The sequence below is a fragment of the Nuphar pumila genome, chromosome 12, assembly GCF_984573655.1.
Source record: "Nuphar pumila chromosome 12, dmNupPumi1.hap1.1, whole genome shotgun sequence".
In the NCBI taxonomy this organism is placed as follows: domain Eukaryota; kingdom Viridiplantae; phylum Streptophyta; class Magnoliopsida; order Nymphaeales; family Nymphaeaceae; genus Nuphar; species Nuphar pumila.
Window position 1 is genome coordinate 103,103,408 of NC_143260.1, and position 60,948 is coordinate 103,164,355.

At 37.1% G+C, this 60,948-nt stretch overlaps 2 protein-coding genes across 8 annotated transcripts; both read left to right on the forward strand.

Annotated features, from left to right (window-relative positions):
• The first annotated feature begins 17,059 nt into the window (after window positions 1-17,059).
• LOC149821395 (BTB/POZ and MATH domain-containing protein 3-like) lies at window positions 17,060-21,454 on the forward strand. Its single transcript, XM_089982161.1, has 4 exons — window positions 17,060-17,590; window positions 19,194-19,542; window positions 20,360-20,630; window positions 20,997-21,454. The coding sequence occupies exons 1-4, from the start codon at window positions 17,187-17,189 to the stop codon at window positions 21,194-21,196; spliced, it is 1,224 nt and encodes a 407-aa protein (XP_089838287.1). The 5' UTR covers window positions 17,060-17,186; the 3' UTR covers window positions 21,197-21,454.
• A 14,167-nt stretch (window positions 21,455-35,621) lies between these two features.
• On the forward strand, window positions 35,622-54,175 carry LOC149821396 (ultraviolet-B receptor UVR8-like). Of its 7 annotated transcripts, none has more exons than XM_089983748.1 (11): window positions 35,622-35,924; window positions 42,255-42,328; window positions 44,805-44,889; window positions 44,974-45,096; window positions 45,222-45,488; window positions 45,668-45,907; window positions 52,216-52,259; window positions 52,648-52,830; window positions 52,917-53,007; window positions 53,620-53,663; window positions 53,729-54,136. In XM_089983748.1, exons 1-11 carry the CDS (start codon window positions 35,717-35,719, stop codon window positions 53,777-53,779), a joined length of 1,410 nt encoding a protein of 469 aa, XP_089839874.1. In that variant the 5' UTR covers window positions 35,622-35,716; the 3' UTR covers window positions 53,780-54,136. The 7 variants fall into 7 exon arrangements, with proteins under 7 accessions (XP_089839874.1, XP_089839869.1, XP_089839872.1 ...); XM_089983743.1 differs by having other exon boundaries at window positions 53,761-54,136; XM_089983746.1 differs by having other exon boundaries at window positions 35,649-35,924; window positions 45,662-45,907; window positions 53,717-54,175.
• The last annotated feature ends 6,773 nt before the right edge of the window (window positions 54,176-60,948 follow it).

A 60,948-nucleotide genomic window follows, 5' to 3' on the forward strand; every position in this document is an offset into this window, starting at 1 on the left:
GTGCGCAGTCACCTCCTAGGGGTAGCCTAATAGATGGGTCATGCAGGAAAAGTAAGATGGTCTTTAGGTTCACAAGCACGTGGTTCTACAATCCTAAATACAAAAAGAAAACTACCTATCCTAATTAATCAATAGGAAAATAAACGAACAATCCTAAATAACTGCAGAAAAGAAACTAACAGCCCTAAATAAAATGAACTAGGCAACAAAATAGGTACTTAGTTCTTAATTCGCTGTTCCCTGGCAACGACGCCAAAAATTTGGTGTGAGTTTTATGAAATAGATTTTTAAAATAATATTTTTAATAAAAGCAATATGAAAGCCATACACCAATTAATAAAAATCGGCTCGCACGAGTGGTGGAGTCTGGGTCAAACTCAGGGAACGGGATAAATACTTTTGTACCCCACACAGAACTACTTTTGTTGCCTTGAAAATAAAAATGAATTAATTAACTAAATAAAAGAATGAGTGTTGCCCTCTGTGGATGGCCTACAAAGAATAATTAATGGTTTTATTACAGACCCAATGAATTAAATATATAAAATAAAATAAATCCTGATCTAAAAATAAAAGAAAAGGTCTTAAGTGCTCCAGCTTTTAGTCCCTTCCTTGCATTTGGTTGTGCTCTTTTCTTTGTTTCTTCATCATTGGTTTTCTTGAAGGGCCTTTTGATGGGACCTTTTCGGAACCTCAGAGGGCATGATCCTAAACACTACGGAGATGGGGGAGAAGAGCTTTACTTGCACAGTTTGCCTCCGACGGATGGGTTGAGGAGAATAAGTGGCTTTTCCATTGCAATCACACGAACCTCCAATCTCTCTGATGATGGGACAAGAAGAACCAACGACGATGAAGTTTAGAAGCAAGAACGAGAAAGAAGAAGAAGAAAGAGGAAAGAGGTAGGCAATCGGCTTGAGAAGAGAAAAGAAGAAGAAGAAGAAGAGGTAGAGAGGAGAGGGGGGGGCACAGATCTCAAGAGGAAAAAAATGTTTTTCCCTTCCTCTAAAAATTCTATTTATAGTCTCTAATTAAGTTTTTTAGAAAATCTTTCAAAAAGAGTATAAAATTTTTAATATTTCAAAATACTTCTCTTTCTAAACATATTTTCTAAAAACTTAATTAGTTTCTCCAAAATACTCCAAAGAGGCGCAATTTGCATAAATTACGATTTGATGGAAAGTGATGAAACCCTTAGAAAACAAGCATTTATCGCACATAATCATGCATAAAAATATATGAAATTATACATAAAAATTATGCATGATCAGTACGCTCAGTCTATGGGTGAAAAGTTGTGTTGAACTTCAACATGGTACCCAGAGCCTTCTACAACTGGCACAAAAAATGAGAGTGAAGTAAGAATCTCGGTCTGACACGATAGAACGTGATACCCCATGAAGTTGGACAATCTCATCAACATACAAGTCTACAAGGCTCTCCAAGCTTTGACTCACCCTGATCGACAGAAAATAGGCACTTTTTGTTAACCTACCTAATATTACCCAGATGGCATCATATTGACGATGGGTCCTCTGCAAACCCATAATGAAGTCCATTAATATGTCATTCAACTTTCACTCAGGGATGTCCAAAGGCTGTAGTAGTCCACCAGGTCTCTCGTGCTTGATCTTAACTTGCTAGCAAGTATAACATCGAGACACAAACTTTGTGTTGTCTTGTTTTATCTCGTTCCACCAATATGTTCTCTAAAGGTCCTTGAACATCTTGGTAGAATTAGGCTGAACGAAATACTTTGACCTATAAGCCTCACTCATTAGTGCCTTTAAAGAGCCTTCGAAACCTACCATATGTCTCCAAACATGATAGTCCCATCCTCCTCATGATGGAACTATGCATTCGGCTTTGGGGCACTCTTGCATAACTTCTCGAAGTATGGATCAACTGACTGAAGCTCCTCCAAATGGCTGCCACTTGACAAACTCCTCAAGCAAGTCTTAACTCCGACCAATCGAGTTGGTTGTTGTAACCAATGTCTTCTTGCTCATCACATACTACATTCGCTTTACCGGGGTTGAAAGAGATGGTGAACTTATAGTCCTTGAGGAACTCTAACCACCTGCAATGTCTCAAGTTCAGATCTCTCTGTGTGAAAATATACTTGAGACTCTTATAGTCAGACAAAACCTCAAACTTCTCCCCATATAGGTAGCAGCACCAAATCTTCAACGCGAAGATAACAACTGCTAACTTCAAGTCATGTGTAGGATAGTTCTTCTCATGCACCTTGTGTAGCACCCTAAAATTATATCAGAATTTTTAGATTTTTTTTAAAACATCAATAATACAACAAAATAAATTCTTACGCTAAAACTAAGCATTGACTTTCAAATTAATATCATTCCATGCTTAAATAATTCAGAGTTTACATTTCAATAATGAAAAGACAAAGCAATCCAAAATTGATGTTGGATTTCCCGGGAAAGAAGAATGTGATCATCCGCCTGACGCCGCCGAGCAATCCTTCATCACCCCAGCCTGAGTGCTACTTGTAAAATATTAAAGTAGGGCATCAAACCACAACCCCAATAGGTTGCACCAACCATATAAATGCAAATATCTCTCAAAGCATGAAATAGGCATTGACACAATTGTAGATAATCAAATAAATCATGCAACACAACATATCAAGATAAGCATAAATACGTGGTCACAATCAATCATGCTTGCAGTCAATTTTATAACAATTATGCTATAATGCAGAAATCCAAAGTAAACCAATAAATTCATGCATATACAGTCTCAAAACTTGTGATTCTACACTTAATGATTTGTTTCTCTTTTCTAGCCCTGAATGTAAACTCTCAAGTTCTTAACTCTGATTCAACAAATTCAATGAGGTGTCTGTTATGCTGTGTAGTTTATTAGCCTCATCGATTAGAAGAATCCGTAAACTCCCTTTGAAGTTTCTATTGAAGTGGTCTATGACTGAGAGAATCTCTCAATGGTCCATATATAATCAATTCCTACTCTGCAGATATTCAGAACATACCACCAAGGTCACACGGTAGTCTGCCCCCCCTACGATCAGAGACTGGGGACCAACGGAGATGCCTAGCTCTCTAAAGCGACAACGATTAACTGGTCGTGTGTACCACCACTCTCTCAAAAGTTATCCCGAGTTTGAATGGGTCATGGATGTTATTTAATTATTAGGCTCACAAATTAATTTCAAGTGCTCTCAGCACATGGGCTCGCTAGCCCAATCTTCACTCAAGGAGATTATATAACACAAGGTTGTTTTAACCCATTCAAACAGCTCAAAGTTCAAACCCCATCTCTGGGTGACTTTGAGCACGACCGCCTTGAGACAATTATGTGATTATGTGTATGGTTGTCTAGTTTTTTATTTTCTAGGTGTTTGGTAGGCACTCATGGGTTTCATCGAACCCAGGCTCACTCATGAGTCATATTTATGCTCATGCCACATATTCTTTATTATCAAGTATGCATTATATCATATGCACACATGCCTACACAAAGATTGCATGCACAATTCAATCCTGATCATGCCCCAATTAACAAACAATATGTGCATCCATTTATTTTTCCACAGTTTATGCCTTATGTTGCATAGTACTCACTAGCATATCTAACATATACATGGTTGTCAATCATGATTGAACATGAAATACATTCAGTTAACATGTTTATCAGCCCATAATCAAGTTTAAGCATCCATAATCATGTTGCAATACTATAGAAGATGACTAGGTATTAACATATAGCAATTATGTAATTCGGGTCACTGTTAACCGAATTTTGAAAAATCCAGTGACACTCATAGGGATATAATTTAAGTCTCAAAATTTAACTGAGGTTGCCTCAACATGTTAGGGAAATAACTTGATCTTGCATAACTTCTGTAATTTATATAAATAATTTTATGCATGATTTATCAAAAAAATGCATTAAAAACTCATTCTTGTCAATGTTTTCAAGCGACTGCTTTAAAATAAAAATAAAGATAAAAATGTCAATTTCAAACCTTTCCTGCATTGTTTTTACAGTGTTTTAATTAGTTAGGATTTTTTAATTTATAGTTTAATTAGTTTAGGAGTTTTCAACTAATATTTTATCTTGTTTAGGATTGTCCCTTTCTGAAACACATTTTTAGAAGTATGTGCATTTAGAATTTTTAAAACTTAGTTGGAGCTTTTAAAAAATTTGATTTTAACCTAGATTTTTAATATAAAAAACTAATTTTCAAGGAGGGGGTGTCTGTCCTCTAAGGATTCATGCCCAGCCTCTTCTTTCCTCTTTCTTTTCTCTCTTCTTCCCCCATTTCACTCTTGGCTGGTTCCTTCCTTGATTCTTCCTTCTTCTTCTTCTTCTTCTTCTTCTTCTTCTTCATTTCATCTTTACTTTTAACCCTACCTTTCACCGGCTTCTTCTTTTCCCTATCGTCGAAGGCACGTGCAGCCCAAAAAAAGATCTCTTCTTCTTTTCAACTCCTCCATCAGAGGCGAACTGCGAGCTTTGCTTCTTCTCCTCTATCTCTTTAATTGTTTTGCATACAGATTAGGTTTAATTTATTTTATTGAATGCATAAAAATATGTTTTACCCTTGCATACATCATACTTTATTTTCTATAATATTGTAGCATCTAGGATAGTTTGCTTTTAAATTTTGTTTCTGCATTTAGGATAAGAATACATTGAAGTTGTTGCATTATCTAGTTAGTTTCTTGAATGTCGATTTCATACTAGCTAATTTTAGAATACACAACATATAGTTAGTTGTTTTTTTTTTATTATTATTATTTTCTTATTTATTTTGTTTTAGTTTTTTTTTTTGTTTCTTTTTGGACACGCAACATAGTGTAGTTTATGTGAATTCCACACCAGATTTGTGATTGTTGACAAATCTTATCATATTTCCTTAGACATGCCAAGATCGATTTGATTCGCATAAATCGGTGTAGACCAATCAGCGTGAAAATTTTTATTGGTTTAGAGATCTGATCTATTGTTCATTAACCAAACCAGATCACATTGACATAGCCGATCATGTGCTTTTAGTCTGATCACACTGGCTAGCACATGCATACCAATTCACACACACCAGCCCGATCACGCATATCAATGTGATATGCTTGTGAGGCGTCTCTCGATCACATCATCTTCATGCTGGACACAACCAATTCTCTCGACCAACACTTTGTGACCTCCTTGTTTTATTTGATGCATTGTTTTATCATTAACATTTTTAGACTTAATTAAGAATTTTTAGATTCAATTAGTTATAGCTTAGTTTGCAATAGATTTTTTATTGCTTTATTGTTTAGTATGGTCATAATTCAGCATTAGTTAATTAACATTGTAAGTTAACTATTAGATTATTTAGTTAGATTTATTGGTTAAATAGTTATGTTTAAATTAATGTGTTCTTCTATTTAGAGTAGTTTAGTTTAATTCATAAGTGGTTAGATGTAATTAGCTTGTTTAAATTAGTTAATTTTAGATTCACGTTTTCTTGAACTTGAGTTAGTTATTTGTTTTGAGTTAGTTAGTGTTTTTCTTGTTTCAAAGTTAGTTTGTTTGTTTTATAGTTTATTAGTATAGTTGTTACTTAGTTTGTTACATGTTAGTTTATTTGTTACAAGTTTGTTAGAGTTTGTTAGATTCTTGTTTCTTGTTTGACTAACATTATATTTTGGTAGAGTTTCTTTGTTTTGTTTTTTTTTTGTTTTTGTTTTTTTGTTGCAGGGAACGTTTGCATGTGCAATATGCCCTCAAAAAGCCCTCAAAAGTACCTTCAAAGATCCCTCATAGGTCTCTAAAAGCCCCTCTGAAGGCCCCTAAGAGAGCCCTTAAGAAGGCCCTTTAGAAGATGTGTGAGAAACGTAAGCAATGAATGCAAGATAATTCAAGAAGAAATACCAGTAGATCTTGGATTCAGTTGAAGCAGTGAAGATCAAGGGACTAGTCACAAGCAACAAGAAGATCCTCTCTTTTTAGTTTCTTTTAGTTTTAAGGTTCTTTAAGTTAAGTCAGTTTGTAATAAGGCCTGTAATAATTATTTTTATTCTTTAAGCCTAACACAAAGGGCAGCACTCTCATTCCATTACTTTATTTTATTTAATTTTTAAAGCAATAAAGATTGCATTTCTGTGGAATACACAGCTTTTCACTCTGTTCCCTGAGTTTGACACGAACTTCACCACTAGTGTGAGCCAATTTTTGTTATTTGGTGTCTGGCTTTCACAAAATATTTTATAAAAAATATATCTTTAAATATCTACTTCAAAAACTTACACCACAACTTAAGAAATAGAACATTAAAATCAGTTATAATAAAATTAAGAAAATTCTAAGACTAAACCCTATTCAAGAAATTTTATAAACCAGTTTCTGTAATCTGCAAAAAATCCTCCAACTTTGAGAATTTCTTGTGACCTACTGTTAACTTTTTTTGAAAACCCATTTTACCAAGTCTTCCTCCTTATGTGGACTCTCACTCAGATTTTTGACAGAATCAAATAAGTCATTTTGAATTGGTGTTTTTTACTATCAAAATAATTGGTCTGAACAACCCTATAACCAGAGCTAGAAAACAATGCTCTATTACAGAAGACATAACTCCTCCAAAACCAACTCAATCAGGACAAATTAAGAAGTTAAAGTCAAGCCCCAGATGTGTAAAACATCACACTATTTTTATTTTCTTTTTCTGATTCATATTCTAGGAGATATAGTTTTTTTCTAAAACTCATCAGGTTAAAAATGGGACAATTTTATATTCAGTCTAATTGTCAAGGCAAAAAACTTATGCCCTATTACAAAGGTCATTTTGACATCAAAAATTACTCAAATAAAATAAATAAGAGCTTTAAAATTAAGCCTCGGGTGTGTAGAATACGATAGTGTTCTTATTTGTATTTATAGGACTAGTATTCACCGTGCTATCAAATTTTTTTTGAAATATATTAGGTCCAAAATGTGAACAATATAACAGGAATTTAAATATACAAATCATTCATTAATCAATGTTAAGTATGACACAAAAAATAATCTAGCATGCATGTTAATTAAACTAACCTGATCACAGGACAATACAACCATTAATGATCATTTTTATATGCTACACTACATGATTTTAAGCACTATTCATTCATGATTCATGGAAACAACACATAAGATTTGATTTAAGCATGCTTCTTAACAAAATCCTAATCAAACAAATCATAAGATTCGATTTAAGCATGCTTCTTAACGAAATCCTAATCAAATAAATCATACAATCAAACAACCACCATTCACATACTAACATGATTTGTAACACGAATTTACATATCTAAATAGCCTAAATATGCTTTTTTATATGGATCAAAATGCATATTCAAACCCACTAATTGATTTCATTAGAACCCCTTTTCTAAAAAACATTTTTTCACAAATTACTTTGATGATAACCCAATTTGTATCATGCTCAAACATATATATATATATATATATATATATATATATATATATATATATATATATATATATATATATATATATATATATATATATATATTCACTGAATCATGCTCACATCAAAACTACTTTGTATCATGCTCACATCAAAACTACTTTGTATCATGCTCAAACACACATGCAATTATACAACATATCAATCAGAAACAAGGATCATAATCTCATTCCAACACATCATACCATGCATCTCAATACAATTCGGGTCCCTCATTGGGCTACCGAACACAAACTGATAAAATCAACCCTTAAATACAGTGATCACAAGTCGACTCTTAGAAAGCAGTGGTCAACCCCCTAAAATCAGGGTCAACACTAGGGACCCCAAATTTTGACTATGAAACAAATAGGGATCGACCCTCTAGTGCAGGAGTCAACTTCTTTGTTTCATAGTGTCAGATAACTCTCAACAAACTGAAAATTCAACAAATATCAATCTTGAACAACATTCATCTCAATCATGCAGATAAATTCAAACATCTAGATATTATGAGGCTTTTCAACATGAAAATATCAACATAATACCAAAAAGTATAGAAACTTTTTCAACCATAAAGATTTCAGCAAAATCGTCAAGAAACAGAGAAATTTTATTTAAAGAATATTCAATTCGATAAATATTATAAATTTTAGAAATAATTTATAAGAATACATAATCTACAACTATCCAGCTTTCCAAAAAATATTCACAAAGAATATATCAAATCTGTAAACATTCTGAATTTTGAAAACATTTATAAAACATATACAATCTGCAAATACGGATTCAAAGACTTTTATAAAGCATACAAAGTTTGTAAATACAGATTTCAGATACTCTGATAAAGCATACTTAAATCTGCAAATATAGATTTTAAAAACTTTGATAAAGCATACTTAAATATGCAAATATAGATTTCAAAAACTTTGATAAAGCATACATAGTTTGTAAATACTCAAAGCTTCATAAGCCTTTCTAAAGAATAAACCTAATATGAAACTTTCTAGATTACATAAAACTTTTATTTTTAAAGTATATGTAAGTCTATAACCTTCAAATAACATAGAAAACGTTTACAACAACTTAAGTTTAGCAAAAACTTAAATCAAAATCGGGGGTTTTCAATCACACCATTTTCATCAAATTGTCAATCTAAAATAGAAGTTTTTCATTTAAGAGATCTGAGTCAAAATATCAAACAAAACCATACACTTAGTACCTATGAGATGACCCTCCTGGAACCAGGAGTCAACTCTTCAGGTCTTCCTCAAGCAAAGTACAAAATGGGCGGGGTTGATCCTCACAGGAACATGGTTCACCGAAGACACCACGAGACTCAACTCTTCGAGAAGAGGGGTTGACCCTCGGGCTTGCCCACCATCTGCAAAATAGCAAGGGTCGACTCCTACCCTTTGTAGAATCAGGTAGCCCAACCAAAGCACCTTTATGAGCTACGATACTCCGTCAATCGGTAGTCTACCCCAATAACATTATTTCAACATGCGAGGTGTAAAAAACAAACAACCATAACATACATTATTCATAAAATCGCAAGCATAGAACAATACTTTAAGCAATCATAACATGGATACGAACTTGGGTTACTCAAGCTAACATATATGCATATTTCAACCTGATTCATATCTAACAAGTTTTCAAACACAGAATTCATTCTCAAAATAAATACATATGATTTTCAGCATAGCTTTTACCCAAAAGTCAAAACATCAATACAACTAGAAGCATGTGAAACCAAAAAATATGCTCAAACATTTGTTCCCACATGAAAATATGTTACACATTTAGTTTATGAGAATTTTATCTTTAAAACATGGGTTTTCCTTAAAAACAATAGTCTTGATTTCAAATAAAATACTCTTGAAAATAGTTATCAAGTTAGAACAAAATTTTAGTTCATGTATTGGGTATGAAACTATATTTTAAAACACACTTTGCCATATAAATAAGTTATAAAAAAAATTAGTTTATCTAATATGTGCAAAAATCTGATTTTTAAACACTTTGAAAACAAGGAGCTACAAAAATTTTAGTTTATAGAACAATTATAAAAATTCAAAAGTATAAACATTCTTGCATATGAAAACAATACAGATTTTGTGTATACATACTTTGCAATAGCTATAAAAAACATATTCTTGATCGTAAAATGTAAACTTAAGCAAAGACTTGAGAAAACACATAGTCAAATTAAAAATCTAAGAAAAACATGTGTGCAAACAAAAAAATACAGCATTGATCCAACCAACCAATGCATAGTTGCCTCGGGCTAGTTATACTAAAACCTAAGCCAAACCATCCAAAAATCGCACATAATCCATCATACTCATCGCATAATCTACTTTGGAGTCGACTCTTCCAAGCACAGGAGTCGAGTCTGAGTCAAACAGAACATAAACAATGCTCAGGAGTCGATCTTTCAGACTAAACTGCACTTAAAATAACATATAGGAGTCAACTCAGTGCATGTAGTAGTCGACTCTCAGGGTGCAAAAATTGACTCTTAAACAAAAAGAGTCAAATCTATCACAACAAGGAGTCGATCCTTTCCAAAGGAGTCGACTCACCAAGCTACAGGAGTCAACTTTTCTGCCTCGCACAACACCAAACAGATAAAACAAATAGGAGTTGACCCTTGTTCTGTAGGAGTCGACCCTCGGGTTAACCTGAATATGGAATTTCACAAAAGTCGACCCTTGAACAGCAAGAGTCGACCCTTGAGATGTTCTAGTTCGGTTCTATCCCTTTTCAAACTCTAAAATCTCGGGGTTCAAAATACCCAACTCGCTTGAAACTCAATCTGAGCACTTCTAGGGGTATTTCAAAATGATAAAACACAACAAAAACTAAAATCATCATTGAAATAATGATTTTACCAATCATATCAAAACATGCTTTTCACAAAAATCATAACAAAAGATTATTTGAAGTCCTAGCATGCTCACTACCTACGAGAAGATAAGATGAGCACCTACATGACACACCTTCATACCTCTCAAAATATTATACACATAACAGAAAACAAATTTATGAACACACAATTGTGCCTATGCATGCCACTACTATGGGAGAGAGATCGAGCTCCTACCTTGGCTCAAAAATCCAACAAGTATAAGACCACAACACAATAAGCGAAACCTCAGTCATCCCTTGCAGCAACACTTAGGCTGCAACCCATCCTCCACCTTGAGGATGCCCAAACCAAAAAAATGACAACAATAAGAAAGGGGAAACAAAGAAAACATTAAGGAGAAGTAGAAATGGAAGAGGAAATGAGAGGGGCCGACATACCCTACATCGGTCCTTCCTCGAGCCTCCTCCATGCAACAACACACCACCAAAAGTTGCCGAATGACGAAGGGTGGAGGTGCAGCTCAATCTGGATGGTAGTGAAGCAGGTGAGTCGTTCACTAAGAGGAGAAAGAAGGTGAAAGAATGGGTATAGAGAATGATTGTAAGGGTGAAAGGGTCAAACAAGGAAAAGAAAGAGAGATGTGTGGCCTTAAAGAGGTTTAAATAGGATCCCACATGAAATGGGTATGGGCCTAGGCAAACTGGATCCCAAAAGGTTCAGATCTGGTTGGTTCCAACCAGATCCCAACTAACCAAAATCGTGGGCTCCTAATTAGCCCACTAGTTGGGTTAACTAGGTCCCAACCTAGTTGACCTAACCAACTAGAAGACAACCCAAAAAGAGAGCTAGCCAAGTGACATGGTCTAGCTGACCCTAGCAGGTCTGACGTGCTGGGGTTGGCTGAGCTGGGCAGCAGGTGGCCAAAATAATCAAAATGCCCCTAAAATTGGAAATGTGTTCATTCTATCCTTTTTTCACAACAATACTATAAAAATGCCATCCAAATAAATCTAATAATTTCATATATATATCTCATGAATTTGACTAACCCGGTCAACTCTAGGTTAGATGACTATGTCTTCAAGGACAAAAATACTATCAAAACAACTCAAAATTGACTAAAATACCACTAAAACTTGTCGAGCGCGCTCCAAACTCATTTCAACTCTAATTTTAGCAAAACAAAGATTTTTTTCTCAATTTTGATATAAACACAACCACAAACTCGAAAATCATACAATATGCCTAAAAAATTCTATTATTCAGCTATTACAAAAATTGGAAAAAACACCAAAAAATATTGGATATTACAGTACTTGTCAAGTTTTCTGCTACAGAAAGCAAAACAAGATCCACATCAAAATGTCTGTCTCTATATATTTATTTATTTATATTGAGAGAAAGTAATCAATGCAAGAAATGTCTAAACTAAAGTGATAGTTTTTTCCAGCTTTGTATGAAAAAAAACTTTTTCTTTTACGATAATGAGGTCATGACTTGGAATAGCACATTAAGTTAAAGTCAATATCATGGTTCAACCATTTGGGGAATAGAGATTTACCAAATAGAGAAGCTCTAGTTAGACTTTAATAATTATTAGCTACTAATGAAGTTGACAAAGAAAATTATGAGAGCTGATAAAATATCAGCTACAATCTCTAGCTAAAACTCATAAGTTTGAGTTTTATTTCATCAATTTGAAACCACAGATGCGTTCAACATTGTCCTTTTACTAGGGAATGCACTTTTGATCGAGAAATTTCAGTGTAGATACATGATTTTCTCAATCTTAAAATTTCTACACATTGTATACCATTGAATCGTGAAACATTAAAAAAGATGCTTATCGAATGCCATCAAATGATCTAAAACATGTTTTTGACTAAACAAATCATATAGATCATGTTCATAAGGATTGATCCATAAAAAAAAGCAAATGAGCAAGGATTTTCAATGATTGGTGTTGGGCAAGGATTTTCAATGATTGGTGCCAAAATCTGGTATAACAAAGTTCCTATATAAAACCCATTTTTTAAAAGATATTTCTGGCATCTTATGATCACTAGGGGTGTAATCGGGTTAGGTCCTATCAGACTCGATTCTAAATCGGGTCTAAAGGTAAGACCCAAACCTAACACAATCTAGTTCAGATTTGGGTACAACTAGAGATCATGGACCCATACGGGTTAACAGGTTCAAGTATAACTGGGCTGGGTCTTTAATAGACCCATTTTGATTCGGATCGGGTTCGAGTTTGGGTATAGCTACCAAAAGTAGACTCATAGGTTAACGGGTTCGTGTTTCAACTCGGGTCTTGATATGATCGGTATTCTAGACCTAATTACGCGCCAAAAAAATTATGTAAATTAATGGTATGAATTGTTTATTAAGAAGATTATATGCTAACAAAATACAATCTTAATAACTATTCTAAATAATGTCAAAATCTGAATATAAAAAATATATATCCACGTCAACCAAATATTTTAAGTTGAAACAAAAAAGTCAAAATGTATCAAATTCAACGAGTTCTTGAGTATTAATCTGGGATTCACTTCAACTCACAATTTCTACCACAAAAAGGGCAATACAAAGTATATGCAAAAATGAATTAAAGTTTAGATTATTAGTTAAAGTTTATCAACATCTTTAAACATTTAATTGAATATATAATATTTACCAATTAGAAACTTTCAGATGGATCAAGTATGAAGCGTCAAGTATATAATTGATAGAAAATCGATATCATATCAATAGAAAATCATGTATGTACACATCATATCGATAGAAAATCAATAAGCTTCATCCCTGAATTAATAATTTTTAATAAATGTAAAAAATAATAAAAAATGCTTTTATTATTATTTTAATGGTTTTAACACATGTCATGTTATGATTGACACCTAATATTTATTATTATTTTCTTGCCGATACATAATGATTCACTTGAGTATCAGTATCGGCTAATATGGCTGATACATAATGATTCACGGCGGATACATAATGATTCACTTGAGTATCAATATCGGCTGATTCAGGGCAGATTCTCTTCTCTTTTTTTCCATGAATATAAATCTTTCCAATCAAGAATAATAATACCATTTATTTTGTTCCGGATTGATTCATATTGCCCTTTTTTTCTATCAAACAAATAAAAATAAATAAATAATAATAACAATAAATTTGTTCAGACACAAAGAGATGGTATATTCCTGAACTCACGAAATAGAACGAAAGGGACCTAAAAAGATCCCATTGATTCATTCCTATGTCCAATTTATATGCAACTGAATCTTGTGTCAACACAAGGTATGTATTTATTTGCATGTCCCCCCAAGCATGTGATAAATAAGAAAATTGACTGTAACATCAACAAATTTTATTAAGTTGCTGACACATATGGATCCTTGACATAGTGAAAGGACTCTCATTATTGGTATCAAACCAACTGTAATTCATACAGGTTAAATCTTCTAATCGATGAGTGGGCCAAAGAAACACTTTTCATTTTAGAGAGTTATTTGTATCTGTATCAAAAACAATTATCCATACAAATTCCTCAAACCTTGTGCATTAGTATTAGCCCTATTGAAAAATGTTGGATTCTTATTCACATCAATAACGCCTTATAATTCTAAATTCTATTCAATGGTTAGGAGATAAAATATTTTCAAGAACAAGCAAATCATAATTATTATTGTCCCCATTCACATGTACTCCTCTGTGGCCTGCAATTGAGCCATTAAAGTAATCCTCATCAATATGTTTTTTTGCTTGGTACCCTCAATTAGTTTGGTGCTGAACCTTATGGATCAATGAAATAGCTATGGTTTGATACATAATCAAAATTTTATCCCATTTGGTAGACAATAACACCAGTTCAAAAATAAATATTTCCTTTTTTATCAATTTTTAAAGAGATAATCAACATTGCATTTAGACTCATTTCTCCTCTTTCAATAGAGAATATAGCAATTTCACTAGGATCCACAAGTGTAAGCAGTAGGCAATATACCTTTATATTATTAGTCATTCTTTGATTAAAAGAATCACATCACCCTGTTGCAGTTGAAAAAAAAAACATTTTTTTGAAAGGAAGTCTAATTCAGCTTCCTTTTTGCTCTTGAATTCTTTTTCCCTCTGCAATTCTTAATATCTGAACCTGCCCAATTTGTTCGTTTTTTTTGGTTTCTTGTATATGACGTTTATCTATGGTTAGATCAGCAATATCAAAATCATGGTAGGATTTTTTTATGTGCACAAATTTCTAGAACTGTTGATGCCAATGTTATCAAAATCAAATCCAATCAAGGCTTTTTTGCATGGTTGGTAGGAGCTGTCAGTGCATGTCTCCTTATTGTGCGACGTTGCAGGTTCAAAACCCAGTTGTACATTAAAGAACGGGTGGGGGTCTGCCTAACCCCAGCTTGCCTTTAAAAAAAAAATCAATCCAATCAGCCTGAATCAGCCGATTCAAATCAAAATTTAGCCCTTTTGTGATTCGATTCAGGGGCAATCCAAGACACCGATTCAGTGTGATTCAGATGTATTGAGCTGGATTGGCATCATTTGTTTAAATGGACTGATTTTAAAACAATTTGATTTGTGATTAGGGATGGCAGTGGACTGGGGGAAAGCGGGGCCCGCCCCGCCTCGTTTGGACCGGGGATGAAGGGTATGAAACGGGGATGGAGGCGGGGACGAAGGTTAAAATCCATCCCCGTTCGGGGATGGGCGTACCCTTTTCCCCGCCCCGCCTCATCCCCGTTTGAACCGGGGATGATGAAGGCGGGGGTGGAGGTTAAAATCCATCCCGGCCCGGGATGGAGGTTCTAATCTTGAGGCGGGGCGGGGGTGGAGACCTTGTCCCCCGCCCCGCTGCCATCCCTTTTTGTGATGCCTAGCATAGGTTTCTAAGAAGGGGAACTTGGGGGGGCGTTTGCTTGTCACGGAATAGGGTGTTGTGGCACCCCTTACGTGGATTACTGCAGAAACTGAATCGGACCCCCACAGAAAGCATTTTCGTAGAAAAGAGGTTCCAGCGTGTAAAATGGCACACCCGTCAAGGCGTTTCCACGATGCTATGTTTGTTTTGATATTGTGGGCTCCGTGAAAACACACACCCGTCGATGCATTTTCACAGAAAACCTACATTTTCTGTGACACGCAAACACCCCCTTAGTCTCGAAGTTTTGCGTTGCTGACATGATGACTGTGAGTATGGCAAGTTGAGCCATTGCGATCAGGTCTTGGTGATGATGGCATATTTCACATTGATCAAAAGAATTTGAGCGTTTCTTCTTTTCTTTACCTGTTTTAAGAGATAGCGTAAGCCTCAATATATCAAATTCTTTTTCCCACAGAAACAGAACGGAGAAGGCAGACTCCTGCCGGTGAGCCAATCCAAAAGCAAGCCGAGAATTGGGGGGCAAGACCCTTGAGCGGTAAATGGTTGAAGAATTAGGAGACACCAGTAAAGCCTTCAGTTCCATTGCTGAACAGGAACAAACTCCCAAAGAAGAAAGCACAAAACAAACTTCAAATTACAAAACTTGACTAACTCAATGCAGAGAGAGAGAGAGCGAGAGAGATAACCTGAGCACAGTGAAACATTTTTTGTCTCTTCCCTCGCTCGGCGAAGGCACGATCTCGTCCTCCGTCGCCTGAGAGAAGGAATTGGGAAGGAAAGGACGAAGAGGGGAGGAATAGCCAAATACAAAAAGCCAGAAGAGGCGAGTTACTAACCCTAGCAGTAACTAACTCTGAGTTCAGCAGTAATAAGTTTTACTGGAGTTTGGACCTGGATATATCCGGGTCCAACCGGTTCAGACGAGCTCGAGCTTACGCGAGCTCAACCGAACTCGAGCTTAAACAAGCCGAGAAGGTATACCGAACTAGGCTCGTTTGTAAAACCGAGCCTGTACAGGCTCGACTCATTTAGAGATATGGCGCACACGAGTAGGGCTTAGACCGAGCCGAGCTCGGGCTAACTCGACTCGTTATGCAATGTTGTCACGTGACGTCCCGAGACTAAGCACGCCGCGGTGCATAAAATGCACGGCCCGCACGCACGTCGATACGAAGCAGAAAAATCCCCATCTCTCTTCTCCTTCCTGAACGTTCTTTTCCTCGAGAAACGGTCACCGTAAAATCTTCCGGCCGGTATTTTCCGGCGATAATCTGTGTTATCTGTCGAGGGTCTCCGTCCGTTGTCCGGTGTGAAGGTACGCGACTTCGTTCTTCAGGAGTTCGCCCTTCCTCTTCGTCGTCGCCGGATTAGGGTTAGGGCAAAAACTTTTGTTGGTCCTTAGGGTTAGGGTATCGGAAAGGGAAGAATCCGGGGATTTGGCCGGAATCTGAGAGGTTTGTGGCAGGAAATGGTGATTCAGGCGCTCTGTACGCCCTAAATTTTCGGTTTTGGGGGTTTTTGGGGTTTTGGGATTCGAAGATCTGGGTGGAGAAGGGAGAAAAGCAAAATTCTTTGCATAATCGGAGGAGATTTTAGTTGGAAATGTCGCTGCGTCCGTGTTGAAAACCCTTAATAGACAGGAGTGAAGAAAATTTAGAATTTGACAGAGTCGGAGCGGGTTGTAACGGGGCCGTTTCATGCTTTGTGCAAACCCTAATTTTTCGATCTTTGGGGATTTGGGGTACCAAGATTTGAGAGGCAAAGCTAGGCCTGTGAAGATATTGGTTCCGGACAAACTAGTACCAAGTTGGGGGAACGTTTTTGGTAAAACGTTCTGATACTTAGGATCTTTGGGTGTGAAATGCGAAGATTTAGGACGAGGAGGGCCGGGATGGAAGAATACGTTGATTGACAAAGTAGTGAAGATGGAAGAGGACTCTACCGATAAAAGAGTTGGTATGTCGGATTCGGCGAAGGATTCCTTCTCTAAATCGGTAGTCGAGACCGTAAATGACTCCCACAAGTTCACCATAACAGGGTATTCACTAGCGAAGGGTATGGGTGTAGGAAAATACCTAGCTAGTGATACGTTTACTGTTGGTGGGTATGATTGGGCAGTGTACTTCTACCCTGATGGAAAGAACACTAAAGATGGTGCTCAGCATGTGTCTGTCTTCATAGCGTTGGCAAGCGAAGGCACGGATGTGAGGGCACTCTTCCAATTGACATTGATAGACCAGAGTGGGAAGGAGAAACACAAGGTTCACAGTCACTTTGACAGAGCTCTTGAGAGCGGCCCATACACACTAAAGTACAGAGGTAGCATGTGGTATGTTCTACTTCATTCTTCTGATTTTTTTAATCCAATAAATTGTTCTTTTCTTTGTTTGATTTTAAACGAAATTGGGCAGTTTTTTCATCATTTAGCTGGTGAAAATGATAGTTCATGCTATGAATAAACTATGAAATCCTTTTTTGAGATATTGGTGTATAAGCTTGTACATAAGGAACTGTTAAAATTGGTCCCTCCATGTCAGTTAACCATTGTATGTTATAGGAGTATACATTTCAAATTTCGAACTTGAACTATGAATTCCATTTTCAATTCACCAAACACCATGTCTAGTTTCATTAGCATAGTTGGAACTTTCCATTGATGCCAAGTAAATTATGTGAATAACACTCATGTATATATGTAAATTATGCGCGCACACACACACACATATTTGTGCATCTATCTATGTATATATGTGTAATTCGTTTCATGCAATAGTAAGGCTGAAAACAGTTTTGAGTAACTATAGCACGTAAAAAATGATGAAATATGTGAGAAGAATTAATGAATTTATGTGTTCATTCTATGATATTACTACTTGTGTAGTAATTTGTGTGCAAGAAAAGAACATTGATAATTAGGATGCTCCATGCTCTGCCAAGCATGTAATCCCGAATTGGAAACATCTGATATTCTGCTACCAGCATAGATTGCATTTTGACTTCTCTTTTGTAGGTGAAGAGAGTCTCACCCAAATTATTTCAGGCAACTCTTCAAAAGGCAGAACACCGGTCCATCTAAATGGCACACTTTAATGCTCCCTGCAGTAAATAGTTTTGGGTCTTGTAGTTGGACTATGATGCCCATGTGAATGGGTAGGTAGTTGGTTGTGAATCACTGTGGAAATCCACTCATGACACTGAAGAAACAACACAATCTCTTTTTCTTTTGTTGTTTCTTTGCTTTTCTGGCTTGGCAGATGTCAGGATGCAATGCTATAGCACACACATTTATTCTTGTTACTATCAATCGTAAAATATTATCCAGCAGGAAGTCAAAGTTAGAGGTATTATCTACTCAACCATTCCCTGTTTGCATTGTTTGTTTACTAAGGAACATGCTTTGGATCTAATTGTTATAATGCATAGCTTCATTCTTTTTTATTGTGAAAATTTCATGCATTGTGGACCATTGATTTTCAGATGACTTTCAAGACCAGTCTAAACATCAAATTCTCCTAATTTAGTGCATGTTGTCCACTAAGAAAACGTGGAGGTCACATATATGGTCATATCCACAAAACGTTCAATGAAATTACTAAAAATCTAAGGGGACTACTAGGCACAATGGTATTACCAATGGTACCCAAGATTTATATATGTAATGTGGATACCTTAAAGTTGTTGACTCTTGTAGCTTGTAAAAATAAAGATATGAAGTTACATAAAACTCATATGCTTATGTATGTTTATGCACTGCATTCAATTCCAAACTCCTTCCCCCCCCCCCCCCCCCCAGTAAGATATAGTGCCTCACTTTCTCTGTTGGTGCACGAAATGACTAATAATTTCTAGATAGTATAAGGTGCAAAATTGTTTTTGTTGTTAACTTAATTGAATACCTTGTCCTGATGTCATTGCTAATTGTTTTGCCTCAGGGGTTACAAACGCTTTTTCAGAAGGATACTTTTAGAAACCTCAGATTACATCAAGGATGATAGCCTGACCATGCACTGTACAGTTGGTGTTGTCAGAACTCGTACTGAGGGACCGAAACTTTATGAGATTCCATTACCACCTACTGACATCGGTCAGTGTCTAAAGGAGTTTCTGGACTCAGGGTTAGGCTATGACATAACCTTTGAGGTTGGTGATGAGATATTCAGGGCTCATAAGTTAATCCTTGCTGCTCGATCCCCAGTTTTCAGAGCTCAATTTTATGGTCTGATTGGAGACCCAAAAATGGACAAAGTTGTAGTGGAGGATATAGAACCACTTGTTTTTAAGGTATATTCAGATGCTTACTTGAAGGTTGCCTATGTTATTTGGAACATGTCTGGACATTTCCTCTCTGCTGGAGTTTTTCAGTTTTCATCCGATTACATTATGCCAGAATCTATTGCATTAGCAAGAGTGTGTGGAGGTGGTTCCTCTTAGAGAACCTATCCTTATGTATGCTTGTGGAGGTGGTTCCTCTTAGAGAACCTATACTTGCGTACACCAAGAGCAAACACTGGTGCTCTCGGACCAAGCTGTGTTGGATGGTCTGCAAATATCCAGCTCTCACGTTTTCAACCTTACTTCTATCAATCATAGTTGTAGGATAGCATTTAGGCTCTCATGTGCTAAATGATGTTCTTAATGCTGGCGACCATATTTGCTGGAAGACAAACCACGTGATTGGTGGGTTCTTAAGGACTAACTGTATGTTATTTAAATCTTAATATTAAGGAGGGGACCTCAATCCCCAAGCTTGGTTATCAGAAAAGAAAAGAAAGAAAAGGAAAAACTTTTAGCATGCTTTATCTTGTAATTTTTTAATTCTTGAGTTTAAAGTTAATATGATTTAAATCTACACATTTTACCTTATTGAGATTTAAGCTAGTCTTTTTAGTTAAAGTGGTCTAAATACCCTTTCCATTTCAACTTTGCTTGACAAGGACCATTATTTTATGAGCATGGATGACTGGATTATCAGGAGCACAGTATCACACTCTTCTATGCTTTTGTTTGTTAGACAGATGTAACTCACATAAAATACTTTGTTGTGAGATTATTCATTTTAACTAAAAGCTTTTTCTCTTGATGCTTTGCTATTTTTCAGGCAATGTTAAACTTTTTATACTCGGATGAACTTCCTGATGCATGCGAGCTTGCAGGATCTACGAGCTCTGGTACCAATATGGTGCAGCATCTGTTGGAAGCAGCCGATCGTTATGGCCTGGACAGGCTCAAACTTCTATGTGAGTCGAAATTATGTTCGGATATAAGTGTCGATACAGTGGCAACAACTCTGGCTCTTGCAGAACGACACCATTGTGTAGAACTAAAGACTGTCTGCTTGAAATTTGCTGCAAACAGAGAAAATTTGGGAGGTATGTGTTAGAAGAAAAAGATATTACTTTTCTCAGACTGAAACAGCTTTTTTATTGAAAATGAAAAACTGAATAGCATAAATCTCAAGTACTCGGCTTCTGATCTGCTGAATTTATTAAATTACTGCTGTGTTTTATGCCACATTTTTCCTGGAGACTGCTGCAATTCCTTCTGAGATTTTCAGTAATGCTAGTTGTTTCATTAATGCATGACGGATTCAAATACTTTTTGGTCTATTTTTAAGATTTAGTTAATGAATTTTGATATTGTCTATTATCAGAGCTCCATGCATAGTTATCCAGCATCATGTATTGAAAGATGATTCATTTGTTCTGAAATTGGTTTTGATGTTACTTCCGTTGCAGCTGTGATGCAGTCCGGAGGTTTCCGTTACCTGGTTGAGACATGTCCGATTCTATTGTCTGATCTCTTGTGGACAGTGGCAGCTGGTGGTGATGATTCAAACTCATCAGCGAGCAGGAAGAGAAGCGGCAGCAGCAACCTGGGTTGGCTGAATTTAGCGGATGGTGATTCTTCTGGAAGGCTAACCAGGCGGAGGTCCTAGTCCTTTATGCAATGCGTTTGCTTTTAGGCTCTGTTTGGGAGCTGGTGTCGGGTTGGGTACAGGAAGGGTGATGGGTAAGGGGGCGATGGGAGCGGATTTCACATCCTCGCAAGGATGTAGTTGAAGTCCTGAGATGGGAAGGGCTTTGGTTTCCCAAATCCCCTCTCATCTCCCCTCCGGGCTCCTGCCCATTGGAAACCTGAAGCACTAAATGCCAGAGAGCGGCGGGGATTTCATGAATTCTCATCGCCGCTCCGAAACAAGCCTTAGTGGTTGTGATGCTTTGGTGAATGTTATACTCGGGCTGCCATTTCTGTACAGGAAGTGAGGGCACTGGAAGCACGCTCTTGGTCTGGTTGTTCAGGACTGAAGCTGCCCGTTGGCTGATCCCTCAAGACGGGGAAACTTGAATATGAACACCCATTGAAACTGTCTCCTTGTGGCTTGTCCTCTTATGGCATTTCCCTTTTTTTTTCTAATATATTTTAACTACTGTCTTGGACCTTGAACGCAGCAAGATACACGACATGGGTTTGAATGCAAGACATGAAAACACAGAATTTTTAATTTTCAGAAAAAATATTTTATGGTATTTTAATATTAAAATTTTATATTTATTGAAATAATATTTAAAATTATTAAAATATTATTAAAATAGTATCTGTCTGTATCGAGATCAGGTGCAATGTGATTGTACACTTTAAATGTGCTACTGCACGTGATCACCTGGCATCTATTGTTGGGCCCTATAGGTGGCGATGGCAGATCAGGTGCCATCACATGGCATATTTTATTTAAATAAATGTGTTATACTGCACGTGATCACCTGGCATCTATTGTTGGGCCCTACAACTGGCGATGGCAGATCAGGTTCCATTCACTTTGCATATTTTAGTATGCCGCTTATCTGCCCAACAGAAAACCCAAAGATGTAGGGCCAGTCAGGTGTGCAATGTGATTGCATCTGATATGCCCAAATATATAGGGTGGTCAGGTGCAGCAGCACACTAAAAGTGTGCAACCACATAGCACCTGATCCTCCTTCGTCACCAGAGATACGTGGGTTTCTGCCACATTGTTCTTTTCATTGGTTAAGCCAATTTCGGTCGTCAAATCTATTATTGACGTTGAAGTGCACACTATCAAATTGCTTCTACATCATAATAAACATTTTCATGATCGTCGTCGAAGAGTGGTGGTAAAATCGCTTTCGAGTTCGTCGCTTCGACCAGGGTTTCTTGTCATAAAAAAATGGCTTTTGAGTGAGGATTGAATTGGGCCATCCTTGTTAAAAATTGTCCTTTTGTTTTTAATCTTCTAAGGACTATATTAACCATTAAACTCTAGTTTGGTTTGACTCCTGTTGGCCAGACTAAAATTGAGATATATTGACTTTGTGCTTGATTGTGTTTGACCTGCACTGGCCTGGGGTTTGGCAAGGTTGACTTATAGCTGAAGTGGTTCACCATATTGATCGTTATTGTATTGGTTAAGTAGTGAACCCATATTTTAGAATTTGACTCAATCCTATATTCATCATTTTGTTCATCAAAATCAACTCAGTTTTTCATGGATCACACTTTACATATTGAATTTTTATCATTACATGTTTTGGATTATGAATTTTTGATGTTTAAATGTGTTTTAAAATGCTAAAAATCAATGCCCCGCAATATTTTGTACGGTGAAGTTTTAAATGCTTTGTGAGCCATCAATTTTTCATGTTTTGAAAACATGTCTATATACCGTATCAGAGAAGAAAAGTTGTCCGATCGTTGTTGGCTGTAGACTTTGGACCTTTTTTTTGGTTAGACGCTCAGATCTATGAGATGCTCAAGCATTAGAGAAGAAAAGTTTTCTAATCATTGTTGGTTGTAGATTTTGGACCTTCATTTGGTTGGATTACAATCCTTTAGACATGCAATTGAGTAGAAAATGCCATGTTTTTACATGTTTTCACTCTTTTCATAAATCTGGCCCTTTAGATGTAATCTATATGGTTATTTTAGTACAAAACATGTTTTTGCAACAAGTTGGTCTTTCAAGGGCTTCAAAAATCAACCTTGGCAATGTACCAAAATTTGGTGACTCAAAAAATTATATCTTTTATATAAAAAAAGATGATCTAAAGTATGATCTTAGCAAACAAACGGTGTTGAGCACATGGATGAAGTAAGAATGAGTTTATACAAATTACATTTATGATTTGAACAACAACAATAACTATATATATATAATTGTTAGAATATGAGAACTAGAAATATGGGCATTTTCAACATTTTTTTTTTGTAAATCCAACTACGTGGATGTGTTTGGCATGGTGAATTTGCTAGGAATCAACTGTTGGATCATGTATTTTTTATGAAAAATGCTATTTTTGAATGCTTGAATATATGATGATTACGAGCCATTGATTTTAAAGTCTTAAAAAATCTCGTTTATGCATCAAAATCCGATGATTGAATAGAGGGTTCTTATAAAACCAGGCATATAGATCACATTCTTATGGTTGGATTCAAGAGAAAAGAACAAAAAAATCATAAAAATTGTGGTTCACACATTAGTTCTATATATATATATATATATATATATATATATATATATATATATATATATATATATATATATATATATATATATATATATATATATAGAGAGAGAGAGAGAGAGAGAGAGGCTATGCTGTATTACTTTTACAAAGAATGAAAAAAAAAAACCATATTTACAGTGGCTGCAGGAAAAGTTCAGGGTGAGTGCTTGGTTTTCTCAATGGGGGAACGCGTGGAGACTGATGGGGTTTGTCGCCGGGTTGGTCAGTAGAATCTGGCCACAAGAATGCCCCCATTGCTAAGCTTCTCTTCTGTTGTAGGTCTCCCATGAGAGGGAGGCCATATGCTGCTAAGAGATTGTCAAGCTTCCATTCAGGCATTCTCTCGTAGTCAGCCTTGGTATAACCTGGGTAATGGAGGGGGCATATGAAAGAATTTGCTCTTGGTTTTCCCTCCATCTCTCTCTCTCTATAGTGATGGCATTCATGGTAGCCATGTGCCTGCCACCTTCAAACATCATGCATCCCCATATCTATAATCAACCCAACCAGTACAGTAGGCAGACCCTTACCAGTTATACAATCATACCATTTGGGGTTCGAACTTGCAACAGAAGGTGACGTTCATTAACTGCTCCTGTCAAACAAGCGGAGCCCCAAGTTGGTGCCGAGACAAGGTTTTGCCCAGCCTTATGGTCATCCGATAGATGACTGCCATGCAGTTTGTGATGGAGGGGGTCTTCTCCTGGGTTATCCAAAAACAATAACAGTCCAAAGGGAGCCTGCCCCAGGTTGCTCAAGTGGTTAGCACTGGTCTTTCAAAGATGGTGGAACCCCATCTTGCCCAGAATCGATCTCGCCTTGCGATCATACCTGTGGTTTGCCCAGTGGGTGTCCTTTGCAGCCTAGAGAGCTCACCCGTGGTTTACTAGGCAAGTTTCATACAAGAAAAAGAAAGGAGCCGAGGTGGTTTTGCTGAAACATCTGTTGTAGTTTCACGTGGTTAAAAGACAAAATAGTGTTCTCGATGTTTCTACTTAAAGATGCTCGTGGTTCGGCCTGTAAAGTGCTCGTTGGAACTTACAAAATAGGTTTGGCAAGCTGAAGCATGGCTAGTATAAGCTCATTCAATAATAATAATTTTAGATATAGTTGACATTATATAATATAGTGTTGAACAAATACTTGAAGTATTTGGTTTGCAAGCAATTGGATTAAAATCTTATTGTTTTCTGCTTAAAAAACAATGCATTTCTTTGTAATCCTATTACTTTCAGTTCTAAAACAATGTATTTTTTTCTATAAAACAAACCAAAACAGTTTTGCTTGTTTAGCTCACTCATTATGAGCTCAAACTTGGCTAGGGGAATTACTCGAGTTTTAGTACTTAAAGCTTGGCTTGGTCAGCTCATTTACCAGGCTTAGTTACAATATCTTATACAAAATTTCAGGAAACACCATAGATCTAATTTCTCATTCTTCTTGGACAAAATAACAGTCACCTAATTTTTGGCTACTTGAAAAAAAGATTCTGAATTTTGCATTGTGATCCACTAAATTGAAGAGAGATGTTTGGTTTATCAGCACTCTTCTTTTGATCTCGCTGGGTTTCTACCAATTAACAAAGTTCCGATTTGAATCGCAATTTGTTTGGAAACACGGTATGATATTTGCTACAAATATTTTTAGGTACAAACGCCTCCGGATCACTATGGTGTAAGTTGTTTTGATCAAATTGGGCCTCATAAATAGATTCAACATGTTCAAAATAGTTGGGATCGGATTTTGAATCGTGTTTTTTTGGCAAAAAAAAAACATGATTTTATGACCTGGTAAAGTATCACGTTATGAACCGTTGAATTTTGAAGCCTTTTAAAAAGCAGCCTGCTTTTCATAATCGGACGTTCTAAGAGTTGATTCCTATTAAGAGAAACATATAGATCACGTATGTAAGGTTAGTTTCATGAAAAATGCATAAAATAAAAAACAGAAAAAAAGACATTTGTGCTAAATATGGCCCCTAAGTACCAGTTTGCTAAATACATAGATGTGATCTCTATGGTATATTTTAGTAGAAAACATGTATTAGTTTAAACATTTTAAGCTCAACAAAAAATATCAATGATTAACTAAAAATCAATAGTTATTGTTAAATTGATTTGCTCCCAATCATAATTTTTAGTGATTAAGTAATGACAAACCCATTTATAGGTTTGGATTAAATAAAAAAAAAACATGCAAACATGTATGGTCTACACATCTCTCTCTCTCTCTCTCTCTCTCTCTCTATATATATATATATATATATATAGAGAGAGAGAGAGAGAGAGAGAATATATATATATATATATAGAGAGAGAGAGAGAGAGATAACTGAACATATTAGTCCCCATTTTTCTTTTTTCCCCCTTCTGCCTCATAGGTTTTCAGTATTTTATGATAAATTTGAACCGTTAGATGTATTTGTCATGCTCAATTTAGTGAGAATCGACTCTTGGATCATGCTTTTTCGACAAAAAAATGCTTTTCTGAGCTAAAAAAAACCAATACCTTCATAGCCATTGATTTTGGATCACTAGATCAACCTGTATACAGGTCAGATTCTGGCAATCTAAAAGCCAGTTTCCACTAAATTACATCTACGTAGGGATGGCAGTGGACCGGAGCGGGGGTGGGAGACAAAGTCTCCACCCCCGCCCCGTTTCAAAATCTGAACCTTCATCCCCGCCTCCATCCCCGCACGGGGATGGATTTCAACCTCCACCCCCGTCTCCATCCCTGTTTCATGTCCTCCATCCCCGGTCCAAACGGGGCGAGACAGGGCGGGGCTTCATTTTCCCTTAGTCTATAGTCATCCCTTAAAGGAATGGGGACTGGGTAGGGATGGGGCGGGGTGGGGAAAAGCTTAAGTCCATCCTCGCACGGGGATAGATTTTAACCTTCATCCCCGCCTCCATACTTGTTTCATGCCCTTCATCCCCGGTCCAAACAGAGCGAGGCAGGGCAGAGCCCCGTTGTCCCCCGATCCACTGCCATCCCTACATCTACATCTACGGTGTTAGACATGCGAAAAAATACTTAAAACTATGATTTTTGAAGGACCCTAACGAGACCTAACTAAAAAAAGCTTAAAGAAGGCATTACTCATACACACCTATATATATCATGGGAATTTGACTGCAGTTATTAGTTTTAACATGTCTTGTCACTATTCTACCGCTCATCCTACTACAGAGCACAGATATTAATGTTATAGGGTGGTGGTCATAACATTATATGATAACTTGTGCCACTTTGATGAGACAATGTTTCACTTTCACCTTTTCTACTTTTCTTGGATGACCACTTGCCTCCATCAACACCTTCTCATCCTGCTACAGAGCACAGATATTATGCAGATGTTATATGGTGGTGGTCATAACATTATATGATAATTTGTGCCACTTTGATGAGACAATGTTTCACTTTCACCTTTTCTACCTTTCTTGGATGACCACTTGCCTCCATCAACACCTTCTCATCCTACTACAGAGCACAGAAATTATGCAGAAGTTATATGGTGGTGGTCATAACATTATATGATAACTTGTGCCACTTTGACGAGACAATGTTTCACTTTCACCTTTTCTACCTTTCTTGATGACCACTTGCCTCCATCAACACCTTCCCGAGTAGCTCCCAACACCTCTGTGCAGATACCTTTCCTTGAGAAGCACACCACATACGATATCATATGTTTACTTGCCATTAAGAAAACGGCACCTAGATATTTGCATCGAGTTTCTCGCCTTTTGTCTCAGTGCAAAGTTGAAGGGATTATCATACATCATAATTGTGATTTTCTCTCTCCTATCAAAGCAGTTACTCTCACCTCATAAAAGCTTCAAAATTTTTGAATTTATATATATATATATATATATATATATATATATATATATATATATATATATATATATATATATATATATATATATTGCTAATCAGACCTTATGAACATGATCTATAATCATTATTTAATATAAAATAAGTTTTGAATTGTAAAGTAGTATGGTCATAAGTGACTATACAAGAGACATGTCTCTAGAGAAATACAAAAATTTCTTCCAGAGTTGTGTTTCAAAACTTAAACACTTTCATGTTTATAAATACAATAGAAAAGGAGTATGAAAGATATACAAGCATTCACTGAAATGAACAATTCTGGTTAGCATAAAGAAAGAAAAAGGGTTGAGAGTTCGAACTCCTTGGCAATTTTGAGCGTAACAGCAAAGTCTTCATCCCACTGCGATTTTGGTCCTATGCAAGGTCGCTTCCCAACATTGGTATCAGAGCGCGGGTTGCGCAGGTTCGACAAATCTTTGTCGATGAACGTGTGCATGCCGGTATCTTTTGCATCGCCGAAAAAAAAATTCAAACAGGAAAAAAAAGTGATTAAGGTTAGTCAAACTTTTCTGTTTTGCATTATCAAACACTTATCAGAAATCGCTATTTGGGAAAAAACTGGTTTATGAGGGTAAAGTTTTTCAAACAAAATATATTTTTTTGGTAAACAACAATCATTAAGACCCATCACCAGAAATCAGTGGAACTGTGTCCGGCGACACAAGCCCACAGTATCTGATTTGTGACATTAAAAAAAACAGAGGGCTTTTAATCCTTTGTTGCTCGCTTAGCTCTCAGGGTTCTGGCCAATGGTGGTAGGGCCAGATCTGATGTTGGTTTCCATCGCGAAGTAGAATTTCTACTTCCTCGAACCCTCTCTGCACGCCCAGTCCATTCCAACCACATGAAGAGCCGAACGCTCTTGAAATGGTGTCGTTGAACCCTCAATCGACGATGAAGTCTGACCATTAGAGGTGGTAGGGCAGTCAATCAAAAGAGAAGTATAAGGGGTGGCGGCTAAATCGTTGTAAAAGTGAAAGGAGGAAAGGGGCGAAGGAAACAAAGGGCTTAAGAGAGGAAGAGACACTCTACCGGAGAGGGCTTCATTTGTCGAAGATCACCTGCAGCTCCGTCAGAACGTGTCATCACGAGAACCCAGCACCTTTGTCGACCAATCTAGGCAGCTCCACTCCGGTGGGTCATCGCTGGAAAAACCTTCAACGGTGGAGGCGAGAGGTCAAGGCAAGAGGGGTTAGGGTTTTTCAGTTTTGAGAAAGAAGAAGAGTTGAGACCCTTCTTCAATTTTCTTTAAAAAAAAATTAATTTGTTTTGTTACATTTTCAGTCCAATTTATTATCAAAAATTACATTTAAGAACCTAAGTTATTTACTGATTTTGTGGTTCGGTTTCTGAAATTTCCAAAAACAATATTCTGATTTTTCTAATAATTACAGAAAAGTTGCTAAACTAAGGAAATTTCATAGTTTGTTGAATAATTATGGAAAGGCACTGATCTTTTCTAAAATTATAGAAAGAGGGTTGAATCTTTTTGTTTAGCTCAACAAAATTTATTTTGAGATTTTTGTTTTCGTTTTTTGCTTAAAAGGCTTCTGCCTTTTTAGAAATTGCAGAAAAGAGGTTTATCTTTTTTGATAAACTTAGAAAGTTGTAGAAACATATTTTTGTGATTTTGTTTACACAGAACCTCTCATTACTTTCTGAAAATTGCAGAAAAGTTGTTCTGGATTTCAAAAAACTACCTGTTACTTAGCTTTGTCAAAAAGTGCTTAAATTTAGCATTTTTTGTGAGTTTCTTGCATACTTAAAGATTGTATTGCATGATAAATTAGTTTAAAAGGATCAAAAGTAGTTATATTTATAAATATTAGTTCGAATATACTTTATTAATTCTAACATTTGTTTATAATTAGGAAAATAGAAAATCGAATAGTCATAGCTGAGTTGTCCAAAATCAAAAAACTCGATAAGATAAATTTTTAAAATATAAAGAAGAAAAATGAAATATCTATTGACACATGACAAGAACCTATACGTATTGAACAATGTGAAATCTTCACTAATTGATAAATCAATCGAAAAAGAGAAGAAAGCTCATAACAAGTTTATTAAAGATGATCAACTTACTTAAACAACTCTTCTAACATTTATGCAAGATGATCTCATCTGAGTATTTAAAGATTTTGACATTGTAAAGACAATGATGAAAGAAGTCAAGAAAAAGTATGATATAACTTCAGAAACCCATATTCAACTTCTTCTAGAGCAGTACAACTCTTACAGGATGAAAGAGTCAGACAGCGTGATCGATTATGTGAATCAAATGCTGGTAATGGCTAAGGACTTAGCCATAACTGGAAATAATAGTCCTGAGTGCATGCAAATCTCTACAATATTAAATAGTCTTCCTTCAATATGAAAGATGGTGTCGACTGTCATGAGATTAAACCAGAAAAGTCTTACTCTAACTGAGTTTCCTCTACAATTAGCTCTTGAGCAAGAGCATATGTCAAAAGACAAAAAAGTGAGAAGTTATGAATACTCAAGAATCCTTTCCGGCAACTTCTCATAATTTCAAGCCTAAAAGCACATTCTTCAAGAAATTTAAGAAGAATAAATTCAACAAGAAGCGTCCAATGCAAACCAAGAACTTCAATACTACAATCAGAGGAGCATGTTTCTCTTATGAAAAAACTGGGCATTTTATGAATACTTGCCCAAATAGAACCAAGAAAAAGAATCCAAGAAAGCAGGTAAATGGAGAACGAGAATTAGTGTGCATTATATCTGATTTATTGATCATAGATAATGATCTCTCGGGGTGGTGGATTGATTCAGTGGCAACACGACATATGTCTAAGATAAAGGAAGGACTTGTGTAAATGAAGGAGTTGAAGCTTAGAGATCATAAAGTGTATATGAAAAATAATACCTATAGTGATGTAGTCAGGATAGGGACCTAGGATAGGGACCTATAGACTTTAGGTAGAAGGGACCAGTCTCCTACTAACAAATATACTTTATGTACCTTTCATGAGAAAGAATCTTTTAGCAATGAGAAATTTTGCTAAAAAAAGCTTCAAAATCCGCTTTTGGGGTGATAAGATCACTATTGGGAAAGATGAAAAAGTAAAGCTCAGGGGTCGTTATGATGCCGACCATGGTCTTTTTTATCTTAATATAACTTCTTCTACAAGTAATATAATGAATATTTTTTGTTATATTGATTGTGCATTTAATCTTGATGCATATTTATGGCATTTAAGGTTAGCCATGTAAATGTCAATAAAATAAAAAGAATAATTAGCATGGGATTATTGCATTTCATTAAAATGTAGAATTTGAAAATTGTGAACCATGCATATAAAGAAAAATGATAAGAAAATATTTTTCTAAGGGAAGTAGGTCATGTGATTTGTTAGTTCTGGTATACACAGATATTTGTAGACCTTTAACCGTAGAAACACATGAAAGAAAATCATATTTCATCATATTTATAGATGATTAATCTAGGTATGCATACATATACCTAATTTCTAAGAAATCAAAAGTTCTAGAAAAATTTAAGGCATATAAACATGAAATTGAAGGATTACTAGAAAGAAAATTCTAAGTTATTAGATCTGATAGAGGAGGTGGATATAACTCTGATGAGTTTAAGACCTTCTGCATTAATAATAATATAACTCCTCATATAACGATGCCTTATACACCACAACAGAATGATGTAGCAGAACGAAGGAATAGAACCTTAATGATATGATAAGATCCATGTTGGCACATGTAAATCTTTCCAAGAAAATTTGGGGAGAAGCAATTTGCACTGCCATGTATATCTTGAATAAGGTTTTTTTTAAGGCTATAGAGCTTACTCACCATGAATTATGAACTAGAAGAAAGTCAGACTTGAGTCATTTACGAAAGTGGGGGTCACCTGCTCATGTGTTAATTCTTAGTTAAATAAAAGACAAGTTAGATAGTAAAACTATTAAATGCATCTTCATGGGATACCCAAAGAGATCAAAGAGATATCAACTATATAATCTTGAAAAAAAATTATAGAGAGCAGAGAGGTAGAATTCTTAGAAACTCAAGAAAGTATTTTTTTATCTTAAAAATGATGATGTCTTTCTAGATATCATAAATAATCTTGGAATACCCATTCAAAAGTTAGAGCATAATGATTCAGTTGTGAATAATGAACAAACTTTACACCAGTAACTGGACAGAAATGAACAAAAACTCCTTTATCCTATTTGAATTATTATTATAGATTCTTGGGTGAGAAATTACGTTATTCCATAGATTTGGATGAAACTCTTGATAACTTGAGTTTTGAAGATGTAATTGTTTCTAATGAAATTGAACTCTGGAAGGAAGCAATGAAAAATGAGTTGGATTTCATAGAAAAGAATGAAGTTTGAAAACTAGCTACATTGCTTAATAGATATAGAACAATTAGTAGTAAGTAGGTTCTTAAGAAAAAACTCAAGGCAGATAGATCTATTGATAGATTCAAGGCAAGATTAGTAGCAAAAGGCTATACTCAATAAGAAGGGATTGATTATGAAAAAACTTACTCTCATATTTTCAAACTAGCATCTATTCACATTATTTTGCCATTGGTAGCTTATTTTGATATTGACCTATATCAAATGGATGTGAAACAACCTTCTTAAATGGTAAATTAAATGAAATTATTTTTATGCAGCAACCAGAAGATTTTGAAATTAAAGGTCAAGAAGATAAAGTATACAAATTAAATAAATCCATGTATGGACTTAAGCAGTCACCAAGACAATGGTATTTGACTTTTCATAATGCTATAACCAAATTAGATTATGAGGCAAATAGTCTGGATAACTATGTATATGCCAAGAATAGTGGGAGTAAGTTTACTGTGTTATCCCTCTATGTTGATGATATATTAATTATAGAAAATAATATAGACATGATAAATATGACTAAATTATAGTTAAGTTCTCGATTTGAAATAAAGGATATGGGTGAAACTTCATATATCCTTGGAATTAAAATCTATAGAGATAGAAAATTGAGATTGCTATATATGAGTTAAGGAAAATATCTTGACCACATTCTAAAGAAATTTAGAATGGAAAGTACTAAGGCAAAATATACTACTGTAATAAAAGGTCAAAAGTTAAGTAAGAATGACTGTCTAAAGGATAGACAAGAAAAGTTAAATGTTTTCTATGCTCAGGCAATTGGAAGCCTGATGTATGCAATGCTTTGTACTAGATCTGACTTAAGCTTTTCTGTAAGTCTAGTAAGTAGATATCAAAGTAATTCTAGGCTCTCTCACTGAAAGCAATGAAGAGAATTTTTTATTATCTAAAGAAAACTAAGAAACTTAAGTCATGCTATCAATCAGATAGTTTAAAGCTTGTAGGATACTCAGATGTTGACTTTGCTGGTGATAGAGATGAAACAAAGTCCACCTCTGGTTATGTATTTATGTTAGGAGGTGGGGTAATTGCATGGTCATGCAAGAAACAAGGGTGTGTGACACAACATATCCAAGAAGCTGAGTATATTGCATGTAACATGGCAACCACATTTGGTGTGTAGATAAATCGTTTCTTAAATGAGTTGAAATTGGACATTCTGAAATATTTAGTTCAACTATATTGTGACAATAAAGCTATTATATGATTAATACAAACCGAAGCCGATAGCTCTAAAAGTAAGCATATTGAAGTTAAATATTAATATATCTATTATATGCTTATGCAAAATGAAATAGCAGTGAACTATATTCCTTCAAGTGACATGGTAGCAGACCTGCTAACCAAGGCAATCACTGAGGATGTTTTCACTAAACATGTAAGTTAGATGAGACTCTGATATGTCTAAGTGTTAAATAAGTAAAGATTACTCAGAAAGTGTTTATGCAAGGTTCCGATTGAGAACAAACATATAAACACAATGAGAGTAAAGATTACTCAGGAAGTGTGTATACAAGGTTCTAGTTGAGAACATGCATATAAATACAATGAAAGTAAATATTACTTAGAAAGTGTGTATGCAAGGTTCTGGTTGAGAACAAGCATATAAACATATGGTGAATAAAGATTACTCGAAAAGTGTGCATGCAAAGTTTCTGTTGAGAACAAGCATATAAACACAAAATGTCCCTTATGGCCAAGTGGGAGATGTAAGGTCGTATGGCTATAAGTGACTCTTAGAGGTCATTCCAACAGTTACAATACAAGAAACATGTCTCTTGGGGGATGAAGGGATTTCTCCCAAGGTTGTGTCCCAAAACTTGAACCCTTTCATGTCTATAAATACAATGAAAAAGGAGTATGAAAGATATACAAACATTCACTGAAAGTAACAGTTTCGGTTACTAAAGCATAGAAAAAGAAAAAGGATTAAGAGTTCAGACTCTGACAATTTCGAGCGTAACAGTGAAGTCTTCATCCCACTGCAATTTCAGTCCCGTGCAAGGTCGCTTCCCAACATGAATCATATGATTATGACATACATGTAGGTTTTTTATGATATTCAAAAATCAATAGCTCGCAATATATCAAAATTTTAAAACTTAAAAAATCTTATTTTTAGGTCAAAAAATAATAATCCAAAACATGATTCTTATCGTATAAACTATGTTAAGTACCTTTATAATGAGAAGATGCAACCTAAAACTATGATTTCTATTAGTTGAGAGTAGGTGCTTTTGGAGCACCATAGTATATATATATATACATATATAAAGTATTGTGGGTTACTGATTCTTTTTAGTGTTTTAAAAATTATTATTAAATATATAAAAAAATCATAATCTAAAACATGTTACTTGCCAAGTAAATGATGAAAATCTAATATGTAGATGATCAATGAAAAACAGGATTGTTAAAAAAGGAAGAGAGAGAGACGATTCAGATTGGGCCTTACCGGACTCATGTCCTGTTCTATTTGGCACTTCTGCAAGATGAATACTCTGAGCCTGATGAACCCATACCCGAAGCTGTAAATTTGCCGGGTTCAGGTCTGGATGTATCTAAATCTGATCTTGACCCAAGCCGTTGACAACTTATGTCTATTTTAGGCTGTAGTACGGGAGATCCAGGTGGTATACATTTAAATCTTGTTGATTCTGGAAAATGGAAATGCAAATGGATCGATCCAGTATGCCACTTTTATGATTTTTGGCTGTTTTGACCTGATCGGGGTCTGAATTTTTTATGCATTTAGCTGATCCGGATTTAATCCGTTCACATCCCTACTTAACAAATATGCTTAGATCCAGATCTAGATAGAGCCTGACTAGGGCGTTTTTACTTTTATCGTTTTTTTTAAATGTGAAAATCTATGTCAAAATGATTCGTGGACTCGGATGCGATATTCTGATTCGACTCCAAAGTTTGTTTGTTTTTTTCAAAAATGAGACAGGAAGACACGAATTTTTTATTTTTTAATCAATAAATTTTTTTAATATTTTAATATTAAAAATAGTTTTTTATTGAAATAAAATCAAAATATAATAAAATATTATTTAAAATATTAAAATAATATCGCATGTGTCCGTCTTTGTGTTGGCGTGTCCTCTTGTGTCACCAGGGAAACAACCAAAATGGCGTGTCCTTGTGACAGGTGAAAATCATTAAATTTTACTCATCATCTACCGCCAGAACTCATATAGTAACCAAACAGATCCAGATTCACTTTTCAAGAATCGGATACAGATTCAGAGTCATGCGTGACCCGACCCATCTTCTCTCGCTCCCTCCCTCTCCACGTGTCACTACAGGCAAATCAGTGGAGCGGGCCCATCCCTCCCCACGTGGCGCGCTCGTGACCTTCCTTTCTTCCAGAAGCTACGACGAGATGTGGCTCTCGCACGCGGCCCAGATCTTCTGGCCAATAGTTTGCCACGTCTCATGGGTGCTGTATCCTCCGTTCACGTGGCAAACGCTTCGCCGAGAAATGATATGCACGGGGCCCCACCCATTGGACGGTGAGAAACAAAAGGGAGAGTTGGAGAAAAGTTTGAGGGAAAAATTTTCCCACTGAAGAGAAGAGAACGAGCAGAGAGAGAGAGAGAGATGGTCGGAGACGGAGGAGGAGGAGGGGAAAAGGAGGAGGAGGAGGATGAGAAGAAGAGGAGCGTGGTGTTCATGTGGGGCTATCTCCCCGGGGTGACGCCGCAGAGGGCGCCGCTCCTATCGCCGGAGCCGGTGGCGGAGGCCGCCGGGGAAGGCCCGTGGCGGGATGTCTGCGGGGGAGGGTGCGGCTTCGCGATGGCGATATCCGGTAACGAACTCCCTTGATCTCCTTTTTTCCGAGGTTTTGTTAGCCGTTCTAGTTTCTTTTCTTCTTTAGGGTGGGTTTTGGAAGGTTTAGGGTTTCGGGAATCGGGAATCGGGATTCGGTTCTGATCGCTCTCGTTTTCAGCATTATCGTGTAGTTTTTGAGATCTGTTGGAGTTTTGTTGTCGATCAGAGGGAATTTTCGACGTCTAGCTCGTTTTAGTCCGTCTGAAAATGTTTCCCGCCAACTTCGTTTCTTCTGTTTGTTCTGGATCTCTGGATTGGCTTCGTTTTTGCCCATTTGAACATACTCTGATCGGTTCTGCATTTTTTTCCTGTTTTGTGGTTAGTCCCATGATTTAATTTGAGCTTTCTTGTAATAAACTATTATTTGAGCTTTCCGTGTATAGTTTAGAAGAACGATTGTTAGTCCTTTTGCAGATTTAGTTGCTGTTTTTTCTTCAGAGTCCAGATTTTAGCTCGATTTGGCCGGAAAGTTCATTTTTAAAAAAAATCAAAGCAGCATATCAAGTTCATTCTTATCATGATAGTTTAAGTTGTTGAGAGTGTTCTTTGGTTTCTGCTTTGATCTGATGAGCTTTTGGGGTTCTCTGTCTTTTGTAATCTTTGTGGTTTGAAGTAGTTAAAAAGAATAAGATTGATATCTTCTTCAGCTTTTAAAAGATCTTTGGCTTCGTCCTTTGTTTCTTCTTTCTTCATTTCTTTCTGCAGTTGGTTTATGTGTATTTTACGCTATAAACTTCATTCTTCACAGTCGAAGCTTTCAATCTCGTTTGGATGGTTTATGATAGTTAAAGGGTTTCTGAGCGCAACTCCTTTCAGAATGTATTTTTGAATTTAGTTGTCTTCATGACATGAATGTTTCCAATCTCAGTATAAGATTTGATATGCTGAGTGCTGAGGTTAGTCCAATAAACATATCTGGGTCTTTTATTGGCACAAGATACTTACTAGATCTTTAAAGTACATTTGAACCAAAAACTCTTCGTTAAGGGAAATTTCCATACCAGTGATTATGTTGCATATTATTTATTTAATTGTTTATTTTTGCCAAATTCATTTTGGTCATCACCGTTTGGATTTGGGGCAGCATTGAAACTTAACATTGTGCTCATTTTTCTTGAAGAATTATTTTGTAATTTTATTTGATATTTTAAAATGGAGATATTTGGGAAATACCTTGGTGTTTTTCTTTTCGTTCTTTTATTTACTGAAAAGTATTTTCAAAATACAATCAATATCTTTGACTAAACTTGGGTTTGTGTAGTTCCAAATATCTTTACAATATAATTTCCATTAATTTTGAGTTGTACGCTATCAGGTGTGAAGACCAACGAATCAACAGTAACCTAAATAATTTTGTCATAAATTGATTGTAATTTTTTTCCAAATTATAAATGGAATAATTAAAATCTTTTAATAAATTTCTATGGAATAGTTTTGAGCGAGGTTACCAGACTAGGAAGCGGAGGCAGGAAACAAAACAAGAAGTGGAAGCGAGATATTTTAAAATTTATAAAAAGCAAGAAGCAATAAATCAATTTAAAAGAAAAATAGTGATAAAAAAGAAGTGATATGGGATAGAGTGGGAAGCAAAATACTAATCAAAAGAAAAGCGAATAGAAACTAAAATAAAATGACTATTCTTAAATTTTGTGATTTTGTAGTGTAAGAAAAATTTTAAAATAATGGTTGCCAATTTAAAGAAAGTATATGAGAAGTTAGTGGAAAGCGTGAAAGAAAGCTATTAGAACCTGACCCCAGTGAGGAACAAATTCTACAAAAGGGCCCCGAGAGGGCAATAAAAGGGAGCATCTAAGACACAAATAGTTAAAGAAAATGGAGGATTGACTGGTTTGGGGCACAAATCCCATGGCAAGGCACCTGCAAGGTAGGAGAGAAAAACTCAATCCCGCCTATTATGCGAGCTATGTGAGATATGTTGAGGGAGACTCTCAATCCCTCAAGCCGTAAACTAAGTTCAAGAACGAAGAATAGAGGAACTCTCAATAATCTTCATTATTTCTGAATAAAGAATACAATGCCTATTTATAGTGTCCTAGTAAGAAGTATAACTAGATCAAGAAACCAAGAAGATAAGAGTCCTAATCCAAGAAACCAAGAAGCATAAAAACAAGAATCCTAACTAATCTAAGAATCAATAAACTGAAGAGGACTAGACGTCTTCCGGGGCGGGTCTGCATCCTGGACTGAATCAGGTTTGTGTCGGTCAGTAACAATCCACCTCTCTCAAACTCGCCTTATCCTCAAGGTGAGAACTTCGAAAACTATTGCAACAACCGATCCTTGTCACCTCTGGGGTCAAACACCAGGTGAGAGGTTTTCCCATGTGCGTTAATTTTGCTTGGAAAGTGGTTGGGTCCTTGAGCGTGACTGGCTTGATTGGATGGTCAACCTCCTTGAGTGACACTAGTTGGAGGCAGTGTTAGAGCATGCTCTCGAGCTTATCGTGTAATGTCGTCAGATTCGACTCAGCATCCTCCAAGATTTTTGGCTTTGCAGTCTTTTGGAAAAACCCGATGCACATTTGCACTCATTGAAGTTTTCATCTAACATCCTGCATAACCTCTAATTCAGCGGTTTTGAATTCACTAGTGATTCGTGCCTGCAACAACTCAAGGGCCTTTCAAGCGTGTTCATTCACTCTTTTATGGAGCTCCAGAGAAGCTTATTGATTGCGACACAGAGCAAGCCCAACCATCATAACAAGTCGCTTAACGACTCCAGGAGACAATGAAGGTCTGTTGACACCTTATTAATCCTTTGATTGACGTGAGCCTAGAACTTCATGCGAAGCTCGCCAATCATATCTTGGGTTCACGTCATCTTAGGGGCCTCCAAATTTGCTATGGACTAGAGACGCGTGTACCGGTCAATGAATGCACACATCCATGTAAGCATAGGGCTCCTGCACGCCAAGCATGATTGATGGTACAGTTGTTGAGTTCGGCCAAATGTCTAGGTTGGTCAAACCCTCCCAATGGTGCAGACCAGATCAACATGCACCAACCAATAATTTTGTCTTGGTGCGAGCGAGGATAAGTCAGTGACACACCCAGAGAGCTACTAGGAACGGGCATCCAGCACAGAGACCAAATTCAGGTATGATCTCGCGTAAAGAAAATTCAAAAATTTCACTTATTTAATTAATTACTGCATAAATCAAAAGAATAATGTCATATCACACCTTATCAGATTCGGGAAGGGCGTGGACCCTTGTTGATACGAAAATCTATGTGTGATCGTCGTTCTTGGTTCTGTGGAAAGCCTTGCTCTGATACCACTGTTAGAACCCTACCCTAGGGAGGAACAAATTCTAAGAAAAGGCCCCAAGAGGGCAATAAGAGGGCGTGTCTAAAACACAAATAGTTAAAAAAAAAGGATTGACTGGGCACAAATCCTATGAGGTAGGAGGGAGAAACTCAATCCTGCATATTCTATGAGCTATGTGAGATGTGTGAATGGACAACAGTTCCAATTCCTCTATTATAAAGTTAGACCATCAGACAAAGTACCTTTAATATATCGCCAAATTCTCCACAACTTTCATGTGGCTTTGTCTAGAAAAATGCATGTATTGGGAAACTTGATTAACAACATAAACAATATCAGGTACGATGAAAGTCATGTATTGGATTGCTGCCCATTGGATGCCCCTGTTGTGCTATTTGTTGTTGTCCATTAAGATGAGGAATTGATTGAAATTGTCCATGGATTTGAAAGAAGGTTCTGGTTCACACTTAAGTTGGAGAAGCCAACACTCTGGGTATCAAGATCTTGAACTACAACTTGAGGGGAATAAGGGGCAGCCTGGAACCGAGGGTCAATATACCCGGGGCCAGCGTGAGATGGTGCATGTGGTCCTGAATAGTGAGAAGCTCCTGTAGTTGCTAAGGCTCGAAACCGTGCAAGGATTGGAACGGTAGGTGGACGATAAGAAGGTACATATCTCCAGTAGCAGTTGAAACTAGTATCGCCACGTTTTTCGCATATCTGACATGTGATATTTGGTCTTGGGCCTGATGGAGTGGGAAGAATACCTGATCTGCAGCCATATTGTTTGCCTCTGCCGGATCCTGGTGCCCTATGTATAGCATTTCCGGTGAAAAGAACTTCATGTGAGGGAGTCGTTGGCTCCTTTTTGTCACTGGCTGATATATGGAACATCGCTTCATGTTCCAGCAGGAGGCGGCTGTAAAGTTGATCAAAATCTTTTTGGGGACTCAATCCAGTGTACATTGTAACAAACATGTCATACTCTGGTCCTAATCCTCTAATGGTCTTCATATAAATATCCTCATCGGAGATTGGAGCTCCGACTACAGCCAGTTGATCTATGATAGATTTGATTCAGTATTCAATGGCATGCGAATCTTCACGTTTTAGCTCAGCAAATTCTCCCTTTAAATGATAGATATTTGTGGTAGAAATTTGCTCGATCATTCTACTTCCAAGCTGTATATTCTATATTCTTTGTGGTAGACTGCACTCTTTTTGCATCTTGAGTTACAAGAAATTCGTCTGGCATAGGAAGAGACCCATCAAGATGGCCCAACAAATCAAGACTACTGATGAAAGGTATAATATGCTTTTTTCCATGTAATAAAATTTGAGGAGTTCAGCTTGTCAGGAACAAGCTGATTCAGGAATGAAGAGCTGATATTGGGATTTGAAAAAGACGTGTTGACAAAGAATAACTCAATAAAACAACTAGAGATAAATCCAAAGAACTGACTGATCTGAAGAAGGCAACAGAAGTAACAGAAAATGACATCTGTATAATCAGATATTTCTTCTCCTCTTTTATTGAATGAAACCTCTTTTTCTTTAAAGTGACCCCCCTTTATTTTTGGTTGGATCACAGTCCTTTTCTTTTTGTTGGGAATGCTGTTCCTTTTTTTTAATATCAGATTCCCCTTTTTTTGAGAGAGAGAGAAAGACAAGAAGACACCCCTTTTTCATATCAGATCTGATATTGGTTCAGATCAGATATTGAGTTCTGATCAGATCTGATTGTTGTCCAGATCTGATCAGAATAAACAGTTTTTTAAAGGATTGAAAAAGAAGGAAGATGAGGATCAGACCTGGAATGAAGTCAGATCTGATTAGGTTTTGATCAGATCTGAATCACATTAAGCATCGTTAAAAGGAAAGGAAACAGAAGCATGATCAGACCTACCTTGGATCTGATTAACTTTTGATCAGATCTGGTTTGATTCAGATGATCACGGTGAGTAGTTTGAAAATAGAGAAATGGGAAACACAATCAGATCTGCCTCTGATCAGATCTGATCAAGAAAGAAAGGATGCGATTGAGGAGAGATTGGGCTGAAAGGGAAGAATGAGATTGAGGAATGACTTATCTGAAGAATCAGACGTCTTTCATCAGCAGTCTTAGATTCGACAAGGACTTACACTCGAACCTGCTCTAATACCATGAGAAGAAGCCTTTGAATCTGTGTAACCTGCAATAAAGAGTGCAATGGGATTGCAGTCAAGGAAATGAGAGGACGTCCCTCTTGGATGGGGTTCTCCTCCTTTTATTTAATATATTTTCAGATGTACAAAAATACCCGTGTACAATTTACAGCAAGTACTAACTTATCCTTATATAACTTGAATGACAATACTCGTTTCTAGTACACACTTATTCTTAACAGGGCTGACCGACTGAGGCTCTTGGGCGGATCTAGATCATGGACCGAGTGAGGTCTGGGTCGGTCCATAATAGAAGCACATTAAAAACATGAAAAGAAACGTGAGAGAAACGCATAGGAGTCATGTAGGGAAACAAGGAAGAAACGTGTGGGAAGCATAGGAGAATCAAGATTCCTATAAGTTTCGGAAGCGAGGAGTTTCGTTCTTCTGAAGCAAGTTTTTGGGAAGCACACTTCCCACCTATCTATAAAGCTTCCGGTAACTCTGGTTCTGAGCGTGAATAACCATTATTGTGTAACTGTCCTTTGAATCCTTATAATAGTTACAAGTTTTATCTGATTTTTCTCTTTAAGATAAGCTCCAGCATGGGATTGGGCACTTATACTGGTTAATTTCTTCTTAATTATTTTTGCACAATTTCAGATGAAAAAAGTGAGAGTTCAACTACACCTAATTAAGAAGATAGGAATCCCCTAAAAGTTGATGCAACAGTTGCTCTGTTCAAGTTCGTCATTGTGGTGTTAACCTATCTCATTGACATTTTAGTTCAATATAAAATTTCATTGACATTTTAGTTCAGTATAAAATTTCAAACTTACGAACATGATCTTTCATTGTTCTTTGGTATCGTTAGAGTCAGGGAAGCTCAATACATGGGGCTCTACAGATGATCTTGGCCAAGGCTACGTGACTGCTGGGAAGCATGAGGTAATGTGACTTTCATTATATAGTTTTCATTTCGGCCTGTTATTCTGTTGTCATATCACTTTGTAGAAATGTGCATGTTAAATTTAAGTGCTTCACCCAAGGTTGTAAGTAGCGTATCGTCCATATCGGTTGGGCCAATAGTAACATCATATCTTATCGTAAACTTATCGTAAATTTTTAATAAAAAAATCCAAAAAAATCAAGAAAAATTTAGTAAAAATTGTAAAAAATCATATCACATGAAATAATGATGAATTGAACAAAATACAACCATAAAATTACATATGAAGCATTTATGTCTCTATGAGCCGCATAAGACATCATCAAACATCAACTAATATAGAATCATAGAGAATATTGCATGCATATCTCACAAGAACAATGCAAAATATTAAATATCTTGCAATTAAGGGCATGCCACAAAACCTATGTCACAGGGATTCGGCTAGCAGGGTGCCGCACCCGCATCGACGCGAATCGACGCCGGTGCGGGTGCGGGTGCGGTCAACCCGACCCTGGGTGTGTTGACCGCACCCAGGGTCATTTTTGTCCATTTTTTTTTGGATTTTTAAAAAAAAAAAAAAAATTCCCTATGAAATGGGCTGCGCCGGGGGGAGCTCCCGGATCCCCCTTTCTACAAGGGCAAAAACAATGAATCAGGCTCCACAACTCATCACTTTCATCTTTGGGGACAACCATATAAGATAAAAAAATGGTAAAAAGCAAGTTGGGCACACATTCAGATATACATCTAAAAAAAATCAATGCCTCTGCAAACATAAAACAAAAGGCTTCTCATGAAGAGGGATCAGTCTAGGAAGTTAATAAGTGTGTTGACTTCCATAGCCATGACCATAAAATACACCCTTGAAGTTTAAAAATGACTTGGCGGTTTCATGCATTAATGGACACCAATAGCTATTTTTGCAATTTTGTGTAAAAATAAGTTACACACTTATTAGCTGTGCATTCAAAATGCACAATTATTAATATGTTTTCCTAATAAAAATTACTAAAATGTCCATAATTGTGACAATTAATACACCTAATCACCATATCAATTTTTAAATTTGTTAGGGGCATAAAATTGTGGTGAACGTGCTAACATGCATAAATGTCATGGATCTTAAGAGCTACCATACATTCATACATATACACTATACATGATATATATATATATATATATATATACACTATACATGATATATATATATATATATATATATTTATATATTTACATTTTTTCCCCTGCCGCACCCCCGCACCCGGGTTTTTTGGAAGTGCCGAATTCCCGCACCCGCACCCGCACCCGCACCCATGTGACATAGCACAAAACTCATACTTTAATATTACATAAACAAAAATATTATGGCAATAGTTGCACTCGATTTTCAATCGGTTTCCACTCATTACTTGAGTGCCCCATTGCCATGCCGGATCATCTTATGCCATCTTTGTTGGAGGAGTGTAGAGCCTGATTTATACCTTGATATAATTCCTTAATTTTTGTGAATCATTTTTTTTGGAAAGTAACTTTGTAATTTTACTCATAATAAAGATTTTTTTACCTTAACCCATTTTCTTGAGTGAAAAAATAGTGAAAATGCACTTTTTTTTTTTTACCTTAACTCACTTCTTTTGGTGAAAAACAATAGAAATGCAGTTCTAATGGCCTCTAGACAAATGGAGAAGTCGGCCCTCAAAAGGTATTTAAAACCCAAAATGAAAAAAATAACTTTCAGCCTTTTTAAAGTGTGCCACAGGTATATCGTACAATACACCCTATATTGTACGATACGACACGATGCAGGGGTGTATCGTATGATACACTCGTATCGCGATACGAGTGTATATCGTATCGTAAACCCCAAAAGTAACCTTACGTATTGTACCGTATCGTACAATACGGCACGATATAGACAACCTTGGCTTCACCTCCAGTATAGCAACTTTGTCTCATTATATGCCATACATAATATGGAATTTGGCTTTTGTTATAGGTGACCTTATCTAGTAAAAAATGTTTTTTTTATAGGCCACCTTATAGGTATCATTATGTGCTATTATATGTTGAACAAGAAACTATGACTCCCTTTCCTGGTCTTTCTGAAGTAAATGGGTTCCCCCCATAATATGGAATTTGGCTCTTGTTATAGGTGACCTTATCTAGTAAAAAATGTTTTTTTTATAGGCCACCTTATAGGTATCATTATGTGCTATTATATGTTGAACAAGAAACTATGACTCCCTTTCCTGGTCTTTCTGAAGTAAATGGGTCCCCCCCCCCCCCCCCCCCCCCTTTTTTTATGTTATTCGTCCTGTTTGTCTTTTCATATTATGTGAAGAAACCGTTTTGGAACAATCAAGAAAGAAAATTGCAACTATTTTTATAGATATTATTACCTTCAGTTTGATCAATATATTCTCATCCTAATGGTGTTGTTCTTCCATATCATCCTATTTTGAGTTTGTTCAGGAAAACCCGGAACCATTCCCTCTTCCTACAGAAGCCCCCATCATAAAAGCAGCTGCTGGTTGGGCTCACTGTGTTGCTGTCACTGGTAGTGGATTCTTGTTCCACTCTTTTCTTCACATAATAATTACTTATGCTTATATGAAATTCTTATGAAATCTCAAAACTATAGAAAATGGAGATGTATATACATGGGGTTGGAAAGAATGCATTCCCACTGGTAGAGTTATAGCAGATCAATCAATTGCAGAAAATTTGGAGAAAGATGTGGCAGAAAAACACAATGGGTCATTGGGTAAGTGATGGTTATAGGCTTTTCCGTCTGTTCTAGTGTCAGGAAGTAAAGATTAATTTTCTTATCAGCTTTGAATCACTTTAATAGGCAACAGAGACAAAAGTTTCATTTTTTTTTTGTTACAGATATGAACCTTGTTACAGATAGCCCCAAATCACAAGTGACTCATTCAATTTTAAGACCACAAAGCAGTGGAAGCATAGCTGGAAATGATCATAAAACAGGTGAGGAAGGTACCAAGCGGAGAAGGTTATCAGCAGCCAAGCAAACTTCAGAGAGCTCAACAACAATAGATGAGGCCATGTCAGCACTTCCATGCCTAGTTTCATTGAGTCCAGGAGTTAGGATTGCCATGGTTGCTGCTGGTGGAAGGCATTCGTTGGCACTATCAGGTAAAGGTGGCTCAGGCATTGGATGAGTTTCAAGTTTAGGAATCAAGCACCAGTCAAATATTTCTTTCAGCAGTTTGTCCTTGAAAATTTTAGTTTGTACAGGGTGTTAGAGCTATGCAAGATGTATTTTACTAAAAACATAGAAGGGCTGACTCATTCTTTTTCCCCTAAAGTTTCAGATATGGGTCAAGTATGGGGGTGGGGCTATGGAGGAGAAGGGCAGCTAGGTTTGGGTTCTCGGATACGTATGGTATCCTCTCCTCATCCAATAGCTTTTGTTGACAGATCTTCTTATGTCAGAGACAGAACACCTGCAGTTCCTAGAAGAGGCATGACTTCTGATCCTCAGGCCCATAAGGTTCCTGGAACCTACGTCAAGGCTATTGCATGTGGAGGTCGACATAGTGCAGTAGTAACAGGTACACATTGAATGGATCACTTCTGCTTCTCGCATCTGGTATCTGCAACTGATAGTAAATTCAATTCCTTCTACAACAAATTGGATGTAGAGTTTTTTATTGATATTGGTTTTTGCATATCAATCAAATGCCAAATGTCATCTTTTGTGTAGCTTTTTGCGTTGCAAATCTTTGCAGAAAAAGGTGTTTTAGGCTATACTGCTAAACAAGCATCTGCCCCATCTACTTTCAATTGAGTTCAAGAAAATTGCATTTTAGAACCATTTTTTTATTGTAAACTAACTTTTATGTGCTTAAATTTTCTCGGATATGTATGGTTCACTTGTTAAAATACATGTAATTCATATATATATATATTTATATATATATATATATGTAATACCCGATAGGGGTATTTTAGTCATTTCACAAGTACCCTATAGGGGTACTTGTTTTTCCTCTTTTATTTTCCCTTTTATTTTTTGTAAAACATATTTTTTATTTTTATGTTTTTTGCTCACACAAAAGGGGCCCCACCATGTAGTCGATGGGGCTCCCAACGGTCACATTTGTGACCGTTGGGGGCTCCCAACGACTACATGGGGAGCCCCTAGGTGGCTCTCCTTTTAAGGCCTCTTGGCCATTCTCCCTCTCCCTCTCTTGTGTATAAATAGGGGTGAACCCCTCTTGTATTCTTCACTCTTGAGAGCTCTCTCTCTTTCAATAAGAGACATTTATATTTTTATGTTGTGTTGTCTCTTGTGGGTTTGGGTATTAGCCCTTTTTGTTTGTTCTTTAGTGTATGTTGTAAGTGCTTAGTGCACTCTTTGCTTTTCCGCATATTTCATTACATGGTATCAGAGCCTTGTGTATGCTCTTCTTCCTAATATAGCTAGTTGTGTAGCTATATTTTTTTCGTGTTGTATCTCTCTTCTTTTATCCTCTTGTGAGTGATTATTATGGAAGGAGAACAAAAGATTGATCTCTCCTTCAAGTTCAATGGCTCCAACTATATGATGTGGGCCGCCGCCATGGAAAACAACCTCAAAGGAAAAAAGCTTTGGGGATACGTTATGGGCACCATTCCGGAACCACAACTCCAACTAACTAAGATGGAAGGTGATCAAGAAAAAGCTCTTGAAGGAGATGCCCGCATGAAGGCCATTGAAGATCACCAATCTAAAATAGAAGATTGGGAAAGTAAGCATGCCAAGATTCTTGCTTGGTTCATGAACAATGTGGAGCTCAAGATTTGCGCCAACATTGCCAAATTTCGGATGGCAAATGAAGCATGGTTCTTCATGAAAGGTATGTTTACCCAAAAAGACCTTGCTCGTCAATTCTTTCTTCAAGAAAAAATCCGGACTATCAAGCAAGGAGAAATGAGTGTTAGGGACTATTTTAGCACTCTTGGCCCTCTATGGGATGAGCTATCTTTACTAGAACAAAAATGGGTTTCTAGTATAGATGTGGAGTTAAGGAGAGAACAAATGGAAAAAGAACACTTTTTCCAATTTTTACATGGGCTTAGGCCCGAATATGAACAAGTTAGATCCTTCCTCCTACATAGATCAAAGCCTCTTCCCTTGGAAGATGCCATAGCCGAAATATGCCAAGAAGAAACCCGTCTTGGCATGATTAAAGGAGGAGATGATGTCTTGGCCGTATCAAAACCCGGCAACCATATGAAAACTTACAAACCTCCACATTTTGGAAGACAAAATAACTATAATGGCAGCTATAGAAAAGCCATTTGCCATCATTGTCAAGAACCGGGTCATATAAGACCTAATTGCCCTAAGTTGAATGAAGCACCAAAAAATAAGGTTGCTTCCGTTGAAGAAGCTACTCAAAAGAAAGAGGAAGCAATCAAAGGAAAGGACTCTTTTTCTCTTGCTCAACTATCGGAAGCACTACAAACTCTACTCAAGATTCCATCAACTTCGGGTGCCGCCGTAGCTTCCTCCTCTCCTCCAGGTATGTCGTCTTGGATCCTTGACTCTGGAGCTTCCTTTCATATGACCCCCCTTGAAAATGAGCTTTCCGATTTATGTAATAATTATAAAAACTCCTATGTTTCAACTGTCGATGGTACATCCTTACAAGTAAAAAGTTTTGGAACCTTAAACTTTTCAAAAGATTTTTTTGTGCCAAATGTGAGAGATGTACCTCAACTTAATTTAAATCTCCTCTCTGTTGCTCAAATATGTGATCATGGATGTAAAATCTCCTTCTCAACTAAGGATTGCTCTATACAGAATCTCCAGTCCGGGAAGCTGATTGGGCAAGGCCATAGGAGGGGAGATCTCGATTACATGAGCAACTTGAAACTCCCCACTAACTCTTTTTGTAACCATGTCCAAGATAAAAATATTGATATTTGGCATCAAAGACTTGGACACCCAAGTTTCTCAAAAATGTACTCCTTTCCATTTGGAAAGAAATTTTGTAATGAGAAACATTTTGTTTGCAAGAATTGTATTTTTGGCAAAATGAAATCTACTCCTTTTCCAAACCGAACTTTTGTGTCCAAAAGACCTTTTGAGTTAGTCCATTCGGATGTTTGGGGTCCTTCCCCCGTCATGTCTAAAGGAGGGTACTCCTATTACGTCACTTTCATCGATGACTACACTAGGTATGTATGGATCTACTTTCTCAATTTAAAATCCGAAGTCTTTGATTTTTTCAAAAAAATTCATATGATAGTTAAAAATCAATTTTCAAGTAATATCTCTACTCTTAGATCCGATTCGGGTGGAGAATATTTATCAAATGAATTTCAAAACTATTTAGAAGCAAATGGAATTTGTCATCAAAGATCGTGTCCTAGGACTCCTCAACAAAACGGCTTGGCCGAAAGAAAGCATAGACACATCGTGGACACCACTAGGACACTCCTTATTTCCAAAGAAATTCCAAAGAATTTTTGGGCCGAAGCGGCCTTAACCTCAACTTACTTAATAAATAGAATGATATCTTCATCCTTACAAAATACATCTTCATACGAAAAACTATTTGAAAGAACACCCGACTTCAATAGATTAAGAGTTTTTGGATGTAAATGTTTTGTCCTTACTCATAAACGGGACAAATTATCTCCTAAAGCTATTGAATGCGTTTTCTTGGGTTATGGAAAAAATCAAAAGGGTTTTAGATGTTTTGACTTGAAAAATAACAAACTCTATGTATCCAAAGATGTGACATTTTTGAAAAATGAAAATGGTTTTGTGAAAACTAAAGATATTGATGAAAGTGAATATACTTTTTTGTTTGATCTTCTATCTCAAGAAGATGAGACTCCTCAAGAAGAGAAAATCTCTAATGAGTCTTTGAATGACCTAGAGGAAATTCCTCTTGATAATGTTATAGATAATAGACCAATCCAAACATATGTTAGGCGTGGTCAACAAACTCAGATAAGCGCCTTAGAAAAATACTCTCAAGGATCCAACATAGAAGAAACCTCTTTAAGGAGATCCAGTCGGATCTCTAATCCTCTTAATAGGTTTGTTTCCTATGAGTCCCTAACTCCAAGATATAGAGCATGTCTAATTGAGTTGCATTCATTTCATGAACCCTCACACTATAATGAGGCCAAAGATATTCCCCAATGGGTTGAAGCCATGAACTTAGAGCTTAGTGCCCTTGAAAAAGCAAAAACTTGGGAAATAACTTCGTTACCCACTGGAAAGAAATCAATAGGATGTAGATGGGTCTTCAAAATTAAAACCAAGAGTGATGGTTCATTAGAACGTTATAAAGCACGGTTAGTTGCTAAAGGATATGCTCAGGAATATGGTATAGATTATGAAGAAACCTTCGCACCTGTTGCTAGAATGACTAGTGTTAGGACTCTTATTGCTATTGCGTCAGTGAAAAAATGGCCTATCTATCAACTCGATGTTAAGAATGCATTTTTAAATGGCGAATTAAATGAAGAAGTTTACATGGATACCCCACCAGGAGTATGTATTGGTAAAAACAAGATTCTCAAACTTAAAAAGGCATTATATGGTTTAAAGCAAGCCCCAAAGGCTTGACATGATAGATTTAGTAATGTAATGACAAGTTTGAATTTTCGTTCATGTTATACTGACACTGCTTTGTTTGTGAAAAGTGCAGGGTCTTCAGTAGTTATTTTACTACTTTATGTTGATGATATGATCATCACAGGAAGTGATGAGCAAGGCATTAATGATATTAAAAAGGTTTTGAAAGAAAATTTTGATATGTCTGACCTTAGTTTCTTAAGATATTTTTTAGGAATTGAAGTGGCGTACTCTCCTCGAGGGTACATTCTCTCAGATGAAACTTGCTGCTGACATCTGTTCCAAATCTGGTATCTCCGATGATAAGAAAACAAAAACCCCAGAAGTCATCAATGCAAAATTAAGGTTGGAAGATGGAACACCTCTCGAGGATCCTACTCCCTACCGGCAACTTGTTGGGTTTCTAACCTACTTATCTATCACACGGCCAGACATTGCTCATGTCGTCCACTATGTCAGTCAGTTTCAACATGCACCTACAACCGTGCACATGAGTGCAGTCTTAAGGATCGTCAGATACATAAAAAATACAATAACTAAGGGAGTTTTTCTTTCCTCTGCCTCGTCACTTGATTTAATTGCGTATACTGATGCAGATTAGGGAGGAAATCCCAATGATCGAGTCTCAACTACCGGATTTTGTGTTTTCTTAGGTGACTATGATTTCTTGGAGATGCAAGAAGCAACACAAAGTATCCTTGTCTTCGACGGAAGCAGAATATCGTGCTATGGCCACTACAACCATGGAACTTGTGTGGCTAAGAAGCCTCCTCAGTGATATGGGCATTGTCATCTCTACTCCTTCGAAGATGTGTTGTGACAACAAAAGCGCAATCTATATTGCAAGCAATCACACCTTCCATGAGCGTACTAAGCATATTGAGATGGACTGCCATTACGTTTGTGATGAATACCTAAGAGGAACCATAGCACTACCTTACGTCACATCAGAATACCAGTTGGCGGACTTCTTCACTAAGGCTCTTGCGGCTCCTCGGTTTTTGTTTCTCCTTAACAAGCTTTCGGTTATATCCCCGTAAAGCTTGAGGGAGGGTGTTAAAATACATATATATATATATATATATGTAATACCCGATAGGGGTATTTTAGTCATTTCACAAGTACCCGATAGGGGTACTTGTTTTTCCTCTTTTATTTTCCCTTTTATTTTTTGTAAAACATATTTTTTATTTTTATGTTTTTTGCTCACACAAAAGGGGCCCCACCATGTAGTCGATGGGGCTCCCAACGGTCACATTTGTGACTGTTGGGGGCTCCCAACGACTACATGGGGAGCCCCTAGGTGGCTCTCCTTTTAAGGCCTCTTGGCCATTCTCCCTCTCCCTCTCTTGTGTATAAATAGGGGTGAACCCCTCTTGTATTCTTCACTTTTGAGAGCTCTCTCTCTTTCAATAAGAGACATTTATATTTTTATGTTGTGTTGTCTCTTGTGGGTTTGGGTATTAGCCCTTTTTGTTTGCTCATTAGTGTATGTTGTAAGTGCTTAGTGCACTCTTTGCTTTTCCGCATATTTCATTACATCACTATCTCATCATATATTTCCTAAAAAAGAAACTTTTTTGCTTGTTTCTTCCTTTCCTATTATTTGGTTCCAGCTTTCAGTTTGTATTCATGTCCCTTACATGGTGTTAGCTCCTTTAACTCTTCTGTAATAGTTATGATGTGACTTGCCCATTCCCTTAAATCGTCCTCTCGGTAAGTTTCTACTGTCTTTTAGTTTGGTTTTGTTTCATGTTGCCGGCTTGGTGACCACTATCTGACTGCTTTCAGGTTGGTTATATCTAAGCCTGGTGTATGCAAATCTGGATACATGCTGCTAAGTTGTTTTTGAGAAACCGCCCCCTAGGAACAGAGACCTAGCTGCAATGGCTCTGCCTGCCATACTTACGGTCAATGTCCTAGCAGCGTAAAACTGTGGGCTTACCCCTTGCCTCCAGGGAGTTGCCATGCTTCAGCTTGCACATGAGGTGACACCCACGAGATTTGAACATAGACAGCCTGCCTAGCGGCCTAGGCCCCATCCCACTACGCCAAAAACCCTTTTGGGATACATGCTGCTAGATTGTCCTGCACTTTTTTTGTTTTGTCTTTTCCATTTACATGTCGGTCTCTTCATGGAGACTCCCTATTCCCTATTCCCTTTTCTTCATATCTATTCTTGCCTTAATTGAAATTGCGACTTGCCAATTTCTTTTTCTTCTTCTTCCTTTTTGCCGTAGTTTTGGTGATATTCAAAATAACGATTTCATTTTATGGCAGATGAAGGAGCTTTGCTAACTTTTGGTTGGGGATTATATGGACAGGTAAGTTGGTTCTTTTCACTTCTTTTTTTATTTTTTTTAGAAACTTTGATCGTTGAACTCATTGAACATGTGCAAATTTTTTTGGGCATTTGAAAACAGTTTCACTTAATCCAGCATATGTTATGCTCTTTCAATAGGATGGTCTGACCTTTTTCCCCTGCTCAGAAATCAAAATACGTCTCAGAAAAGGAACTTTTTTTCTAGAAATAAGGAAAACACCTGTTTCGTACTTTCATTTTAGATCAGATAAACCTTCGGACAGTATGCTGCATATTTATTTAATGTTAATTTTTCATGCTCTGTCAAAAGTTCTTGATTGAAAAACTGACTGGGGCTGACCTGACCAATCCAAGAACCAAGTTTGCTAATGGCGTTTCACTTGGCTCAGTGTGGACAAGGAAGCACCAACGACGAGCTCAGCCCTACTCTCGTATCATCTCTACGGGGTGTTCTAATTGGAGGGGTCGCTGCAGGGTTGTGGCATACAATCTGCATATCTGTTGAAGGCAAGGTGTATGCTTTCGGCGGGAACCCGTTTGGGCAACTCGGAACCGGCAATGATCAAGCTGAGGTGATACATTGATGAGGTTATCGTCTGTGCATTATGATGCCTCCGCTCAGAATTTCTACAAGTTTGAATTCGTTGTTTCTTTCCAGACTCTTCCTAGGCTCTTATCGGCCCCTTCTTTGGAAAACAAGCATGCCAAACTAGTTTCATGTGGTGCGCGACACAGTGCCATTGTTTCAGGTAAAATAGGAATATCTTAAGGAATATTATTTTGTTCAATATATACGAGAATGTTGAGGCATTGATCTATGACCCGGACCAGACCCATACTAAAACCTATAAAGTCAGGGTTTCGTGATAAAGAAGGAAATCCGATTAGAATCCAGCTCGGAATCAAAGGGTTTGATTAATATATGGAGCTGGGTATGGTTTGTGAAATTTCATATCACACCCGGGCACAGGTTTTTGGTTAAGATCTGCAATTGTTTTATGTAAATATATATATATATATATATATATATATATATATATATATATTATTTTACCAGGTATGGTCCTAGTATGGTTTCTCTTATGATGAGTCTGATTGGATCTGAAACCGGATCAAGTACCAGCACCTTAAATTAGATCTGGGTTCAGTCTCACGTGGGTCCGAACTAGATCCCACCCGATGGCACCCCTAGTATGTATCAAACAGTAAAAAGTGCAATTGAGATTATGCTACTTTTTTTTTCGACAAGGGAGATTACGATACTTAGTCACTATGCTTTAGCATGTTTTTCCTGTCCATTTACTGTTCTTTTATTTAACTGTAGGCCTATTTTGATAACTTTTAATTTCTCATTCATGCAGAGGAGGGAGAGGTATTCTGCTGGGGATGGAACAAGTACGGCCAGGTATGGCCCTTGTCCATTGACATCTTGTCGTTTCACTTTCAGAATTCGTATAGTATTCTTTGCAGGAAGCTAAAGGCTTTTGGCTTGTTAAGCACAGCTTGGCTTGGGCGACGTGATCGATCGTAGCATCCCTTCTCAAGTTCAGCTCAGCGATTGTCGCCCAAAGAACATTGCTTGCGGATGGTGGCATACGTTGCTGCTGGCTGAGTCTCCATGAAAATCTCCTATGAACCTACTTGGAAACAAGCAGAAGCCTTGATTCCCCATTTTTGGCAGGTTAGTAGAGCATCAGTATTTCGGCAATAGACACTAACAGTACACGTACAATTACACAAATCTTCATTCTTTTGTGGGCTATGATGTACAGCCAAATACAAATTTGACAGTTGATTCCAAGGTGTATATGAATCGTTGTAGTGTAGTACACTTGGATTATCAATCAAGACCACTCGGTGTTTGTCATTTGGCCTAAACAAGGTCAGTGTATTCGGTTTGCCAGTCTACATGGGGAATATTGACACCATGATTCAACAAAATGGGCAAAGAGCACTAACAAATTATTAGTAAGAGAGGGGAGCTTAGATTACGAGGCAGCATCAGAATTTGCTCGAGGTAGCATTGCTTCTGGGCTGCAAGAGCTGCATCAATGGCCAAATCATATCCATTCTCTGAAAGCCTCTGGTTACCTATTTCGGATCATGTATGCAAGTCTCATTAATAATGTGAGAGAGAGAATGCTTGATACGTCGGCGACAAAATAAGCCCATATCTTGTCTCCTCGAGTCTCCATTACTCCCTTCAAGATAATCAGTCCCAAGTTTCGGTTCACCTGGGCTATCTCCAGAAATAATCCGTGCTCGCAGAGCATCTGAGATCAGAGATCAATATTTTCTGTAAGAATCGAACCGACACTGGCAACATTGGAAAGGAGAGAAAAAGGTGAATAGATGCACTTGTTAGGATTCCTGCATGGCCTGGCTAATATCCAGCTAGCATTATTGTTATCACGACGATTGCAAACACATGCACACAGAGAAAGCAAAGTTTTGATAAGAATACTATGCCTCAACAACTGCATGAACAAGTTCCTACTTTTTACTCACGCAACAAGTGCAAAGCAGTAATTTTACTAATCGATAAGATCATCGTGCACAAACGACAGCATTCCTCTTTCTAGAATCACAATGAGCATAGTTCAAGGTAAAACGATAGTTGTTGAACTACCATCTGGTGGTCATCTAAGGCATGAACCACGTATATATGTACATTTGCAAGGTGCAATGACATATGTATCCCCTTGTATGCTAAACATATTGGAAAACTTCATATATCTCCAAATGTACTGCCATATCCATGTGACAGAAAGGAAAGCCAACAAGACCTAACCTGGGTATTCAACAGTTGCCTTTGCCTTTCAAACAAGGTTTGAGATGCTTGGTGGGGTGCCTCTTGATTGCTGAGACAATTGGCAAGCCTGACAGAAGAAATTACATTAAAGGGTTTTAATTCCTTGATCACGTACTGCCCAATGCAAACTAACCTGTTCAAAGAAACTTGCTAAAGTGTCTGCCAGTAGACCTATAACAGTCAAATCTCACCATAAAATTAACTGAAGCCCAGTAGATAGACCTTATCAACCACCCCAGCTTTATTCCTCCTTAACAGGCCAATGATATTCTGGTTAAAAGTCAAGAGCATCCCAACTTGGACACGTTTCCATGCCTTAAATGCCTCGTATCTATGTCACATGGATACGGCAGCAGATACGGGGATACAGCCATCTTTATGAAGTTATCAATATCACTAGTATATAAGGGGATACCTATGGCACATGGACACTTCACTTGCGTATCCAGTGTTGACACGACATGAAACCTGGACACCTCACGGACAGGATACACCACTTCATGGACATGGTCAAACAAACTTCACACAATTAACAGTGTCATTAATTGTATCTATTTTCTTTTATGATCTTATTTGCTTATTCCCTATTCACTTGAGTCCTTTTTTCTTTTAAAATCTGTCATCAATTACATTACATTTCAATTTCGGCTTAGTTTCATTCATTGATGTTCCTAATTATAGTGATTTGGAGTTGTCTTATGCATACTCATACACATACAGACATCTATGTGTGTGCACGGGGATAATATCCCCATCTTAATTTTTTAAATTTACCGTATCGTACAAAGAGTATCTACATCGTCATCGTGCCCCTCTTAGGGGTGCATATGAGCAGAGCTTGAACACCTTGTGTACAAACTCGGCTTGGATCAAGTTTGAGCCTGGCTCGGCTCGTTTCTATAAGATAATGGTGTACACACGCACTTTACTCAAATCTGTTTGTGGTTTATTCAAAAGGTTTTTTTTCTCTCTGGTTTATACACGTGCATTGGAAATCTAGGACATGCTTTGGGCTACTAGATCCCAGCCGATGTCCTCTATCATTGTGACAGCATTGGCTTAACCGCTGGCATGGTTCAGTTGACCCTATATACCGAAACAACACCCCTATCAGGGTCGTTGTCCCATTGTCAGCGTGCAAGGCACACCGGACTGGGGTCTGCATTGACCCCAGCCTACCACTTGTTGTTGTAGGTGGCCAATGATATGATGCATAGTAGGTTGGGGTTGTCTCAACCCTAGCTACTGTCAGCACTTTGATAGCCTGCACCACTACCATAGTAGGCTAGTTGGGCCTCCTGACCCAACCGACTGCTAAAGAAGGGCAGCCTGGTGTTGCCGTTCTGTTGTGTTAAGCAGTGGTAACTGTTGTTTCACCTGGTGCATCCAGCAGGATGTGTCAACCTGAGCCATTTCTTCAATCTCGGGTTACCATCAGGATACGTCGCCTTGCTTATATGCCATGACTAGAAAAGAAAGAGAAAAAAATGACAGCTAAGTATGATAATAAGTTGTTTTTGGTATCATGGAATGAGTTGACATCCATTCGGGTTCGGTCCAGTGATAGACCGACGAAGGTCTATGAAATTGGAATGGGGAAATTCCATAAGCCTATGGCATGTCATGTTCATGCGAGTTGTTAAAATGACTTAACAGTTAATAAAAGAGTATTAGGCAAACATATGAGCATGTGGTTGCATATAATTGTCCGGGTGCTCACCCACACCACGATGGACCCACTTGTACTTGTCACCATTCGGGTGAGGGATGGAAGTTTGGTGCCCCACGAGGTATCATGTTATAAAACAGAATAATATACAAATCTATGAAAAGAATACTCTTAACAAAAAAAATCAGGATTTTTTGGTATACCTTAAAGACGATATATGTTACTGGATTCCCTGGATTCTGAGTACACCTGAAAGACGGTGTATGTTACCGGACTCGTGGTCTATATAGAGAGGTAGATGGTACAAACTCTATGGGACATTTTTATGCTTGTGAGAGTGAGGCGTCTCACCCAGTCTCTATCCCTCGGAGTTAGGGGGTAAGACTACCAATGTATCCTAGGTGGTATGTCTAAGTTTTCTGCAAAAGTTTCGAGGATGCATCTTATTTCTAGTTGCTGCCATTGAGAAATACTCTCTCGGTCGTGAACCATCCTCTTTGGGTATCCGTACGACTAGTCACTTGGGTCACCTAATGAAATTTAATGAACCCCTGAGTGGTCTCGGTTGGCTACAACATTTAGCCTTTGTGTACCCACACTGCGAGTTAATAAGACAAAACTAAATCTTTACACTATTACTTTTGTATTGTTGATTGTTCGAGATGGTAAATGTTGGGATCAGAACTTGGTGAATAGTTACTATTTTGTAGTTCATGTAGTATATGAAATTGTCAACTTTTCATTTTCATAGATAATTGCATGTTTACCTATACACATGGCACTATGCACCTATACATTTATAGGTTGTTACTTACTTAGACTGGTTGTAGTCTGACACTTCTACTTTTCTTATTTTTGTAGGAAGTGAATGCGGTACACGGGCATATTGCGGCATTGTTGTGGACAGAGCCATGAGATTTGATATTTGTGATCATGCATACTCTAATAAACATTATGATATTTTATTCATGAATTATGTAAAAAAAATTTTGGAATTTCATTTAATGATATGGTAATAAATGTTGCTAAAGTATCCTCGATTATACCTTGTAACTTGTCCAATTGTTTGACCGAATAAGTTAACCGATATTCTGCTATGATATCAAAAAAAAATTATTCTAAAATTTTTGAGTTAAATTTTTGGGACGTTACAACTTTGGTATCAAAGCAAGATAAAAATGTAAACTCATGGCTCTTCCAGCGACCTGTAATAGCCCTGTCAGTATATATGATTCCTAAGTATAGTATAAAGTAGAATCTTATACTATGATTAGTGGACTAATAACTTACCCTATTTTGGTCTTCTCTGTCTGTTGCATAAGATGGCATGGGAAAACAAGTGTAACGACATTATAGACACCTCGCTCAGGTTGTTGGACAACAAGCGACGATCATGCAAGAAATGGGCAACAACCTACAACAAGTGACCCAAGAAAATGCGACCAATGGCGGTGGCATGTCCTACAAGAAATTTATGGACATGGACCCACATGCCTTCTCAAGAAAGACTGATCCAGAAGTGGCTGAGAGTTGGATAATAGAGATCGAACGGATATTTCGGGTGCTCAATGCTTCAAAAGACCAACAGGTTGATTTTAGAACATATTGTCTTAAGAAGCATGCCGAGAAATGGTGGGTGACCACCCGTGAGGTTAGGTTTCAGAACGGTCCAGTGACTTGGGCGGAATTTGTAGAGGCCTTCAATGCCATGTGTTTTCCAAAGCATGAGCGGACTAAAAAGATATAGGAATTCCTAGACCTACAACAAGGGGATATGTCCTTGGCAGAGTACACCACTAAGTTACATAGTCTAGAACGATATTGCCCGAACGTGTACCACCGACGAGGACAGAGCAATGAAATTTGCCCAAGGATTGAAGATGGGTCTAAGGAATCGCCTATACACTAGAGGGCCAAAAACCCTCAACGAGGCCATCTATTTAATAAAGGCAACCCATTAGTTAAAATAAAATAAACTATTATTTAAAGAGTGCTGGAAAAAATCTAACTCTCGAAGCTAATATCGTATGAACAGGTAACTACCCTACTAGAGGATGACTGGAAGGAGGGACAAAGGTCCCAGAAAAACCGAATCGAGGTACAAAAACTCGTGTTCAAGAAAATATTTGGAGGAAAGAAATTCAACCCACTGGCCAAGAAACAGAACTACAATGGAGAAACAAAATGAAGGCTCGTGCAAAACCAGAGATGCCTGAACTGTAATCATTTTCACCCTAGGCAGCAATGTCCTCGTGAGACAGAAGCTTGTCTCTATTGTGGGAAGATAGGATACTACATCAGGGAGTGTCAGAAGAAGAAAGCGAACGAATCAAGGCGTGAGATCGGGGGACAACAGTAGCAACAACAACAATGACAACCATTGCAACCACCGCAAGCCATGCAGAATAAAGTGGCGAGTAGAGTCTACGCTACCTCGACAGAACAACTGCAGAAGGGAGACTTGGTGTAAGGTATTATGCTTATATCTGGTCAAGCTACTATGGTACTCTTTTATTGTGGAGCTACACATTCATTCATATCTATACACTTTGCTAAGCAACTTAGATTACCCTGAATCCTTGAATCAAAACTAGTAGTGTATAATCCCATAAGATTCAATGAAAGATGTGTAAATTATATGTCAGAAGTAGAAGTCCTACTAGGAGAACCAAATATGTCTGTCAACCTTATCCTACTCGACATGACAGAATACGATGTCATATTGGGTATGGATTGACTTTTTTAACATTATGCTAGAGTCCTGTGTAGAGAAGGAAAAGTAATTTTATCCTGACTAGAAGTACCGAAGGTCAAATTCTGACTTTCAAGACTCATGACACAAAAAAAGGTGATCTCTACTCTAAAGGCACAAAAATATCTATGAAGAGGAGATATGGCCTTTTTGGTTAGTGTGATAAAAGGAGAAGCCAAGCACATATCGATCGATGAACTAGAAGTCGTCTGTGAGTTTCCTGACGTATTTTTAGAGGAACTCTCAAGATTACCTTTGCAACGGGAAGTGAAATTCGGGATCGAATTGGTGACGGGTATAAAACTAATTTCTAGAGCACCCTACAGGATGGCACTAGCAAAACTGAAGGAGTTAAAAAAGCAGTTGCAAGAATTGATGGAGCGTGGTTTTGTGCGACCAAGCACATCTCCTTAGGGAGCACCCGTTCTGTTTGTAAAAAAGAAAGATGAATCTATGAGGTTATGCATAGATTATTGAATGCTTAACCAGGCGACCATAAAGAATAAATACCCATTGCCCGCATAGAAGATTTGTTCGACTAGCGAAAAAAGGCAAAGGTCTTTTCGAAGATCGAATCAAGATTTGGTTACCACCAGTTGAGAATAAAGGATGATGATATTCCAAAATTAGCATTTTGAACAAGATACAAACATTATGAATTTGTGGTAATGCCATTTGGTCTTACAAGTGCCCCAGTTGCCTTTATGAACCTGATGAATCAGACATTCAGGCCATATCTGGATACCTTCATTATCATTTTCATTGATGATATATTGGTGTATTTTGAGAATACAGAGGAACATTGTATATATCTGAGGATTGTCCTGGAAACCCTTCGAGCACATCAATTATACGTCAAATTATCGAAATGTGAATTTTGGATCAAGGAGGTCATGTTCCTACGACATGTGATCTCAAAGGACGAAGTCTCGATGGATCCAACCAAGGTGATGGCTTAACCCTACTAAAACTTTCATAAATTAATTAACATCATCTTTTTAGTGGAATTTTATAAATTCCAATGTTTTTATAGGTTGAAACCATAATGAATTGGGCACAACTAAAGAATGGCAGTGAGATCTAGAGTTTTTTCAGCAGGATATTACATGCGATTTATACAAGATTTCTCATGAATTGCTATGCCTATTAAAAAACTTCTCAGGAAAAGAGTGAAGTTTGAATGGAATGACAAATACGAAGAAAGCTTTCAAACCCTCAAGGTGAAGCTCACAACTGCACCAGTATTAGCATTGTCATCAGGAAGTGGTAGATTTATGGTTTATACCGATGCTTCGAGCATCGGGTTGGGTTGTGTATTGATGCAACATGGCAAAATCATCATCTATGCATCACAACAGTTGAAGACCCATGAGAGGAATTATCCAACCCACGACCTGAAATTGGCAGCAGTAGTTTTTGCCTTAAAAGTCTGGAGGCATTATCTGTATGGAGAACAA

Excerpts from the sequence above, each read along its gene's own strand:
- LOC149821396 (XM_089983742.1), top strand. The coding sequence starts at position 35,717 with ATGGTCGGAGACGGAGGAGGAGGAGGGGAAAAGGAGGAGGAGGAGGAT. Across the intron at positions 45,489-45,661 it reads GCATTCGTTGGCACTATCAG|TTTCAGATATGGGTCAAGTA; the intron begins GTAAAGGTGGCT and ends TTTCCCCTAAAG. Across the intron at positions 53,008-53,619 it reads ACACAGTGCCATTGTTTCAG|AGGAGGGAGAGGTATTCTGC; the intron begins GTAAAATAGGAA and ends TCATTCATGCAG.
- LOC149821395 (XM_089982161.1), top strand. The coding sequence starts at position 17,187 with ATGGAAGAGGACTCTACCGATAAAAGAGTTGGTATGTCGGATTCGGCG. Across the intron at positions 19,543-20,359 it reads TAGAACCACTTGTTTTTAAG|GCAATGTTAAACTTTTTATA; the intron begins GTATATTCAGAT and ends GCTATTTTTCAG. Across the intron at positions 20,631-20,996 it reads AAACAGAGAAAATTTGGGAG|CTGTGATGCAGTCCGGAGGT; the intron begins GTATGTGTTAGA and ends CTTCCGTTGCAG.